At 37.9% G+C, this 72,089-nt stretch overlaps 1 protein-coding gene across 1 annotated transcript; it reads left to right on the top strand.

Annotated features, from left to right (window-relative positions):
* Positions 45,169 to 63,556, top strand: LOC107607165. Its single transcript, XM_021109657.1, has 5 exons — positions 45,169 to 47,084; positions 47,188 to 47,484; positions 47,578 to 47,677; positions 47,770 to 48,367; positions 63,291 to 63,556. The coding sequence occupies exons 1-5, from the start codon at positions 45,169 to 45,171 to the stop codon at positions 63,554 to 63,556; spliced, it is 3,177 nt and encodes a 1,058-aa protein (XP_020965316.1).

Here is a 72,089-nt window from a genome sequence, read left to right as displayed (position 1 = left end):
GAAGGCGACAGTCAAAAACAGTAAGCAAACATGAAAACAAACAAAACCTCAATCATCAGAAGAAATGCCAGAAACATGCATCACAAGAACAAATTGAGCATAACGACGCAAAAAGGTTCAGACTTTCCAGCATGCATTTTAAACAAAAATCAAAGCTTTATCAAAAAACCGAAGGCAAAACAACGAAAGAAGTAAAGAAGTAGAAAGTAGAAACCAAACCTGGAGAAAAGAGGAAAGCTCTGAGGAAAGCTGAAAGCCAGAGCAAGGAAGTTGTGGAAATCGTCTCTCAAGCGAAGCACCAACAAAGTACCAAGACAAAGCGTCGCAGAGAAAAATGAGGTGAAACAGAAAAACAGAGAGAAAAGAGGGGAAGTTACAGAAAAGAGAAAATCGTTTATTGAATGCAAAATTCAAAATAAAAGAGCCAAGAGAAATGGAGCATTAAAAATGCATTAATGAGAGCATTAAACCCTCGCACATTCCCAAGGCTAGGACGCTAATACAAAAGTGCGCGCTTTCAGAGGAAACAAAAAAAAGAAACGTTCTGCATTCAAAAAAGAACTCTACAAAGATAAAATCGACAAAATGCTCGAGTTCGGCTTCACCAGAGAAGGATCGAAGTCCTAAAACTAAGACTCGACCTCCGAAAGAAAGACCGAGCTCGAGCAGGGGCACTGTTCATATCCTGGGTCGAGCTATCTGACCCGGGATGATTAGCGACAAAGCGACCGACCTCTTCAAGTCAGACTATCCAACCTCTTCCCAAAGAGCTCGGCCAAATCGACAGGAAAGCCCAAAAAGGGCCCAACTCAAGGAATACGACCCAGATCCAAAGGCAGCCCAAGCCTATAGAGATAAGGGCGGTTCCCTTGAAGATAAGCTGACCTCACTCAAAGATAAGATAAGATAAGATAACTAACTTATCTTATCTAAGAAGGTCACTCCACACTATTATAAATACACTGGAGCACCCAGGTATAACTCATACTCTGATTCTACAAAAAACCTGCTTAATACCCTTGCTAACTTAAGCATCGGAGTCCCTTGCAGGTACCCCCCACCCTCCGGTGACGAAGGATCAGCAGCATAGCCAGTCCACAAGTCGGATAGAATAGCTCCGGCCACCACTCACCAGCCGGACACGTCATCTCCGACCAGTACAGAAGATCTCGTCCGAGATCGACCTACAGTTTCAGGTAACCCTCGGAACAGTACTCAACCTCTCACGGTGTAAATATCTTTATTTTTTCTGAAAGATTTAAAACTCACTTTACCTAAGAAAGATTGGAGCTCTTTCTTATTCTTGGGAGGTGAAGAATCGAGAATAGCTTTGCACCTGTTCATGTCGACAACTACTCTTTTCTTTTGTACAATGAACCCCAAAAAATTTTCTGTAAATACATCAAAAGCACATTTTAATGAATTCATTTTAAGTCGATGATGTCTCGTTGGACTAAAAGTAGTCTCTAAATTCACTAAATGAGATTGTTTTGACTATGATTTTACAATTACATTGTCAATATAAATCTTCATAAACTTACCTATAAAATCATGGAAAATTGAATTCATTACTCTTTCATATGTAGCACCAGCATTCTTTAGTCCGAATGGCATGACTAGCCATTCACAAGTACCAATTGCTCCTGGACATCAAAATGTTGTTTAAGACACGTCCTCTTGAGATATAAATATCTTATTATAACCTGAGTATCCATCCATGAAGCTCAGAAGTTCGCTTCTCCTACAGAATCAATCAACTTTTCTATGATTGGCATGTGATACTCATCCTTTGGAGTGGCCTTATTCAAAACAATGAAATCAATGCAAACTCTTACTTTCCCATTTTTCTTAATTACAGGCACAATATTAAAAATTCAATCAATATATCTGACAGTTCAAATGAATCTTGCTTTCAACAATCGCTCGACCTTTTGTTTTATTTTAACCATAACTTCATGTGCGAAGCATCTAGGGGCTTGTTTGATGGGTTGAGAAGTAGGGATGAGAAGGAGCTTATGCTCGTCTAAAAAGTTATCTAGTCCAGGCAAAAAATCCTAATATTTCCTCAACATCTCTATTAATTCACCTTTGAAAGAAGGATCCAAATACCTTATCACATAGGTAATTTGACCTTTCACATCAATCCCGACTTCCATGAGTGGGTCTTGTACCTTAACTTTTTAATTATGCAATTCTTCTGAAAACAAATTAGACTTCTCAAACCTTTAGGGTTCGAGATCATATATACAATCTAGTGCATGTTTTCCTGTGCAATCTCCCTTTTCAGCCATATAGGCTAAAAGTCAAGCCTAGTGGCTCGTTATGTCTATGAAGTGAATTTTGCGGCCAAGCTTTCCTTGGCCTTTGGGACCAACTTCATGCCATGGGCCCCGACATAGCAGCCTTTGATAAGGTTTGGGTCAAAGGTGTTCATATCAATGATTAGTGGTTGAATACTAGCATGATATTCTTTGAAGCTGACGTTCATCTATTCGACATAACAGGGACTGTCGTCAGCTTCAATTTCTTCAATCTTTCCCTCTTTGTCATAAAACACAAACTTTTAATGTAAGGGCGAAGGAATTGCCCTTACTTTGTGGATCCAATCGCTTTCCAACATTATATTAAAAGTGGCTTTACTAGGCACAACTATGAACATTGTTGGCTATTCGACAATCCAACCTTAACCCCGAGTAGGATCATCCACAGGGCTGTTATTGACTTACCATTGAATCCAATAATAGCTAAATTGGTTTTGATTAGATCATCGAGTGTTTTTTAGAAAAATGGCAACATGCTTTCAGGTAGAAGGTTGATTACTGCTCCTCCCTCCACTAAAATGTGGATAATCACTAACCCCTCTACTTTGGCCTTAATATTCAGGTGTCAAAGATACCCCTTAGTTAGCTCATTAGGACCCTCAAATAGACCTTCTTTGATTAACCCATTTTTGACAAACCTGCCTCATCTCCAGGAATAATGTCATCACAATCCCCTTCAAGGCAACTCCAAGAGTCCTCACGGTCACCCTAGAAATCAAATGGGAGAATCGACACTGTGGCCACACAACCAAACCCAATTTCTCTAAATATGTCAAAATCGTCTTTAAATCTAGAATCAAATGTCTCTGTTAATGCATCCCTTTCTTCTTTGCCTTTGGATATTGGTTTGACTATCAACCTTTCCTCCAACGCCTCCTTTGGTTTTTGCTCTTTGCCCTTGGTTGAAGAAATCTTGTCATCACCTTGCATTTGCTTCTCTTCCTTTCCTTACTCAGTTCTAGACGGGGGCGCTCTGTATCCACATATGCTCCTTGTGCTTGGGTCACAAATCTTGGAATGAAAGGGGCTCTATTTTGAAAATCGTGATGCCTCCTTTCTTGAAAACCACTTGGACGGGGCTCATCCATGGGCTATCCAAAATTGGGTAGATCACCCCTACCTGCCATAGCTTCATGACCTCTTTTTATACCACTTCTTTCATGATTGGATTCAACCTTCTTTGGGCTTGAATGGAGGGCTTAGCATCATCTTCCAACAGGATCTTATGCATGCACATGGAGGGACTTATCCCTTTTAAATAAGTAAGGGTCCATCAAATGGCATCTTGGTGCTTTTGCAGCACCTTGATTAGCTCTTTCTCTTGTTCTTGACTGAGAGCAGAATTGATGATCACTGGGTAACTTTCATCACTTCCCAAGTATGCATACTTGAGGGTGGGAGGCAATACTTTCAGTTCGAGTTTGGGTGCTTCTTTCTCTTCTTTCTTTTCCTCTAATGTTCTTGGAATGAGTACCTCGGTTGATTGAACTGTTGTAGCTTCATTGTTTGATGTGGGATCTTCTTCTGACACCTCTTCAATGTCTTCTTCTTCAAAGGTTTCTTGTACCAAGAATTCCACTGCATCCAACCTCATGCATTCTCCTAGTGATTCCTGTGGGTAGATCGTGGCCTTGAACACATTGAATATCATTTTTTCATCATGTAGCCTAAGGGTAAGTTCACCCTTTTCGACATCGATGATGGCTCTGGCTGTTGATAAAAACGGCCTTCCCAAAATGATTGAAGCTTTGGCTTCTTCCTCCATATCCAACAGTACAAAGTCTGTTGGGAAGATGAAGTCTCCCACCTTCACCAACAAGTCTTCTACTACTCTGGTGCACGAAATTGTGATCTCTAGTAATGGCTCCAAAAACTTGGTGCTCTAATCTCAATTCATAATTTGTCACAACTTCGATACAACTAACCAGCAAGTGCACTGGGTCGTCCAAGTAATAAACCTTACGTGAGTAAGGGTCGATCCCACGGAGATTGTTGGTATGAAGCAAGCTATGGTCACCTTGTAAATCTCAGTCAGGCGGATAATAATTGATTATGGAGTTTTCAAAAATAATACTAATTAAACAGAAAATAAGGATAGAAACACTTATGTAATTCATTGGTGAGAATTTCAGATAAGCGTGTAGAGATGCTTTGGTTCCTCTGAGTCTCTGCTTTCTCGCTGTCTTCATCCAATCAGTCTTACTCCTTTCCATGGCTGGCTTTATGCAAGGGCATCACCGTTGTCAATGGTTACATCCCCTCCTCTTGTGAAAATGGTCCAAATGCTCTGTCACAGCACGACTAATCATCTGAGGTTCCCGATCATGCTGGAATAAGATTTACCCTCCTTTTGCGTCTGTCACTACGCCCAGCAATCGTGAGTTTGAAGCTCGTCACAGTCATTCAATCCCAGAATCCTACTCGGAATACCACAGACAAGGTTTAGACTTTCCGGATTCTCATGAATGCCGCCATCAATCTAGCTTACACCACGAAAATTCTGATTAAGAGATCCAAGAGATAATCATTCAATCGAAGGTAGAACGGAAGTGGTTGTCAGGCATGCGTTCATGGGGAATGATGATGATTGTCACGTTCATCACATTCAGGTTGAAGTGCGAATGAATATCTTAGAAGCGGAATAAGTTGAATTGAATAGAAAAACAGTAGTACTTTGCATTAATCTTTGAGGAACAGCAGAGCTCCACACCTTAATCTATGGAGTGTAGAAACTCTACCGTTGAAAATACATAAGTGAAAGGTCCAGGCATGGCCGAGAGGCCAGCCCCCATGATCTAAGAACCAGGCATCCAAAGATGTTCAAAGATACAATCCCGGATTCAAATATGATCCAAAGATTCTAATACAATAGTAAAAGGTCCTATTTATAATAAACTAGCTACTAGGGTTTACAGAAGTAAGTAAATGATGCATAAATCCACTTCCGGGGCCCACTTGGTGTGTGCTTGGGCTGAGCTTGAAGTCTACACGTGGAGAGGTCATTCTTGGAGTTGAACGCCAGCTTTTGTGCCAGTTTGGGCGTTGAACTCCACTTTGCAACTTGTTTCTAGCGCTGGACGCCAGAATTGGGCAGAGAGCTGGCGTTGAACGCCAGTTTGCGTCGTTTAAACTTGGGCAAAGTATGGACTATTACATATTGCTGGAAAGCCCTGGATGTCTACTTTCCAACTCAATTAGAAGCGCGCCATTTTGAGTTCTGTAGCTCCAGAAAATCCACTTTGAGTGCAGGGAGGTCAGAATCCAACAGCATCAGCAGTCCTTCTTCAACCTCTGAATCTGATTTTTGCTCAAGTCCCTCAATTTCAGCCAGAAAATACCTGAAATCACATAAAAATACACAAACTCATAGTAAAGTCCAGAAATGTGAATTTAACATAAAAACTAATGATAACATCCCTAAAAGTAACTAGATTCTACTAAAAACATACTAAAAACAATGCCAAAAAGCATATAAATTATCCGCTCATCATACTCCATGGGGGAATTTGAATGATCGATCTGCTAATTGAAGTGCCATTCTTATTGGTTTGGCTTCCTCAATCTTCATTCTCTTCATCATTGCTAAGGACATCAAATTTATCCTGGCTCCCAGATCACATAAGGCTTTTTCCACTGTGATTTCTCCTATGATACAGGGGATTTGGAAGCTCCCAGGGTCCTTCAATTTCTAAGGTAGTTTGTGTTGAATGGTGGCACTATATTCTTGGGTTAACACCACAGTTTCATCATTTCTCCAGCTTCTTTTCTTGGTCATTAACTCCTTCAAAAACTTAGCATATAGTGGCATTTGCTCTAGTACTTTAGCAAATGGGATATTGATCTGCAGTCTCTTGAAAACCTCCAAGAATCTGGAGAATTGATTATCCTTTTCACTCTTCTTTAATCGTTGAGGATAAGGAGCTTTTGGAACATATGGCCTTAGGACTTCTTTTTCTTGAGGTCGATTGGGGGCAGGGGTTTGTGCTTCCTCTTTATCTTTGAAGCTTTCATCCACTTTCTTCTCTTGCATTTCCCTTGAGGTTTCCTTCAGTTCCTTCCCACTCCTGAGTGTGATGACCTTGCATTCCTCCCTTGGGTTGGCCCTGGTGGTATTACATGGATTGTGGTTGGGGACTTGCTTGGATAGGTATCCAATCTGTACTTCAAGTTTCTTGATGGCAGCATCGTGGTTTTGCATATTGGATCTCACCTCCTCCTTGAAAGCTTGCATTTCTTTAGACTCCTTGCAAAGTTCTCCAAGCATTGCCTTAATCCAGGATAGTCTATCCTCAGATGGTGGTGGTAAGTTGGAATTTGGAGGTTGAGAGTGGCTGTTTTGTGCTAGATATGGAGGCTGGAAAGAGTAATTATGTGGGGCATGGTATGATCTTTGGCTAATTTGTTGGTGGGTGGAATTGTGGTAATGGTTGGAGTTTTGGGGCCTATGGTCTTGAGTTTGGTTTTGTTGATTTTTCCACCCAATGTTTGGATGGTTCTTCCAACCAGGATTGTAAGTTTTGGAGTGTGGGTCATAGGATTGTATTGATGAGTTTCCAACATAATTGGCTTGCTCCCAATCACCTTCTTCCTCTGCATTCACTCCTTCTTGAGCTTGTGGTTGAGTGTGGACTGCTGCAACTTGGTTCCTTTCCATCTGCTTAGTGAGATTAACAATTGCTTGGTGATCAACTTGTTTTGAGCTAGCAATGCATCCATGTGATTCAGCTCCATCACCCCTCTGTTTGAGTTTCTATTAGAGGCATAGAAGTACTCATTGTTGGCCACAGTTTTTATGATATCAATGGCCTCATCAATTGTCTTCTTCTTATTGAGAGAGCCTCTTGAAGAACGATATAAAGCCTTCTTTGATTCTTGTGACAAGCCTTCATAAAAAATGTGTAACTGTACCCATTCATTGAACATGTCCGGGGGGCATTTTCTTGTCAACTCCTTGTATCTCTCACATGCTTCATAGAGAGTCTCCCCATCCAGTTGACTAAACGTTTGTACCTCAGCCCTCAACCTGTTAACTCTTTGGGGAAGGTAGAATCTTGCCAAAAATTTATTCACCACCTCTTCCCAAGTTGTCAAGCTTTCCTTAGGAAATGATTCTAGCCACTTTGCTGCTTTATCCCTAAGAGAAAAGGGAAACAAAATAAGTTTGTAGGTGCCAGGATGGACACCATTGGACTTCACTGTATCACATATTCTCACGAATGTGGTTAGATGTTGGTTGGGATCTTCATGGGCACTTCCTTCAAATGAGTAATTATTTTGAATAAGGGTGATGAGTTGAGGCTTTAACTCGAAGTTGTTGGCATGAATGGTTAGTTTAAGGATGATACTTCCACAGTTTCCTGGGTTTGGGTTGATGTAAGAGCCTAAGACTATTCTCTCCTGCCCAATATGGTTACCAGCACCTTCTCCAACATGGTTATGAACTTCTTCCTACATAGTAACATCTAGATCTTCTTCCATAGCTTCCTCTCCAACTATTCCTTTACCTCTTGCTTCCCTCCTTAGTCTAAGAAAGGTCCTCTCTGGTTCACTGTCAAAAGAGGTTGAGGCTCCTCCTCTTCTACCTGTCATACACTTAGCAAACAAACAAGCAAATGCAAGTGAAGGATTCACTCTTGTTAGGAATTGTGGTTAGGATGAGTGGTGCAATTGATCAAACAGTTAGTGGGTTAGTGTGCTGAAATGTAAATAAGCAATAAAAAAGCAAATTAAAGTGTTGAAACTAAAAGTAACTAAGCTGAAATGAACAAATCAACAAAGAAAAGAGAATGTTCAATCTAGTTATCCTCTAATTTAATCATTATCAATGCAAAATCAATCCTCGGCAATGGCGCCATAAACTTGATGCGCGAAAATCTGTATCACTACAAATTTTTCTCGGCAAGTATACCAAATTTCGTCAAGTAAAACTCACAATAGAGTGAGGTCGGATCCCATAGGGATTGATTGGTTGAGAAACTTTAATTAGAAGAGTGTTCTAGTTAAACTGAGAAGATTTAAATTGGGAATTGCAGAAAGTAAATTGGCGGGAAATGTAAATAACAAAAAATATAAATGACGGAAGGTAAATTTGCAGAATATAAAGTGCAGGAAGTAAATTGTTAAAACTTAAATGGGAATGGGGATGAAGAGCATAAATGCAAACAACGAAATTAAAGAGAATGGGAAAGATCAAAGATGGAGGAGTTCATTGGGCTTAGGAGATATTGCATTCTCTGGATCAAGTTCATTCTCATCTCTTCCTCAATCAATGCATTCATTGATCTCTTGGCAATCTTAGGTGATTGAATCCCAATTCCTTGGCAATTCAATCTCTCTAAGCTTGAAAAATTACCCAATTCCTTGATCTAATTGCTCATGGGAAGAGATGAAGTACGATCACTAATTATACCACATGTTTTTCTAGATCAAAGCATTGGTAGGATTATATGTCACCGTATCCATCTAAACCCTAATCCAGTCCAACATGAGAAAGCATTTCTAGCATGATTTCCTCATTCCTCTTACAAGGTTCAAAGGAAATCCAAGTATGAGCAATTCCTCTTCTGAGACAATTGCTCAATTGGATGAAGATCGAAAGCTTTCAAGTAAATCAAGAGAAAAGTGTAACACCCTAATTAGCCTAAGCCTTACCTCACGTCATAAAGAGAAGGTTAATCAGAGGTTATGACAGTTCTAAGCTCATACGTAGAATATATAGAAGAATAATATAATATCTAGAAGCCCGATGAAAGATATAGCTCAAATATTGGATTTGAAAAGCGCAAAACGTACTAACAAAGCTACTAGCTCGAGACACAAGAAACAAACAAGATATATCAAGATATAAGTACATAATATCATAGGGAACTAGCCACAACTCGCGGAGTTTAAGCCGACTAGTCATATACAGATCATATAGAAACTTGAAAGTTTTAAAATAGCTTATACAAGTTTTTCTCTCATAATACAAGCCTCTAGGCTAAACAAAATACAAAAGAGAGATGTATAAATAGATAACCAAAAGACTCCAAAATAATCCATGATCCTCTGCTTCTGTCACCATCCCAAGCAACTCACCGAGGTGGGTTGCGACCTGCATCTGAAAAACACAACAAAGATATGGTATGAGAACCGGAGGTTGTCAGTATGGTAACAGTACCCAGTGATATAGGATATAAGACCCTGGGATGCCAAAGGCAATTCTAAGCTCCATATCCATCACAAGATTCAAGCCTAAAGCATTCTAAAACAAATAAGCATAAAATAAACCTTATCATAATTAAACAGGGTACTCTATCTTAAGAGAAAAACTATTCTAATCAAACACCGCTATCTGATAAATCCCGATTTTGTAGTTTATCTTGTGCTTAATTTTGGGGATTCTATCACCTTTTCTCACATTTATTCAATGAAATAGCATGGTTTTGCAATTCTCCCTTGATTTGTGCTTAAATGTGAAAACATGCTTTTTAGGCCCTAAAATTGGTGATTTTAATTTACTTTAATTCCATTCGATACCTTGATATATTTGTTGAGTAATTTTAGGTTCATAAGGCAAGTATTGGATGGAAGAAGTGAGGAGAAAAGCATGCAAAGTGGGAGAATTCATGAAGAAATGAAGGAACCGTAAAGCTGTCAAGCCTGACCTCTTTGCACTCAAATGACCATAAATTGAGCTACAGAAGTCCAAATGAGGCAGTTCTAGTTGCGTTGGTAAGCTAACATCCGGGGCTTCGAAATGATATAAAATTTTCCATATGACGCTTCGCGTTCAGGGTCGCGCACGTGCCATGTACGCGTGCGCGCCGATGCTGCACATGGCCCATTAAAAGTGAAATCGCCCCCAGTGATTTCTGAAGCATTTTGGGCCCAATCCAACACATTTCTGATGCTATTGAACCCAAGGATTGAAGGAGGAATGAACCAAGTAGTCATAGTTTAGTTTTTCATCATGTTTTAGGAGAGAATTCTAGAGAGAGAGGCTCTCTCCTCTCTCTAGATTTTAGGGTAGTTTTAGTTAATTCTTCTTGGATCCAAGTTATAATTCTTGTTTTGATTTAGTTTTTCCTTTTAATTTCTTGTTGTTACATCTCTACTCTTCTAGTTTCACTTGTCATTTCCTTTATTTTGTCCTCTTTTATGTTTATGAACAATTGTTGGATCTTAATTTTCTTTAATGCAATTTTATGTTTTCATGCTCTTTCATGTTGATCTTGATTGTTATTATTGATTTCATGCAATTGGTAGTTGGTAGATTTATTATTCTTGCACTTTTATTATGCTTTCCTTTATTACCCACCAAGTGTTTAACAAAATGCTTGGTTGGGCTTTAGAGTAGATTTTGAGCATTCTTGGCTTGGAAAGAGTAATTGGGCAATCTTGAGTCATGAAAACCCAACTATCCTAATGCATATCAATCTAATGGATATGGTGACCCTTATTGTAATTGTCAACAACCACCACCACATGCCTATGAACCACCCCCTCAACATAATTTTGCACCACCTTACTCACAAGCCCCTTTTCACCAAACACCTCCATACGACCCCAACCCATATCCACCATACCAACCACCTTGTGAACCATATGAACCATATGTAGAACCACCCCAATTTCACCACCAATACCCTCAAGAACTACCACCTCCATATTATCACCAAGATGAATCACCTCCCATGTATGATAACTTTCAACCACATAATGAATTTCCCTTTCCACCATAACCCTCCAAGGAAGAACACCCATATCCATCCATCCAAGAGCCAATGGATCGTCTCAAGGAAGAAATGGATTGGCTTCAAGTAATAATCTGTCAAAAGGATCAAGAGGAAGCCCAAAAGAATTATGAAGCTATTGAGGCTAACCTTGACAAAATTAAAGCCAACTTGGACTCATGGGACTGATGCAACAAGCAAAGGATCTCCACAGATGAATGTGAGAAATCAACTGAAGAAAGGAGCATGAAGGAGATTTTAGAATCTCAACATGAGGACAAGGAGATAGGTGGTGCACGAAATTGTGATCTCTGGTAATGGCTCCAAAAACTTGGTGCTCTAATCTCAATTCATAATTTGTCACAACTTTGATACAACTAACCAGCAAGTGCACTGGGTCGTCCAAGTAATAAATCTTACGTGAGTAAGGGTCGATCCCACGGAGATTGTTGGCTTGAAGCAAGCTATGGTCACCTTGTAAATCTCAGTCAGGCGGATATAAAATAATTATAGAGTTTTCGAAATTAAATAATAAAAGAAGGATAGAAATACTTATGTAAATCATTGGTGAGAATTTCAGATAAGCGCATAGAGATGCTTTCGTTCCTCTGAACCTCTGCTTTCCTGCTGCCTTCATCCAATCAATCCTACTCCTTTCCATGGCTGGCTTTATGTAAGGGCATCACCGTTGTCAATGGCTACATCCCATCCTCTTGTGAAAATGGTCCAAATGCTCTGTCACAGCATGGCTAATCATCTGAGGTTCTCGATCATACTGGAATAGGATTCACCCTCCTTTTGCGTCTGTCACTACGCCCAGCACTCGCGAGTTTTAAGTTTGTCATAGTCATTCAATCCCAGAATCCTACTCGGAATACCACAGACAAGGTTTAGACTTTCCGGATTCTCATGAATGCCACCATCAATCTAGCTTATACAACGAAGATTCTGATTAAGAGATCCAAGAGATAATCATTCAATCGAAGGTAGAACGGAAGTGGTTGTCAGGCACGCGTTCATGGGGAATGATGATGATTGTCACGTTCATCACATTCATGTTGAAGTGTGAATGAATATCTTAGAAGCGGAATAAGTTGAATTGAATAGAAAAACAGTAGTACTTTGCATTAATCTTTGAGGAACAGCAGAGCTCCACACCTTAATCTATGGAGTGTAGAAACTCTACCGTTAAAAATACATAAGTGAAAGGACCAGGCATGGCCGAGAGGCCAGCCCCCATGATCTAAGAACCAGACATCCAAAGATGTTCAAAGATACAATCCCGGATTCAAAGATGATCCGAAGATGTCTAATACAATAGTAAAAGGTCCTATTTATAATAAACTAGCTACTAGGGTTTACAGAAGTAAGTAAATGATGCATAAATCCACTTTCGGGGCCCACTTGGTGTGTTCTTGGGCTGAGCTTGAAGTCTACACGTGGAGAGGTCATTCTTGGAGTTGAACGCCAGCTTTTGTGCCAGTTTGGGCGTTGAACTCCACTTTGCAACTTGTTTCTGGCGCTGGACGCCAGAATTGGACAGAGAGCTGGCGTTAAACACCAGTTTGCGTCATCCAAACTTGGGCAAAGTATGGACTGTTATATATTGCTGGAAAGCCCTGAATGTCTACTTTCCAACGCAATTAGAAGCGCGCCATTTTGAGTTCTGTAGCTCCAGAAAATCCATTTTGAGTGCAGGGAGGTCAGAATCCAACAGCATCAGCAGTCCTTCTTCAACCTCTGAATCTGATTTTTGCTCAAGTCCGTCAATTTCAGTCAGAAAGTACCTGAAATCACAGAAAAACACATAAACTCATAGTAAAGTCCAGAAATGTGAATTTAACATAAAAACTAATGAAAACATCCCTAAAAGTAACCAGATTCTACTAAAAACATACTAAAAATAGTGTCAAAAAGCGTATAAATTATCCGCTCATCAATAGGGTATGTCTTGCAACAAGTAGGAAGAGATTGTGTAAGAAGAAGAAGTGGTTGAAGAGCTAGGCCAAGTTGAGCAAGAGGTGGATTTCAAACTTGAGAGCACTTCCAAACCAAGTGACATTGTTGATGATTTTGTGGAAGTTGTTGAACCTTCTTCCAATGAATTTGAATTTGGTGTTGAGGAGGATAATGCGCAACCTCCTAAGCATATAATGAATGATGAAGAATTGGAAGAAGATGAGCAAATAACAAATATTCCTCTTGGAGATGAGCCCACACCAACACATGATCCTTTGGTATTTGAGGAATATTCTCCTCTTAAAATTGTGGTGGATGTTGAGACAAGTTCCACATTATCTCCAAGTTGTGAAATGAAGAATGGAGAAGAGCTAGAAGAGGTTGGTGAGGAAGTAATTGAACATGAAGAGCCTTGTCAAGAGGTGAACATGGAAGAAGCTTGCCAAGAGGTGGAGGTATTCAAATAAGAGCACAAGGGAATGGAACTTACAAGACCATTGGAGACGTCCCTTCCTAAGTCACCATCCAACATAACATTCAAGTGGGTAAAATTCTTATCTCTAATCTTTACTTTCCCACTTGAATATGGTTTGATTGAGACAGATGGGCAACTTAGAGCTCTTTGTGGGGTTAAGAGCAAAAGAGAATTTATTAGTAGGTTGAAATGCCAATCAAGGTTTCTTATTGTTGGAAACTCAAAGTCTAAGTGCAATGGTTGGTATAGTTCTCAACTAAAGGGGTCTAGGAAGATGATTTGGTGTTTACTTGAGAATTCGGATCACTTCTCACCCAATTGGAATTGTGATGATCAACTTGAAGATGGGTGTAGAAACAAGATTTGGGATCCGGGAATATATGAAGACCAATTTTGGAAGCCCTTAGCTTGTGTGGAACTTCATCAAAGCTTGGTGCCATTGATTTTGAATTTTGGAGCTTACTTGAAGTCCAAGCATTGGTGGAAGTTTCAAGATGAGTACAAGCATAAGCCACCATAACAAGGAGCCTTCCAAATGTCCAACTTAAGGACTTAAACTAAAAGTGCTAGGTGGGAGACACCCCACCATGGTAAACTCTTTTCACTCTCTTTTAGATTTGGTTAATAAGTGATTGGAGTTGCCATTGTAGGTAGTTCTTCTTATTTTCTATACTCTTATGCACTCTGCTTTTATTGATAAGTTGTTTTTGCATTCATGCTTTAATTAGTCTAGTTATTGTTGAATTGTATTTTACTTGTAGTATAAGTTTTGTTTTTAGTATGTTTGAAAATTTTTCAAAAACTAAAAAGATTTGTTGTTAAATTTGATTTGTGGTTGCTTTAGAATGTTTATAGGTTAGGAGAGTGTTAAATTCTATTTTTATGCTTCTTAAAAAAAAAGGCATCCGCGCGCGAGCATGCTGTGCGCGCGCGCGCCGGAGGTGCATATCGCACTCCTGGTACAAAAACCAGAGAGTTGTGCCAAAGTTGCGGCTACTCCGTGTTCGTGACCCACGCGCAAGCGTGCATGACACGTACACGTCGGTCGCCATCTTCACATCCGCTCATATGCGTGCTATGCACGTACGCGTCGCTTGTCCCGCCTGCCCACCCACGCGCACGCGTACGCGTCGCCCTCCGCGCCCTGTTTTGCCATGTTTTCTTTCTCCCTTCTTCTCTTCTTTTCCTTCTAGTTTCTTCCTCTTTCTTTCTCCTTCTTTCTTTCTTTCTTACTTTCTTTCCCTTCTTCTTTTCTTTTCAAAATTTCACTTTTTATTTTTCTTATTTTCAATTTCTTCTATATGTTGCATTTGTATATTACCACCCATTGCATTTTAATTTTGTTTTTATAGCTTGTTCATGTTTTCTTTTCTAAGTTCTTGTTTTAATAATGGTGTTGGATTCTTATATTCAATTGTTGAGAATTTCTTGGTTAGTCTTGGTGCTTCGTGACTTGTTTGGCATTAATTGTAATATTTTCTCTACACACAAGATTAGTGCTTTAGTCCTTCCTGACTCATGATCCCTTGTTTTTATACCTCATCATCATTGAGTTAGGATGGGACCAAATGCTCTCATGCTTATCACTAATCTTGTTTGTGTCAATTATTGATTAAGCTTGATGCAACGTGCTCTTCATGTCATGTACCCGTGCTTTAACTTGTTCTTGCATCAAGTATTAGTTAATATGCCTTTGCTTGAATTGCTTTCTCACTCACATGTTGTAGCTACCATGTATTTGAGAACCATACTTTTATTTGGCATTAGCCCCCGCCTATGTTTTATTGCTTTGATATCTTTGTTGTAGGCTTAATTATCCTTCTTTCTCTTTCCTTTTAGGTTGGCCACCAAGAAGAAAAGGATTGGAAAGGCTTCTAAATGGGGCAACAAACAAGTTCACCTGCACAACCCTTTGAAGAAACTCATCAAGTATAGCTACCCGTCCACCTTGCTCTTCTTTGCATGCACCGAGGACGGTGCAAATTTCTAAGTGTGGAGAGGTCGTCTGACCGATCTCCATGGGTAACAACTTCCTTTTTCAACACCAATTCTTAATTTTCTTTGTAATAGTTGTTTCATTGCATGTTAGTTAGAACTTGTACATATTTTACCACTTCTTTCTTATTAGGACTACTTGGTTAGGGTGATGACTTCTTTTCCAAGAAAAATTATTTTTAGGGCACCCTACCAATTTGAAAAAAAAAAAATTTTGTGTTGAACTTGCTTGAAGAATTTATTTTGGAACATGGTTTTTGAGTTAAGAACACAAGCATGTGAGTTTTGAGCCCAATTGTGTGGTTACATCATATAACCACTTATTTTCATTCTTGTGTGCATTATTCTTTTTCTATGATTGTAATCTTTGATTTGTTTGATTCTTTATGTCTATTATTCCATGTATACATGCATTTATATGATTGAGGCCATCATTTTATTTAGCTCACTTACCCAAATAGCCTACCCTTCATCAACCATTGTTAGCCAAATTTGAGCCTATTTAATCCCTATTGTTCTTAATGTTAGCACATCACTACCCTTAAGTGAAAAATAATAAATGTCCTTAATTTGGATCTTTGATTAGCTTAGGCTAGTGAGGGTGTGTATCATTTGGGTATGGGAAACTTGGGACATTGGTTGAGAGAAAAGTGTGTTTTTGGTATTTTTGTTGAAGATTTTTGGGAATTGGGTACATATTCATTGATACGTTTGTATATACTTTAAAAATATGATAAAGAAAAAAAACATATATATATATATAAGAAAAAAAATAGAAAAAGAAAAAAAAAAGAGAAAAAGAAATAAAAAGGGGACAAAAATGCCCCAAAGTAAAGTTCAAAAAAAAATAATCAATGCATATGGAATGTGAATTAAAAAGAATGCATGAGTATGTGGAAAAAGTGGGAATCATGGGTAGCTAGGTACTATATTAGAATTGTATAGGTTGTTATATGTGTTTGGTGAGAGCTTAGGCTAATCAAAGATATAAATTTCAAGCTCACTTGTCCATATGCATCCTACCTTGACCCTAGCCCCATTACAACCTATAAATAAGTCCTCATGATGAATGTATGCATGCATTGAATAATTGTTGATTGTTAGATGAAAAAAAAATCATAGAAAGCATGATTAGAAGAGAATTGAGTGAATCGACCCTATACACTAGAGCGACTAGAGCGGATACACTTCCAGTGAAGGTTCGATGCTCAATTCCTTGTTCCCGGCTTTCATGAGCTTTCTTCTCGCAAGTCTATTTGAACTTTATTTTGATATTCAAATTGGTAGTATCCATGAATCGTCATATGAACTTAGCCCTACTTGTTCATATGTGTTCTTGGAGATTGATTTACTTTTAACAAAGTAGGTAGAATCATTTTGCATTTAGTTGCATTTATATAGATAGGTACATATAGTTTATTTGTATTGAATAAATGTTCATACCCTTTTCTTGTCCTTCTTTATTCTTAGCATGAGGACATGCTTGGTCTAAGTGTGGGGAGATTTGATAAACCCCGATTTTGTGGTTTATCTTGTGCTTAATTTGGGGGATTTTATTACCTTTTCTCACATTTATTCAATGAAATAGCATGGTTTTGCAATTCTCCCTTGATTTGTGCTTAAATGTGAAAACATGCTTTTTAGGCCCTAAAATTGGTGATCTTAATTCACTTTAATTCCATTCAATACCTTGATATATTTGTTGAGCAATTTCAGGTTCATAAGGCAAGTATTGGATGGAAGAAGTGAGGAGAAAAGCATGCAAAGTGGGAGAACTCATGAAGAAATGAAGGAACCGTAAAGCTGTCAAGCCTGACCTCTTTGCACTCAAACGACCATAACTTGAGCTACAGAGGTCTAAATGAGGCGGTTTTAGTTGCATTGGAAAGATAACATCTGGGGCTTCGAAATGATATAAAATTTGCTATATGTTGCTTCGCGTTCAGGGGCGCGCACGCACCATTTACGCGTGCGCGCCGATGCTGCACATGGCCCATTAAAAGTGAAATCGCCCCCAGTGATTTCTGAAGCATTTTGGGCCCAATTCAACTCATTTCTAATGCTATTGAACCCAAGAATTGAAGGGAGAATGAACCAAGTAGTCATAGTTTAGTTTTTCATCATGTTTTAGGAGAGAATTCTAGAGAGAGGGGCTTTCTCCTCTCTCTAGATTTTAGGGTAGTTTTAGTTAATTCTTCTTGGATCCAAGTTATAATTCTTGTTTTGATTTAGTTTTTCCTTTTAATTTCTTGTTGTTACATCTCTACTCTTCTAGTTTCACTTGTCATTTCCTTTATTTTGTCCTCTTTTATGTTTATGAACAATTGTTGGATTTTAATTTTCTTTAATGCAATTTTATGTTTTCATGCTCTTTCATGTTGATCTTGATTGTTATTATTGATTTCTTGCAATTGGTAGTTGGTAGATTTATTATTCTTGCACTTTTATTATGCTTTCCTTTATTACCCACCAAGTGTTTAACAAAATGCTTGGTTGGGCTTTAGAACTTGCCATGAATGTCTCTCTTTATTACTTGCTTTCTTTAGTTACTTGTTTGATTTACTTTTCTTATCATTTATTTTGTTGCCCCTCTTATCAACCGAAACCCCCCCTTGATCTTCATAGCCAATAAGCATACACTTCATTGCAATTCCTTGTGAGACGACCCGGAGTCCAAAATACTCCGGTTATTTCTTATTTGGGGTTTGTTACTTGTGACAACCAATATTTTTGATGTGGGAATTGTTTGTTGCTTTAGAACTATGCTTACAACGAAGTTCTTATTTCTAGAAGAGAAATTATAAACCATCGAGCAAAACTCATAATCACTGTCCCACAGCCTTCACCAACCTATTCTCCATGCGATCCCATCGCCACTGCCTTCCGAACCTCCTCAATCCCAATAGAAAGCACAATTAAAAACAATGCAAGTAATCCACAAGTAAAAGCATACGATGCAAGTAGATCAAGTAGCCAAATAGGCATGTTATTCAATTAGGCATATAATTTCAAATCGGCAAAGCAAACAAACAGATAGGAATGCATATGATGAATGCCTGCCCTACTGGCTGTGATATCACATTGTCGGTTCAACTACCAACCCGACACATCTCCATGGAGACGTCGCCCTTCGGATTTCTCATATGGGAACCCCCGAGATATAGTGCCCGGATCACTGTCTAGGTACCGGCGCTTGCTCGCCTATAGGTCCGAAGGGATGCGAGCAGGAAACTCTTGCCACGGACCTCACATCTCAACGCAAGCGGGATGAACCACCGCCCTTACTCTGCCACCACTACCTCAACAGACGGGATCCAACCCCCGTCCCTGCCAGGCGCATAGCGTCTCATATTCTCAGTAAAAATAATATTTCAGTGGTTTTCAGAAAACATTTTCAGTATACATGGATCCATCATCTCAATCCGAGTCCTCGACTCATCTCAACCACTGTCCATTCATAACTCAGTTTCCAATTATCAACAATTCATCATTCCTCATATCATATATCAATTATCCTTCACCTAACGTGAAACCGCCCTCAGCACGCCAGAAATCGAGGCCTCCGTTTTCCAATTTATCATACAACCATGTACTAGGACTCTTAAGTTATATCCCATGTTCTAATACTCAAACTAGGCCCAAAGTCTTAAAATGGTGTTAAAGAAGCTTGCAACCATGTTGGGAAGGTAGAATAGTTGAAAAGAAATAAAATTTTGAGAAACAGGACGTGTGCGGCCGCACAAGGGTCTGTGCGTGCGCACACTCCTGAGAGTTTTAAAACGCGTGCGTATGCACAGGGGTGTGCGTACGCACAGGTGTCAATTTTTACAAGGATCTGTGCACTCGCACAACCTGTGCCAGCGCCCCCAACAGACCATCCTCCCCAACTTGTGCGTCCGCACAGGTTGAAATTTTTTCCTTGGATATGTGCGCGCACAAGCTGTGCTAGTGCCGCGACCAGAACGCACTTTACTGCCTGTGCATGCGCACAAATGTGTGCGTCCGCACAGGTCAAAATATTTGTAGCGTGTGCGTCCGCACGAGTTTGTGCGCCCGCACATATCAGCAAATCTTGAAATCCTGCAATTTTGCAAAATTTCAGATTTCTAACACCAACTTTGAAGGATCATAACTTCCTCTACAAAATTCTAATTTTCACAAACTTTATATCGATTTAAAGGGTTTTCAAAGATCTTTAATTATAAACAATTTTCAATCAATTTCAAAAACCAAGGCAAAAGTTATGATCGTACAAAGTTCATCAAAAATCTCATTTTTCCTAACTTCACAATTTACACACTTTCTTACCATACACATTCCAAATCACGTCAAACCATTCAAAACACCACTTCTCATCAAAATGTTCTAGTTATACCATAATACACCAATATTTTACCACATTCTCTTTCTCATTTCGTTATTCTCAATTCCAACATCAACTATATAACATTTATGATCAACATCACCATCAAACCCACCATTTCATAAATCATAATACTACAATTATCATAAGGAACCAACTTCCAATCCATACAATCATACAACATCATCATATCATTAAAATTCATCACAATCAACCCAACATTCATCAATTCATCAATATTTAGCACACTAACTGTCATTTTAATTCAACCTATCTTATTGGTCACTAGCCTATGTCTCCATGAATATTATATACTACATAGAGGAAACCGAAACCATACCTTGGCCAATTTCCCTTTATGTACCGAAACTCAAATGAGCACAATTAAGTTCCAAGAGCTCCCAAAGCCACAATAATCAAACTATATACATATAAATCACCTCAAATCAACCTAGGGTTCCAATTACACATAAATTCATAAGGGTTTAGTGGCTCTTACCTCCTTCCACAGATTTACTAGCATGAATCCAATGCTAAGCAAGGATTAGAGCAAACCTAAACACCTAGAATCACAAAAACTCATTTAGGCACAAACCCTAAGTACCCGAAATTTTCAAGAGAGAAACTGGGAAGATTTCATGATTACCTTGAGAGTTTCTTGGATGGGTTTTGTAGAGCTCTACACAAGGAACGCGTAGCCGCAAACGGTGCAGCGATCGGAGCTCTCTAGCTCAAGATATGAGCTTTGGAAGAAGATGATGAATAGTAACCAAAAGGGTTTCTCTCTTCTTCTCTTTTCATCATGTATGAGTGTGTTTGTTTAGTGTTGTGGCTATTTTGGTTCATTTAATGAGCCTTTTATATGATGGGCTTGGGCCCAACTTGGGCCCGGTCTAACTCGTTAGCGTTTTTAGCCCGTTTGGCCCAACTTCGGGCCAAACCTTTAAAATTAACGCCCGGTTTTCCATTCCTAACATTTTTCTAAGGTTTTCGCCGGTTTTCACTTTTTCTCATGCGGTACCGGGTAGACTTGAACCGGTTCAACTGGTTCAACTGCCGGTTTGTGGTTTTTTACGGTTTTTTGCAGAAAGCACATTTTCTGACTCAGAAAGACCCACTGGGTCTGAAAATCACCTTTAAATCCTCAAATTCTCACTCTAACTTTTCAAAGCCTAATTTGGGCAATAATAATTACGTAATTAACCGGTTGATTAGTTGCATTTCTTACAAAAAGAAATAAAAAGAAGAATGAAAACTATTATTGATCTATTGAATTACAACAGAGCTCCCTAACCCAATGAAAAGAGGTTTAGTTCTTCATATCTCCGGGAATGGAAACTGAAAATGAAAAGTACATTCCCAAGTAAACTGAATTACAGAGAAAGTAAAAATACAGAGAGTTTACAATCTTGGATCCCCCAGGTGCCAATCACTTTTCTAGTTCTAAACTAACCATATATATTCTACTTCTCTGATCTTCAGTCAGCTCTACAAGTCTCTAGATGTGGACCTTTAAGCATAGTTGAAGCAGTTACAATCTTTAGTGGCTTAGCTCAGCTTGCAGGAAGAGTTTGAGTCAGGTACTTTCACGTTAGTCAGGCCGTTAGTGTGGTTAACGTCAAGTGTAAATCTTTGTTCAAAGACGTTAGTGACACTAAATGGGTCACTAACGTTCCCAAACCCTTTTGAAGTCACGTTAACCCCAATGTTAGTGGCACTAACTTGGCCACTAACGTAGCCTTTCCTAACCTTGATTATGCTAATGGTGTTAACTACACCATTAACGACAAATTCATCTCTTCCTCCACATTAATGGCCCACATTAGTGGTGTTAACGTGGCCAAAACGTGGGCATACCTTGGCTCGAAGATGTTAGTGGTGTTAACTGTGCCACTAACATTGCAAACTTCTTCCTTTTCCACGTTAGTGCCCACGTTAGTGGCACTAACTTGGCCTACTAATGTGGGCTTCTCTGGTCATTCCTAACGTTAGTGGTATTAACTATACCACTAACGTTGCAAAGCCCCCTTTCTTCCACGTTAGTGCCCATGTTAGTGGCCCCGTTGGGGCCACTAACATGAGCTTATGATTGTACTCATAACGTTAGTGGTGTTAACTATGCCACTAACGTTGGGGCTTCTTCTTTCTTCCACGTTAGTGCCCACGTTAATGGCACTAACGTGGCTCTTCTGTGCTTCTTGTTACCTGAAATCAATCAAACATAGTGCATCAAAGTCTTGCTCTTGATCATGAGATGATGCATCATACATTATATCATTCAACTCTTGCATTATTCTCATGAATTTGTTTAGAATTCACAATGTTTGTTTGAATCAAGGTATGGATGTATATTCAACCAATTACTTGCTTATTTTCTAAGAAAATGCATGAAACAAACTTAAAATAGACAAAAAATGGCTAGTAAAACTAGCCAAGATGCCCTGGCATCACATACCAACCAATGTTACCATATCCTCAAAGGTTCAAGGGAGAAAACAAAGAGAAGAAATACTCCAGATTCCTTGATATATTTAAGACACTACACATCAACATCCCTTTCATAGAAGCACTTGAACAGATGCCACTATATGCTAAGTTCATGAAGGAATTGTTGACAAAGAAAAGATCCTTGAAAGAAGGACAAATGGTTGTGATGAACAGGGATTGTAGTGCTATTATCTAGAGAAAATTGCCAAGGAAGAGGAAGGACCCAGGGAGTTTTCATATCCCCTGCACCATAGGCAACATGATAATTGAGAAAGCATTTTGTGACCTTGGTGCAAGCATAAATCTGATGCCTCTATGTTTGATGAAGAAGCTTCAAATTCATGAATTGACACCCACACAGATAGCCCTCCAAATGGCAGACAAATCCATTAAGCAAGCACTTGGGGTTGTGGAAAATGTATTGGTAAAGGTGGAAAAATTTTTCCTCCCATCTGACTTTGTCATCCTAGACATGGAGGAAGATTACAATACTCCCATCATTCTAGGGAGACTCTTCTTAGCTACGGGCAGAGCATTAATAGATGTTGAAAAAGGAGAATTGATTCTAAGAGTGCATAAAGAGCATCTAGTATTCCATGTCTTCAAGAATTTGCAAGATTCCACTCAAGAAGAAGTGTGTATGAAGATTGATTCCAAATATCCAAACTTGAAAGAGGCACCTGATGAGTCACTCCGAATGCACTTAAGCTCATGCTGGAAAGGAAAGGAAGAGGTAGAAGTATTGCAACAAGCTCAAGGAATCAAGAAGGAACTATAACTAAAGCCTCCATATGAGATCCTCTCCAAGAACCTTCCAAAAATTGAGATTCCAAAACATGAACCACCTCCTGAAAAAGAAAAGAATCCCAAGAAGAAAATACCAAGATGATGGAGAAACAAAAATATTCCCACTGAAGGTTTCTTACCAGGGGATAAAGTAATGCTAACCTACCAACCAATGAAAATATCTCCACACTTTTCTGGATACTATACAGTGAATAAGTTCGTCTCACTTGAACATGTGGAAATCATCAAAAAGGATACTGGAAGGAAGCTCACGGTGAGAGGGAAAGGGCTAAGGCACTATGATCATCATCCTCCCTAACATGGGACAACCGTCAAGCTAGTGACGATAAAAGAGCGCTTGTTGGGAGGTAACCCAACCTTAGGTAACTTTTTTTACTCTTCTCAGAATAAATGTTTAGTTCAATTTCTGTGTATTTCCAGGAATTAAGTTTGGTGTTCCGCACCAATGTGATTATATCAATAGAGAAATAAAATCAAGGGTGAATGCATGGTACTAAGTTTGGTGTTCCACCATTAACATCCATTGAGCACAAAGTAACCCTTGAGACAATTATGAACAATCACAAATTCCAAACAATCATAGAAATTAACTAAACTTGCATTTCCCTTGTTTACCTTTTAGTTCTGCATTTCATTTCCTCATAGATTTAAAGCACATGATATAGTATACATGCATGAAAGATGCACTCTATTTTGACATATAGAAGTAAGAAAGGAACTAATTTTAGTGTTCAGTTACCACTTGTAGTTCAAGAATTCAGAAGCATACATGCATGATAACTATTTTTCAAGTTCTTGGGGACAAGAAACTTTCAAAGTTCATTGTAGGCAGTCACTTTAGTTTTTGGAAGAATTAAGCATCATCAACCAAAGAAACAAAGAGGGATACAAAAACTAACAATGATGATGATAAGGAGTAAAGCAAGTGAACACCAAGAGGTTGTATTGTTAAGTGATTGTCTTGTATTCAAAATTGCTATCATTGAAATTGATATTGTGCCCCTGTTTGTTTGCTTAGTATAGTTTCTTTGTGGCTTAATAACCAAGATGCTTGATATCTCATAGCACCATACCCTTGAAAAATTGCTTGCACCCAATATCTCTAAGTATGCAAACAAAGAACATTTCTTTGAAAAGAAGGAGTGAGGAATCTAAAAAATTTTTTAGGCAAGCAAAAGATTAAGAGAAGTGGTGGTTCTGATTGTATGATTATGTATTGAGGTTGCATGTTTGTGAAAACCTGCATGGGAGCTCATAGGCAGGAAATGAAGTTTAGAGAAAGTATTGTGGAAATTTTCAAACATCTATTGATCCAAGAAGCAGCAACAAAAGAAAACAAAAGAAATAGAAAAACAAAGAACAAGGTCCAAGGCTCTAAGCATCAATTACTAGGAAGAAAAAGAAAGAAACAAGAACTCAAAGAGTTATTATCCTAGTTAAATGCTTGTGGTAGATTTGTGTCAAAGAGAGAGGCTTGAGCAAGTAAATCCTAAGGGGTGCCTCAACACCTAATACCTTAGACCAACTGGTTTGGGAGTATTGATTGAAAACTTATCTTAAAAAGCTGCTTTGAGACATGACACCTAGAGTCGAGGCCAAGATACAAAAAAAAAAAGAAAAATGCAAGAAAATAAATGCTGCTTCAAGGTGACTATCTATAAAGAGACTTCCATAATATCATTTGAATGAAAGTCCTAAGATCTAAGACTTCCAAAATGTAGGAACTAATAAGCACTGGAATCCTTGCATGAGTATATAATTCGGAGTTCACCCCACTATCACTTAATCACTTCACTCACCAAGGCATTATAAGCTATTCCTCAACCCATTCCAATTAAAACAAACTTTTGTGCATAGTTCTTTTCTTGCTTGAGGACAAGGAAGGTTTTAAGTTTGGTGTTATGATGCATTTGCATCTTAGTTAGATTAGCTAGTTAGTTTAATTAGTTTTAGCTTAGTTTCATGTGTTTTCTTTGAAATAAACAATCACTTTGATGATTTTTATCTTCATGCATTAAAGTGTCAAGGACTAAGTGAATTTTGGCCAATTCTATGCAAATAACTCAACAAAATTTGGAATAAATGAATTATCAAAATTGATTGCATAGGGGGGCAAAGCTTTGATGCAATTTTCTTTGTGATCATGAGCAAGGGAAGAGCGCCTTTGGCGCTACGCTTTCTTCAACAATGCTCCTTCAGCCCAGGAGAGCGCCTTTGGCGCAACGCTTTCCTCAAGAACGTTTCACATCATCAGGATAGTGCCTTTGGCGCTACGTTTATTTCAAAAGCGCTGCACAGCACAAAAGAGCGCCTTTGGCGCTACGTTTTTACCAAGAGCGCCTGCGATAAGCGAAGTGGGAAAATTTGGCTGGTGATGCGTACATGTGGGTGATGTGTACACGTAAAAGTGACATTTTTGAAGAGTCAAGCGCACGCATGGATGACGCGTACGTGTGAAAGTGCTATTTTTGAAAGGCCACGCGCACGCATGAACGACGCGTACGCGTGGAAGAGTGATGAGTCCATATTTTTCGCTATATTTTGGTTTGATTTGAGTGGATTTCATCACATAAACCCACATTTATTCATCCAAATAGCATGCTTTTGTGTTCTCTCCCTTAATTGAGCCTAATTGTGAAAACATGCATTTTTGTGCTTAAATTAGTGATTTTAATCCCACTTTTATGCCATTCAATGCCATGACATGTTTGTTGAGTGATTTTAGATCCTAAAGGCAAGTTTGGCAAGGTAAAAGTGGAAGGAAGCATGTACAGAGGGAGAAAACCTGAAGAAAACAAAGGAGAAGCACATATTGGAGTGTGTGTGCGCACAACCCCCTGTGTGTACACACAAGAGCCACAAAACTATGTGTGCGTACGCACAACAACCTATGTGTACGCACAAGAAGAAAATCGGCATGTGTGCGTATTCACACACCTGTGCGTACGCATAGGTCCCAGCGCGTGACTCATTTATTGCAAATCGCTGGGGGCGATTTTCGGGCCTGCAGGACCCAATTTTGGGACTTTCTGAAGCTGATTGAGTGCTATATGAAGGAAGGCCTCACTCCATGTGAAGGGGGGGAGAAATTAGGGTTAGTGATAAACCCTGTTTTTAGGGTTTATCATGTGTAGATTTTAAGGGTTTTACCAATGATCCTCCACACTTATTCATATAAAACTGCATGATTTTGTGTTCCTCTCCATACTTTGCTTCATAGATGAAAACATGCTTCTTTTGCATCAAAAGTTGATATATTGTAATCCTCCTCTATTACCATTCGATGCCTTGATCCGTTTGTTAAGTGGTTTCAGAAGTTATAGGGCAAAAATGGCTAAGAGGAGTGAAGGAAGCATGCATGAGTGGAAGGAGCATGGAATAAATTAAAGTTTTGAAGTTTGGACATGGGCGCGCGCGCACCATGCGTGTACGCGTGGATGTGCACCCCCAGAGCCGGCTCAGTGGAGCCGAACGAGAAGCTGGCGCGCTTATATGGCTGGGCCATATTTCCTATGACACGCGCGCGCACCGTACGCCTGCGCGTAGTTCGCAAAAATTCCCAGGTGCGCGTACGCGTACTGTGCGCGTACACGCCGATGTGCGCACGTGATTTTTTTTAAAAGGAAAACGTGACCAGCGATTTTAGGCAGTCCCAGGCCCAGTTTTGGAGCAGAATTTTAGTGGGAAAAGCTTAAGAAGACCAAGGATTAGAGAGGTTAGGACAATTAGTCATAATTCTAGATATTTTGGGTAGTTAGTTACATTTTGTTTTTAGAGAGAGAAACTCCAACTTCTCTCTAGGATTTCACTTTCTGCATTGTAATTCTCCTTTGATTTCTTGGTGAGATCCATTGCTAATTCACTTTTACTTTGATACAAGTTGTAGATCTACTCTTCTTCTACTCTCAATTAATGCTCTCTTGATTCAATCTCTTAGATCTAGATTTGTGACTTTGCTACCTTGAATTGTGATTAATGAATTGAAGAATTTCATTCAATTGCTTGATTGTTGATGATTGTTTGGATTAGATAGCTTTAATTCAATTTTCTTCTCTCAATTACATTATGTCTTCTATGATATATTGCCTACCAATTATTTGTGATAATGACAACCCTAGCTATGGAGTAGATTTCTCTCACTTGGCTTAGGGGTTGAGTTATTGGAGACACTTGAGTAGTGAATATCAATTGTTGACTAGGAATTGAGAATTGCTAATTGATTTGGAGTGCACTAAAGCTAGACTTCCCTAGGGGGAGACTAGGACTTGTTACTCAATTTAGTTACTCTCACTTGACTTTCCTCCATTATTAGGGGGTTAACTAAGTGAAGCAATAATCAACTCTTACCACAATTGAAGGAAACTATAATGATGGAACTTCCAATAATTACCCTTAGCCAAGGCTTTTATCTCAATTAATTGTTGTTTACTTTTGTTAGCTTGAATTCTTGCACCAACTCTCAAAACCATAAAAGACTTCCTAATCAATGATGTGCATTCTAAGGCAATTCCTAGGGAGAACGACCCAGGATCAATACTCTCGGTTATAGATTTTAGAATTGTTTGATGCGATATTTGCGTGTTGGTTAGACTATACTCACGATTGGATTCATTGCTAATTTGTAATCGGCATACGAATATTTTGGTTCATCAAAATGGCGCCGTTGCCGGGGAATTGCTTATGTGTGCCATTCTATTGGTTAGTGTGAATATGTTAATATATGGATATTTGCATTTCTCTCTTGATTGTTTGTTTGTTTGTAGTTAGGATTAATCTTTGTTTAAATACCAATTGATGTCATGAGCTTCTTATCTCCTTCATTGTATGACGCGTTCACTACCAAATCCGAGCTTAGCCCCATTTGATTCGGAAATTGAAAGAACTTTGCTTCATATTAGGCAAGCTCGGCGGCAGTTAGACTTTGAGGAAGGTGAAAAGGTTTTTACCAATTCACCAACCATACCACCGTCATCCAACGAAGGCACTAATTACTCTTCCGTTGATACTACTCATAGTTCTTCTTTTGATCTAGGTGTTGACCAAATGGCCGCTCCAAGGAGAGCTACTCTCAAGGAAGCGGGTGCACCAGATTTTATTCTCCAACCTCTTCATGTGCTTCATCCTAACTTGAATGCAAACTTTGAACTCAAGACCGCTCTCATCAATCTTCTACCAAAGTGTCATGGACTTTCCGCACAAGATCCAATTAGACACCTCAAGGACTTCCATGGTGTATGCTCAATCACTAGGCGGGAAGGATCCGATGAAGTGGCCATATGGTTGTTTGCCTTCCCTTTCTCTCTCGAGGGAAGAGCCAAAGAGTGGTTTTATACTTTACCTAGTGATGTTGTCTCCGATTGGGACTTGCTTAGGAGAAAATTCCTTGATAAATTCATGCCCGTGGAAATGACGGACAAGCTACGGAAGGAAATCTCATGTATTGTACAAGGCGAGATGGAAACTCTATATGAATATTTAATTAATGCAATTTATGCTTTTATGTCATTTATTGCTTCCTTTAATTGTTATTGTCATTCCCTTGCTTTTGTAGCTTTAGAATTTATTTTATTGCATTTTAATATTATTTTATTCTCATGCACACCAAGTGTTTGATAAAATGCTTGGCTTAGTTTTTACTTAGTTTTCCTCCACTCTTGGCTTGAATTGATGACTTTGGTGATCTTTGAGTCATTGATGTCCATTCTTGTTTAATATATTAGAGTAGTAAGTTGATTTGGTTTTCCTTGACTCTATGTGTCCCCTTAGTGTTGACATAGGACTTAGGGATTGAAATTAACTATACCTATTTGACTTATCTTTAATGTAAGGCTGACTTAGTAGGATTAACTCTTCATAATCATCATATGTTTGTGGTCAATGATTAGGATAGGTAGCCTTAGCTCTCAATTACTTGCCAAGAAGTTTCTTGCATTTTAAGTTTCCTTTTCTTGCATTTAATTACTTTGACTTTTAATTCCTTGCATGCTTGTTTCAATTCTTGCTATTTACATTTCTTGCTTTCATTCCCAATTCCCCATGCTCTCTCATAGCCAATGATATGAAACTTCAATTACAACTCCTAGGGAAGAACAACTCGGGAGTTAAATACTCTCGGTTATAATTTGTTTTGTATTGTGATAACATTTGATTGATGGTCAATTTGTTGGGTTAGGACTATACTCACAACTCCAATTCCATTTTTGATAAGCAAATTCCGAACCTATGCAAATTGGCCATCGTCAAAGAGCGCCTTTGACACTAACGCTACGCTTTTCTCAAAAGCGCTGAAGACCACGCGTACGCATGGATGACGCGTACGCATGGAAGAGCGCCTTTGGTGCTAACATTACGCTTTTCTCAAAAGTGCTAAGGTCACGTGCACGCATGGATGACGCGTACGCGTGACAAGTGCCAAAAACAAGGATGACGCGCACACGTGGGTGACGCGTACGTGTGAGTGCACGAGCGCTACGGCTTCCTCAAAAACGCTACGCCAGCCTGGGAGCAGAACATTCTACCAACTGAAAAGCCCACTTTGAGAGACTTGCAAGTACACCTGAAGAAGCCAGTGAACTAGTATAAATAGGTGGCACCTTGAATCATTGGGGGGACTTCTTTTTGGACTTCTTTTTCTTTTAGATCTTTTTGTACTTTGGCAATTTTGGAACTTTTACTTTCTGTTGAGACTTTACATCATTTTCAATTTTCATCTCTGCTTGTAGTTTTCTTTTCTTTTACTTTTGTACTTAGTTTAATTTGCACTTTTGAATTTTGGTTTCTACTTGGAGCTATGAGTCACTAAACCCCATTTTCACTGGGAGGAGGAGCTCTGTTGGTTTTAATGAATTAATATTTCTTCTTTTCTTCTCAATTCAAGTTGATTTATCTAAGAGGAAACTCTTGTGCTTCATAGATTCAATTACTATCGAGAGAGGGATTGAATCTACTTGAATTGTATGATAAACTAGAGAAAAGAGTTATAGAATTCAGTTTGGGGTTTGTCCTCTCATGATTCTCTTGATTGATATATTCTGGATTTCGTGTGTGAGATGTAACCACATTGAATTGAAATCCTGGGAGTTGTGTGGCATTCGGGATTAGAAATTGATCTTCAACTCTTCTCATGAGCAATTAGATCAAGAGATTGGCAATTATTTGTGATAAGAGAAATTGAATCACCAAGAGATTAGGATCTAATTACTCACAATCCGCCATAGATCTATTCACATGATTGAGAAGGAATTGATCACCATTAATTCATGAGAATTCAATATCTCTGATCCTTAGTGATCTCATCCATCATAAATCTTCACTTCTATTTCTTTGAGTTTCTAATTACCCACTACCCAATCCCCTGTTTACATTACTGCAATTTATAAGTCTTGCCATTTACATTTCAGCGTTTACTTACTTGCAATTTAAGCTTCAGTCATTTATATTTCAGTTATTACTTTCTTGCACCTTAAGTTTTCGCTCTTACATTTCCAGTCATTTAATTAAGTTTATTTTACTTTCAGTCAGTTCAATTCCTTGTCCTTTATATTTCTGTATTTTACTTTCATGTTAAATATATCAAGAAATCACAAATTGTTTGCCTAACTAGAACACCATTTAACTAAAATTTCTTAATCCACTAATCTCCGTGGGATCGACCTCACTCTTGTGAGTCTTACTACTTGATACCACCCGGTATACTTGCCGGTAGTTATGTGAAATTAATTTTTCCGTATCAACTATCAGGCTAAATCCTTAGCCGAATGGCGGGCGATGGTGGAGGGGCATTGATGAGCAGATAATTTATACCCATTTTGGCATTATTTTTACATAGTTTTTAGTATGTTTTAGTTACTTTTTATTATATTTTTATTATTTTTTATGCAAAAAGAACATTTTTGGAATTTACTATGAGTTTGTGTATTTTTCTGTGATTCAGAGGCTGAAAGAGGACTGCAGATGCTGTTGGATTCTGACCCTCCTGCACTCGAAGTGGATTTTCAGGAGCTACAGAAGCCCAATGGGCGCGCTCTTAATTGCGTTGGAAAGTAGACATCCTGGGCTTTCCAGAAATATATAATAGTTCATACTTTGCTCGAGATTTGATGGCCCAAATTGGCGTCCAAATGCCCACCAGAGATTTCTAGCGTAAAACGCCAGAACTGGCACTAAAACTAGTGTAAAACACCCAAACTGGCACCGAAGCTGGAGTTTAACTCCAAGAACAGTCTATGCACATGTAAAGCTCAATGCTCAGCCCAAGCACACACCAAGTGGGCCCCGGAAGTAGATTTCTGCACTATCTGCACTTAGTTACTTATTTTCTGTAAACCCTAGTAACTAGTTTAGTATAAATAGCACTTTTTACTATTGTATTAAGGAGCTTATGCCATTTATCACATTTTGGAGGCTGGCCATTCGGCCATGCCTAGACCTTTTTCACTTATGTATTTTTTACGGTAGAGTTTCTACACCCCATAGATTAAGGTGTGGAGCTCTACTGTTCTTCATGAATTAATGCAATTACTACTGTTTTCTATTCAATCATGCTTGATTCTATTCTAAGATACTCACTCGTACTTCAATCTGGAGAATGATATGATCCGTGACACTCATCATTATTCTCAATTCTATGAACGCATGCCTGACAACCACTTCCGTTCTATCTGAGCTCAACATAGTCATTGGGCGCTGCTTGAGTGCATATCTCTTGGATATCTAATACACAGACCGAGTCCGTGAGATTAGTATCTTCGTGGTATAGGCTAGAATCATTGGCAGCATTCTTGGGATCCAGAAAGTCTAAACATTGTCTGTGGTATTTCGAGTAGGATCCGGGAAGGGATGACTGTGACGAGCTTCAAACCTGGGAATGTTGGGCGCAGTGACAGTGTGCAAAAGGACAAAGGTCCTATTCCAATGCTAGCAGGAATCGACAGATGATTATCTGTGCGGTAGCTGTACTTGGTATTTTTCATCCAAGACGAGAAATCCGACAGTTGATTAGCCGTGCAGAGATCGTTCCTGGTATTTTTCATCCGAGAGGATCATATAGCTTGCCACGAAAGGGAGCACGCATGGTTGGAAGAAGGCAGTAGGAAAGCAGAGGTTTAAAAGCAACAAAGCATCTCCAGACGCTTATCTGAAATTCCCACCAATGAATTACATAAGTAACTTTATTTTATTTTATGTTTTATTTATATTTTAATTATCAAAACCTCATGACCATTTGAATCTGCCTGACTGAGATTTACAAGATGACCATAGCTTGCTTCAAGCTGACAATCTCCGTGGGATCAACCTTTACTCACGTAAGGTATTACTTGGACGACCCAGTGCACTTGCTGGTTAGTTGTGCGGAGTTGTGAAAAGTGTGAATCACGATTTTTGTGCACCAAGTTTTTGGCGCCGTTGCCGGGGATTGTTCGAGTTTGGACAACTGATGGTTCATCTTGTTGCTTAAATTGGGTAATTTTATTTTATGTTTAAGCTTTTTATTTTTTATTTTCGAAAAATACAAAAAAAAATTAATAAAATCATAAAAACAAAAAAATTTTTGTGTTTCTTGTTTGAGTCTTGTGTCAAATTTTAAGTTTAGTGTCAATTGCATTCTTTTAATTTTCTTAAAATTTTCAAAAATTCATGCATTGTGTTCTTCTTTGATCTTCAAGTTGTTCTTGACGATTTTCCTTGTTTGATCTTTAATTTTTCTTGTTTTGTGTCTTTTCTTGTTTTTCTTGTGCATTTTCGAATTATTAGTGTCTAAAGTTTAAAAATTTCTAAGTTTGGTGTCTTGCATGTCTTTCTTTTCTTAAAAATTTTCAAAAATATGTTCTTGATGTTCATCATGATCTTCAAAGTGTTCTTGGTATTCATCTTGACATTCAAAGTGTTCTTGTATGCATTGGTTGTTTTGATCTTAAATTTGTATGTCTTGTGTCATTTTGTTGTTTTTCTCTTTCTTCATTAATTCAAAAAATTCAAAAATAATATATTTCCCTTATTTTACTCATAACTTTCGAAATTTTGAGTTGATTTGGTCAAAAATTTTTAAAATTTAGTTGTTTCTTGTTAGTCAAGTCAAAATTTCATTTAAAAACTTTATCTTTTCAAATCTTTTTCAAAAATCAAATCTTTTTCATTTTTCTTTCATGTTTTCCAAAAAAATATTTTTATTAATTTTCAAAATCTTTCTCTTAATTTTATTTCATAATTTTCGAAATTATTGCTAACATTTAATGTTTTGATTCAAATATTTCAAGTTTGTTACTTTCCTGTTAAGAAAGGTTCAATCTTTAAATTCTAAAATCATATCTTTTAGTTTCTTGTTAGTCAAGTCATCAACTTTAATTTTCAAAATCAAATCTTTTTAAATTTCTTTTTCAAATCTTTTTCAAAATAAATTTCAATCATATCTTTTTCAAAACTTAATTTCAAAATCTCTTTCTAACTTCTTATCTTTTCAAAATTTATTTTTCAAATCTTTTTCAATTAACCACTTGACTTGTTTGTTTTAATTTTAAGAAGTTTACTATTTCTTATCTTTTTCAAAACCACCTAACTACTTTTTCACTTCTCATTTTCGAAAACTAACTAACAACTTTTTCAAAAATCTTTTTAGTTAATTAATTTATTTAGTTTTCAATCTTATTTTATTTCTTTTCTTAAAATTCGAATTCTAACCTATAATCTAAATAAAAACAAAAATATTTTTCTTTTCTTTTAATTAATAATTCGAACCCTCTCTCCTTCTCTGTGTTCAAATTTCTTCTTCTACCTCATTCTTCTATTCTTCTATTCTTATACTCACATAAAGGAATCTCTATACTGTGACATAGAGGATTCCTCTTCTTTTCTATTCTCTTCTTTTTCATATGAGCAGAAACAAGGATAAAGACATTCTTGTTGAAGCTAATCCTGAACCTGAAAGGACTCTAAAGAGGAAGCTAAAGCACAACACTCCGGAGAGGACCTGACAAAAAATTTCGAAAAAGAAGTAGACATGGCAGCCGAACCCAACAACAATGGTGGAGATGCAAGGAAGGTGCTTGGTGACTTTACTGCACCAACTTCCAACTTCAATGGAAGAAGTGAATTACATGGGAGAATCCTATGGAAACACTTAAATCTTTCATGGAGGAATCATCCTAATTTCTCATGGAAGGATCAGCAGAATCCTAATCAAAGCTTCAATAATAATAATGGTGGGAGAAATAGGTTTGGCAATAGCAAGCCTTCTCCATCATCTTCTGAACAACAGATAGAGAATTCTAAGCAGAGTCTCTCTGACTTAGCAACCAAAGTCTCTGATCTATCTATGACCACTCTCAGTTTCATGACTGAAACAAGGTCCTCCATAAGAAATTTGGAGGCACAATTGGGTCAACTGAGTAAAAGAGTGATTGATACTCCTCCTAGTACTCTCCCAAGCAATACAGAAGAGAATCCAAAAAGAGAGTGCAAGGCCATCAATATACCCAACATGGGCGAACCTGGAGAGAGTCAAAAGGCAGTGATTTTCAGTGAGGAAGACCTCAATGGACGTCCACTGACCACTAAGGAGTTCCCTCCTGAGGAACTAAAGGAATCTGAGGCTCATACAGAGACCTTAGAGATTCCACTGAACTTACTGTTGCCATTCATAAACTCTGATGAGTATTCTTCCTCTGAAGAAGATGAAGATATTGTTGAAGAGCAAGTTGCTCAGTATCTAGGAGCAATCATGAAGCTGAATGCCAAGTTATTTGGTAATGAGACTTGGGAGGATGAACCTCCATTGCTCATCAATGAACTGAATGCCTTGGTTCAACTAAAATTACCTCAGAAGAAACCGGATCCCGGAAAGTTCTTAATACCTTGTACCATAGGCACTATGACCTTTGAGAAGGCTTTATGTGACCTGGGGTTAGGAATAAACCTCATGCCACTCTCTGTAATGGAGAAACTAGAGATCTTTGAGGTACAAGCTGCAAGAATCTCACTAGAGATAGCAGACAAATCAATGAAACAGGCTTATGGACTTGTAGAGGATGTCTTAGTGAAGGTTAAAGGCCTGTACATCCCTGCTGACTTCATAATCCTAGACACTGGGAAGGATGAGGATGAATTCATCATCCTTGGAAGACACTTCTTAGCCACAGCAAGAGCCGTGATTGATGTAGACAGAGGAGAGTTAGTCCTTCAATTGAATAAGGACTACCTTGTGTTTAAGGCTCAAGGATCTTCTTCTGTAACCATGGAGAGGAAGCATGAAAAGCTTCTCTCAATACAGAGTCAAATAGAGCCCCCACACTCAACTTCTAAGTTTGGTGTTGGGAGGCCACCATTAGGCTCTGAGTCTCTGTGAAGACCTCTAAGAGCTCACTGTCAAGCTATTGACATTAAAGAAGCGCTTATTGGGAGGCAACCCAATGTTATTTAATTATATTTATTTTAGACATTTGTTTTCCATTGTTATTTTATGTTTTCTTTAGGTTGATGATCATGTGAAGTCATAAAAACAGTTGCAGAAATAAAGCAAAATCAAAAACAGCATCAAAAACAGCACACCCTGGAGGACAGGCTTACTGGCGTTTAAACGCCAATAAGGATAGCATTCTGGGCGTTTAACGCCAGAAATGGCAGCATTATGGGCGTTCAGAAAAATGCCCAGTAAAGAAGGAATCCTGGCGTTTAACGCCAGAATATATAGCATTCTGGGCGTTTAATGCCAGGATGACACAAGGGAGATAATTTTGTTTCCAATTCGATTTTTTCAATTTTTCATGTTTTAATTCATAATTTTTTGCATCAAACATATTTTAAACTTTCATCTTTCAATTTCTATTTTCAAAAATTAATAATCTTTCCAATCCTTTTTAATTCTCTTTTTAATTCTTTTCAATTCCTTCCAAAATGTTTTTAAAACTTACATATCTTTTCAAATTCTTTTCAACTCTTTTTCTTGTATACATTAATATGTTTTCAAAATTAATTGCATCACTCTTCTTATACTCCCTTCTATCTTATTTTGCTCGAGGACGAGCAAAGGCTTTAAGTTTGGTGTGGAAAAGCTCAGTTTTTTTGTTTTTCTATAACCATTAATGGCACCAAAGGCCGGAGAAACCTCTAGGAAGAGGAAAGGGAAGGCAGTTGCTTCCAACTCCGAGTCATGGGAGATAGAGGAATTCATCTCAAAAGCCCATCACTAGAAAGAGGATGGAGCAAACAAGAGAGCCCACTCATGGACCTCAACAAGAGCACTCCATTATCCTCCATAAAATCAGAGAGGACCAAAGGCCATGAAAAAGGACCAACAAAGGCAAGGAAGAGATATTGAGGAGCTAAAGCACTCCATGGGATCTTCAAGAATAAGAACTAGCCGCCATCACTAAGGTGGACCCGTTCTTTAATTTCCTTGTTCTTATTTTTCTGTTTTTTGAATTCTATGCTTCATGTTTTGTCAATGTTTGTGTCTTTATTACATGATCATTAGTGTCTAGTGTCTATGTCTTAAAGCTATGAATGTCCTATGAATCCTTCACCTTTCTTAAATGAAAAATGTTTTTGTTTGCAAAAGAACAAGAAGTACATGAATTTCGAATTTTATCTTGAAATTAGTTTAATTATTTTGATGTGGTGGCAATATCTTTTGTTTTCTGAATGAATGCTTGAACAATGCATATTTTTGAATTTGTTGTTTATGAATGATAAAATTGTTGGCTCTTGAAAGAATAATGAAAAAAGAGAAATGTTATTGATAATCTAAAAAATCATAAAATTGATTCTTGAAGCAAGAAAAAGCAGTGAAAAACAAAGCTTGCGGAAAAAATGGCAAAAAAATAAAGAAAAAAAGAGAAGAAAAAGAAATAAAAAGAAAAAGCAAACAAAAAAAGCTAATAACCCTTTAAACCAAAAGGCATGGGTAAAGAGGATCCAAGACTTTGAGCATTAATGGATAGGATGGCCCAAAGGAATAAAATCTTGGCCTAAGCAGTTAAATCAAGCTGTCCCTAACCATGTGCTTGTGGCGTGAAGGTGTCAAGTGAAAAGCTTGAGACTGAGCGGTTAAAGTTGTGGTCCAAAGCAAAAAGAGTGTGCTTAAGAGCTCTGGGCACCTCTAACTGGGGACTCAGGCAAAGCTGAGTCACAATCTGAAAAGGTTCACCTAGTTATGTGTCTGTGGCATTTATGTATCCGGTGGTAATACTGGAAAACGAAATGCTTAGGGTCAAGGCCAAGACTCATAAAGTAGCTATGTTCAAGAATCAACATACTGAACTAGGAGAATCAATAACACTATCTGAATTCTGAGTTCCTATGTATGCCAATCATTCTGAACTTCAAAGGATAAAGTGAGATGCTAAAACTGTTCAGAAGCAAAAAGTTACTAGTCCCGCTAATCTAATTGAAACTAATTTTTATTGATATTTTTGGAATTTATTGTATATTCTCTTCTTTTTATCCTATTTTCTTTTTAGTTGCTTGGGGACAAACAATAATTTAAGTTTGGTGTTGTGATGAGCGGATAATTTATACCCTTTTTGGCATTGTTTTTACATAGTTTTTAGTATATTTTAGTTACTTTTTATTATATTTTTATTAGTTTTTATGCAAAAATTATATTTCTGGACTTTACTATGAGTTTGTGTGTTTTTCTATGATTTCAGGTATTTTCTGGCTGAAATTGAAGGACCTGAGCAAAAATCTGATTCAGAGGCTGAAAAAGGACTGCAGAGGCTATTGGATTCTGACTCTCCTTCACTCGAAGTAAATTTTCTGGAGGTACAAAAGCCCAATTGGCGCGCTCTCAATTGCGTTGGAAAGTAGACATCCTGGGCTTTCCAGCAATATATAATAGTTCATACTTTTTTCGAGATTTGATGGCCCAAACTCGCGTCCAAACGCCCACCAGAGATTTCTGGCGTAAAACGCCAGAACTGGCACTAAACTGGCGTAAAACGCCCAAACTGGCACCCAAACTGGCGTTTAACTCCAAGAATAGCCTATGCACGTGTAAAGCTCAATGCTCAGCCCAAGCACACACCAAGTGGGCTCCGGAAGTGGATTTCTACACTATCTGCACTTAGTTACTTATTTTCTGTAAACCCTAGTAACTAGTTTAGTATAAATAGCACTTTTTACTATTGTATTAAGGAGCTTATGCCATTTATCACGTTTTGGAGGCTGGCCATTCGGCCATTCCTAAACCTTTTTTACTTATGTATTTTCTACGGTGGAGTTTCTACACCGCATAGATTAAAGTGCGGAGCTCTGTTGTTCTTCATGAATTAATGCAATTACTACTGTTTTCTATTCAATCACGCTTGATTCTATTCTAAGATACTCACTCGTACTTCAATCTGGAGAATGATATCATCCGTGACACTCATCATTATTCTCAATTCTATGAACGCGTGCCTGACAACCACTTTCGTTCTATCTGAGCTCAACGTAGTCATTAGGCGACAGCTTGAGTGCGTATCTTTTGGATATCTAATACATGGACCGAGTCCATGAGATTAGTATCTTCGTGGTATAGGCTAGAATCATTGGCAGCATTCCTGGGATCTGGAAAGTCTAAACCTTGTCTGTGGTATTCCGAGTAGGATCCGGGAAGGGATGACTGTGACGAGCTTCAAACCTGCGAATGTTGGGTGCAGTGACAGTGTGCAAAAGGACAAGGGTCCTATTCCGACGCTAGCGGGAACTGACAGATGATTAGCCGTGCGGTAGCTGTACTTGGTATTTTTCATCCAAGAGATCCACTTGATCTACCTCTACTACCTATCGTCATGTCTACAAAGAGAATATATTATTAACACTAATCAGCATATATACTACACGAATCATTCAACAAACCTCCCCGAAAAATTTGGATATAACCTCCCCTAAAATTGGACATATATCCACCTTTACGGTTGGTGCGCGGAAATTGTGACGGTTCCATTCCTTGGTAACGGCACTGAAAATTTTATACGCACGTTCATAATGTTAATTCTTTGTCACAACTTCGCACAACTGACCAGCAAGTGCACTGGGTCGTCCAAGTAATAAACCTTACGTTAGTAAGGGTCGATCCCACGGAGATTGTCGGCTTGAAGTAAGCTATGGTCACCTTGTAAATCTCAGCCAGGCGGATTCAAATGTATTAAGAGATTATAGTGTACTAAAAGATAATTAAAATAGGATAGAGATACTTATGTAATTCATTGGTGAGAGTTTCAGATAAGCGTATAGAGATGCTTTCGTTCCTCTGAACCTCTGCTTTCCTACTGTCTTCATCCAACCATTCCTACTCCTTTCCATGGCAAGCTTTATGTAGGGCATCACCGTTGTCAATGGCTACATCCCATCCTCTCTGTGAAAATGGTCCAATGCGCTGTCACTGCATGGATCTATCACTACGCCCAGCACTCGCGAGTTTAAAGCTCGTCACAGCCATCCCTTCCCAGATCCTACTCGGAATACCATAGACAAGGTTTAGACTTTCCGAATCTCAAGAATGGCCATCCATGGGTTCTAACTTATACCACGAAGATTCTAATATCTCGGACTCGGTCCTCTGTATTAGATATCTAAGAGATATTCATTCTAGCTTGTTTGCATGTAGAACGGAATTGTTTGTCAGGCACGCGTTCATAAGTGAGAATGATGATGAGCGTCACATAATCATCATATTCATCATGTTCTTGGGTGCGAATGGATATCTTAGAGAAGGAATAAGCTTGAATTGAATAGAAAAACAGTAGTACTTTGTATTAATTCATGAGGAACAGCAGAGCTCCAAACCTTAATCTATGGTGTGTAGAAACTCTACCGTTTGAAAATACATAAGTGATAATGGTCCAGGCATGGCCGAATGCCCAGCCCCCATGAAAGTCTAAGATAGCATAAAACTAATCAAAGATCTCTTACAAAGATAGTAAAAAGTCCTATTTATACTAAACTAATTACTAGGGTTTACAAAAATGAGTAAATGATGCAGAAATCCACTTCCGGGACCCACTTGGTGTGTGCTTGGGCTGAGCATTGAGCTTTACACGTGTAGAGGTCTTTTTTGGAGTTGAACGCTAGTTTGTAACCTGTTTCTGGCATTTAACTCCACTTTGCAACCTGTTTCTGGCGTTTGACTCCAGAATGCAGCATGGAATTGACGTTAAACACCAGTTTGCGTCATCTAAACTTGGGGAAAAGTATGGACTATTATATATTTCTGGAAAGTCCTGGATGTCTACTTTTAAGAAAAAAGAATAAGAAAACGTTGCACATAATAAGAACAAGACTAAAAATAAACTATTTTTATCTTACCATTCTGCGTGCATGTTCACCCATAGATATGGAACCACCAGTATGCATGGAACTTCCAGCATTTGATGCTCGATTCACAGTATTTGCTGCTGACCAGTTCTTAAATTTCGAATCTGTAGCAAAATAATGTAATAGTTGACGCTAAACGGGTTCAGGAATATATTTTGGTACATGGTTAGGGTCTTTTGAATAATTGAGTCTCTCCTGATTCATCAACCCTCTTAATCGAGCACTCCCTTTAATCTCAAAAATTTGACGAATTCTTGCATTGTGTTGAGGTTCCCACATACAATTTTTCTATAAAAGAAAGCAAACATATACATTGAATTACCCACTATGTATAATATCAAAATAACAAAAAAAAAGTTAATAAATACTTACCTTAAATTCAGTAAACCACAAATCTCGCATTTGCTCACTCGCATGTCCCTAGGAAGGGCAGAATTCTGAAAATTTGCTTTTAATGGCATTTGTTACATGGCGAACAGCAGTACATGGATTAAACCTATAAGAAGTTCAAATAATGAGTAATTACACATGTATTCACAATAAAAACAACACAGAGAGAATGTTAAAACACAAAATTGGTTGTTGTACTTACTCATTGCCAAAAGGCTCTATTTTCAAGAGCCCTTCTTGAGTGACAGGTTCACCTTCTTGAGTAAGAGATTCATCTTGATGATTTTCATCCGATGAGTGAGCATGATGTAAATTTCGTTCATTATTAGGAGCATTATCAAATGATTGAGGTTGGATAGGTGAACAGTATGGTGATTCAGTTGGTGATGGTGATGGTGATGGTGATGGTGTATGATCGGCATGGGAAGATAGTAAATTTCCCTTGAATTTTTTTGGTGGCTGCGAAGAAGAGGGTGGTAATGCTGAAGGCTTTTTAGATACATGTGAAGGAACTGAAACTCGTGATTTTGTAGGTTTAGGGTGTGAAAGCTTAGTTTTGTGTGCACTAATCACCTCCTTATTAACAGATTTTTGTACTTTAATTGACAAGTGTTCTTTATTTTTTTAGAACCTGACATCTAAAACAACAAAAGACATTACATTTAAATTTCAGTAACATGTACATCATCGAAAGAATTAAAAAAATAACAATGTAAAATAATACTTAGCTGCCAAAATAATCAATGAGAATGTAAAATAAAGTGCTACTATACTTTAGTACTAAACTACTAATATATATGTATATATTAAAAAATTAAATTTTTATATTTTTTATAAAATATCTTTTAATTAATAATTTCAACATGTATCCTTAAAATAGGGTATTTCTACGGACAGGATCCTAAATGTGAGAAAGCTTTTAGCGGTACACATTGAAACTTGTAATTTAACTAATTACTCCTTATCACACGAGGTATGCTTCTCTTTGTACTTCTGGATTTCCAGAAAATTGGAAAACAATAATCTCACTTTTAAATTTATAAATTATTTTATTTTATTAATATTTTATGATATTTTTCTTTATATCCATAAAAATTATGGATAATTTAAAACAAAATATATAACTAAAAAAGAGTAAAGTTATTAATATGAAAATAATGTTATCATCTTTCTAATTGGATGACTTAAAACTACTTTTTCTATAGTTAAATAAAAAGAGAGAAACTTAGAACTTCTTTGTTTGTGTTTTTATTTTAACATTTTTGTTTTTAAAATTTTGTAAAAAAAAAGTAAATAAAAGATAAAATAAAAAATTATTATTTTTACTATATTTTCTTTTTTCTTAATAAAATGAATGAGCATTTTAAGAAGTTCATAACAAAGATAATACTATATTTGTGAAAGGAGCAGATTGTGTGAAAGGTGGAAACAGAAAATACTAGAAATTAATAGATCACTATTCATGTTACTACTTAGTAATATCATTCTAACTGAATAATTTTCTACTAGATTTTCGTTACCAATTCTAACAAGGTAGCAACATGGTTCATTTACAAGCACTCAATTCAACCAAAACAATAATCGCAACACAGACATACTCAAAGTAAAACCAACCATTAAACTATAATCACAATAATATCAGCGACAATTATAATTCATAGTCAAAAACCAAAGTCAATTACATCAAATAATCACATAATAAAATGCTAGGTGTTTTAGCAGCAAAATTTCAGTCATAAATACCTTTTTACTCCTTTCTTTATTAGAATGCATGATTATGTCGTAGTCTTCACCAAAATATATGTGCGTGTAGCTTGTTACTGACTCCCGCTTTCCTAGAAAGAAGCCATACAAATGATACAATCAAAAGGTTATATATGATAAAAGCCATTTTAATAAAAGAAATTTGTACATGAATTATGTTTAAGAATCTTAATTCATCCTTCTATTAGTTCTATTTCTAATCATAACTCTTCTCAATATATATGTAATAGGTAATAATAGATGACATATAGGTGGAATTTTTCTATCACAACCTCACCAATTTAATTTATTTGTGCATAGTCTATTATGGCCATGTTTGATTGCCTTTATATTAATTGTGTCATTTATGTATTCTACCATGTTCGTTGCTGTGTTTGCAATAAGAGTACTAACAATAAAGAAGCACATTCAATTTATGTCCATAATTATTTCATGTTAGCACAACAAGCAGCATATATTATATATAAAAGGAGTTCAAATAACACAAGTAAAACATAAAAGAAGTCCAAAAGAAAAAAGACAGAAGATGCATGGTTCACATTCTTCACAAACAACAATCAGCTTAATTATCAGTTGTTCTGTTTTCTCCTCTTAAAATAGCACAGGATGACAACTTTGAAGTTGGATCATTGGCAGAATTACTCATTGACCCTCGGTTGCCTTCTTGCAGTTTCTTCTTTTTTATTTTTTATTTTTTGCCTTTAATTTTCTAATTTGGAAGTATGATTGGAGCCAGCTAATCAATACAAATACTTAATAATCATTACTTAGTGTATCTTGCAACAAAAGGTGTTCCAGCAACTAATCAACTAGTAGAAATTAAAAGTGGCAACTTCATTATAAAAGATAAAAGGGATAGAAAAGGTTTGAAATCTAATTTTGTTATCTATAAGAAAATTAGGCATTTCCATGACTAGAACCTGCTCTATTCTCAATAGTCTATATTTCTTAGAGTGAAAAAATAGAGAGAACAGCCATGTTGCATCAGGTGATGATTGCAATGAGGTTTAGTTAATTGGTCATCATTAACACTTGGAGTCCTTTTGTTTTGTATAGAACTTTATGAATACTTATTTGTTATTTCTAAAACAAAATGAAATATAGACCCTATAAAATTATATATATTTAACCTAAATATTACCCCAAAAATAATTTGTATACTTAAACTAATGTTATTTCAATGTTTTGTACAGAAATACATTATAATATAAATTCTTAACTTCTAACTTTAACTTTTTGATGGATAGATAGATCACAGAAGTATATAATGAAAAATATTCACTCATATTATTTAATCACTCGAAAATCTAGAAAGGAGAATGCACTCTAGAAAAACAGTAATAATAATTGCTTTTATGTATATCCCATATACCCACTCCACATTTGACTTAATCATGTCAATTACAAACTGAGCTACCCATAAAGCAAGTTGGTATACTCTTCAGTTGAAGCATCAGAATCACTCAGGTAGCAACCCAGTCTAATCAGATCAAGCAACCAAAACATCAATATTAACATATTAACAAGTAACAACACCCATGGAACAAGTATAACCAAACAAAATTAAAAAAACAAACTTAACAAGCATATCAATCATCATAACTAAATGAAAAAGAATGTGTGTTGACTCATACTTTTTTCTTTCTCTCTACTTTTTTCTGATGCTTCTCTCTACACTTTTACATATATACTGTCCTCATTAAGAATATGCAATTTAGATAAAAACAAAGCAATATAACGAATTACTCAAAATCCTATGAATGATACAAAGGGTTTGAACTTCAATTACTGGAACAAATTCAAATTTATACAAAAGATACCTCAACTCACTGTGAAGATCCGAAAATGATATCTCAATCTTAGTAAAAAGTTCAAGCAGCATAAACTAGAAATACCTAATGCCATTGCCACGCATAATGCGAATCCCACAATAATGATCATACAAATAAGATGGTGAATGTGAATAGCTGAAACGAAAGGAAACCTAAAACAAAAAGAGCGTTGTGAAGTGTTAAAGCTACCTATGGAGTAGAATGAACAGAGGAGGGCACGATGTCTGAGGCTGGCAGGGGCGCAGGTTTTTAGACCGGCAGAGGCGAACACATGCAGGAGGCGGAGCGGTTGTTCGCAAGTGAAGGCTGGTACCTGGGAGTGCGATTGACGATGGTGGAGGTTGTCTGAGGTGCGAGATTGGAGGTTGGAGTGGTGGATGTCTGAGACCAGAGACAGGAGGCAGAGCACGAGCGGCAACACAAAGACAGAGGCAGAGCACGCAGAAGGAGCGCGAAGCACGAGCGGCAACCACAGATCGGAGGCAGAGCACGCAGAAGGAGGGAGAAGGAGATGAAGAACTGACCAGGAAACCGTGAAACCAAAAGACAATTCTGAAAAAAGGTGTGGTTTTTGACAAGGTAACCTAGGTAGAGGGAGAAGGCACTCAAGAACTAAATCCCCTGAAACTAAAAGGCGGTTTTGATAAAGTTTTATTTTTGGGATTCACATGGAGAGAGTCCTTTGCATTTGAATGTAGATCATGATAATTAAAAAGGTACATGTTCTTCTCCGCATGCTAATGTGCCAATAAGAAATTCGTATGAATCTATGGTGGTTGATGCTGCTGGACCAGAATTGATGAGTCAATTTGAAGAACACATGGAGGAGCCTCCGAATGCAGAAGCTAAAAAATTTTATGATTTATTACAGTCTGCTCAGCGCCCATTATTTGAGGGATGTATTGATCATTCAGAATTATCAATGGCAGTTAAAATGTTGAGTATAAAAGCTAAAGGGAATGTATCTCAACAAATCTTTGATGATTTCGTGAAAGCTATGAAAGAAGTGATGCCGAAGGAAAACTTACTTGTCTCTAATTTTTATGAAGCAAAGAAGCTAGTATCGAAACTTGGCATGGAAAGCAATAAAATTGATTATTGCATTAATGGTTGTATGCTGTATTACAATGAGGATGATGTACCAAGAAAGGAATGTAAATTTTGTCATTCTCCAAGGTATAAGATAGGTAAAAAGGGTAAACAAGTGCCTTTGAAACGAATGCACTATTTACCGCTTATACCTCGTTTAAGAAGACTTTATGCTTCAATGAACACAGCACCTCACATGCGATGGCATTTTGATCACGAGTTTAAAGGAGTTATTGAGCATCCATCAGATTCAAAAGCATGGAAGTATTTTGATAGAAAACATCCACAATTTTCTCAAGAACCACGCAATGTCAGACTAGGATTATGTGCTGATGGATTCACCCCTTTTGGTCAATCTGGTAAACAATATTCATGTTGGCCAATAATTGTCACTCCTTATAACCTACCTCCTTCTATGTGCATTAAAACTCCTTACATGTTTTTATCCATGATTATCCCTGGTCCTCGTAATCCCAAAACTAGGATTGATGTATACCTACAGCCCTTGATTGATGAGCTAAAACTACTATGGGAAGATGGCGTTTTAACTTATGATATTCATTCCAAGTCAAATTTTGTAATGCGAGCTGCATTGTTGTGGACTATTAATGATTTTCCTGCATATGGAATGTTATCTAGATGGATGACAGCAGGCAGGCTAGCATGCCCATACTGTATGAAACGAACAAAGGCATTCCAATTAAAAAATGGGGGAAAGCCATCATGGTTTGATTGCCACAGACAATTCTTGCCAGATAATCACATGTTTAGAAGAAACAAGGATGCATTCTATAAGAATAGAATTGAAAGATCAGAACCTCCGCCAAGATTGACTGGAGAGCAAATATGGGATATAGTTCAGAATTATGATAAGATAAGTGATGTTGAGCAACTTGAGATAGAAGGATATGGAAGTATGCATAATTGGACCAAAAGAAGCATATTTTGGGATTTGCCTTATTGGCGTCATAATTTAATCCGTCATAACCTTGATGTAATGCATATTGAGAAGAATGTATTTGATAATATATTCAATACTGTCATGGACATCAAAGAGAAGACTAAAGATAATGTAAAGGCTAGAATGGATCTGTCATTATACTGCAAGCGAAAAAGTTTAGAACTGCCAGTACAAAGTGGAGGTAAAATTATAAAACCCAAAGCAAACTACACATTTACCCTCCAGCAAAAGAGGGCAATATGTGAATGGGTGAAAGAGTTAAGGATGCCTGATGGATATGTTTCAAATTTAGGGAGATGTGTTGACATGAAAGAGGGCAAGTTATATGGAATGAAAAGTCATGATTGTCATATATTTATGGAACGTTTACTCCCAATCGCTTTTAGTTCATTGCCAGAGCAGATATGGAAGCCAATAACAGAGTTAAGTCAATTCTTTCGAGATTTGTGCTCAACATCGTTACGAGAAGATGTTCTAAATAAGCTAGAAGAAAATATTCCAATTGTGCTATGCAAATTAGAATGTATTTTTCCTCCTGGATTTTTTGACTCAATGGAACATCTACCTATTCATTTGCCATTTGAAGCATTGCTCGGTGGTCCTGTGCAATATAGATGGATGTATCCTTTTGAGAGGTACCTTAGTCACACCTCTATATTTATTCTCAAATTTCTTTTTACTGTTTTATGAAGCCAATTATTTTTTATTTGATTTTTGTTATGAATTTTTTCATGATAGGTTTCTCCATCATCTTAAGAAAAAGGTCAAGAACAAAGCACATGTTGAAGGATCTATCGTTGAATCATACCTAATTGAGGAGATTTCTCACTTTTGTGAGTACTATTTTAACCAAACTAGCATCGACGCAAAGCAAAATGATGAAAGTGATGATTCAATTGAGCAAAATTTGTCTATTTTTAATTTGCCTGGTTGTTTGGTTGGTGAATGCAAAACTCGTTATTTAGATGACAAAGAATTCAGTGCAGCCATGAATCATATACTAATAAACTGTGATGAAATTAAGCCATATATTGAGTGAGTATTTATCTTCCTATATATATATTCTTACTATTAATAATATTTTTTGATATTAATAATTTTAATTTATTTGAAATTTATGTACTATAGGATCTTTGTGGACTTCATACGCCAAGATCATATTACTTTAAGTGATGAACAAGTTGATCAATTTATTGAAGCGGATTTTGCAGAATGGTTTAAAAATTATGTAAGTCAACATGATTTGATGATCTTATTGTACACACATTTTTTGGTAGATAACATATTATATTCTAACTTATTGGTTCTTATTTAATACAGGTTCATGATCCTTTAAATAATGTGACAGATTCGAATATTCATTCTTTGGCATGGGGTCCTTTGAGAATTGTTAAATGTTGGCCTATCTACAAAGTCAATGGCTTCAAGTTTCACACAAGATCTCACTCGAGTGGAAAGTCAACTCAGAATTATGGAATATGTGTCAAAGGCACAGGTTATGGTGAATATGAAAATGATTTCTATGGTCAGCTTGATGAAATTATTCAAGTTGAGTATACTGGGCTACCACTAAAAAGAGTTGTACTATTTAAATGTGAATGGTTTGATCCCACGATCGGCAAAGGAACAAAAGTAAACAAAGAGTATGGAATCATACAGATTCGAAAGAATCGACGATATGTTAAATATGATCCGTTTATCATTGCACATAAAGCAATTCAAGTATATTTTGCACCTCATCCAATGAGCAACACCAGAGAAAAAGCAGAATGGTGGTTTGTATTCAAGACTAAAGCAAGAGGTGAGATTGAGATTGAAACAACGGAGAATTTTGCATATCAAGAAGATGACACAAATCAATCTAACAATCATATCTCAAATGATATTGACATTATTGTTGATTTACTGGATACCAATAGTACAAGATATGAAGAAGAAGAAGAAGAAGAAGAAGAAGAAGAAGAAGAAGAAGAAGAAGAAGATAATGATGATGATGATGATGATGATGATGATGATGATGATGATAAGCTACTTGGGGATGAGGACGAAGACATGGATGAGGATGAGAACGAGGACGAGGACGACGACGACGAGAACAATGAGAATGAAGATCAAAATGAATAGTATGAAAAAGTCCACTAAGAAATGTATTTATTTGTATTTTTTAAAATTTTTAATATACCTTAATGTTATGAAAAAGTATATGACTTTTTTATTTTACGTGATTTTTTTATTTTTTTTATTCTCTGCATGCGTATTATGGGAATTAATATATTTTATTTATTTATTTATATAAAAAAAGCCTGCATAAATAAGCGCTAACTATCTATTAATCCAGTTTTTAAAAATATGTATAATAATAAATAAGATGTTAATTGGTATGATGATTATTTCATATTTTGATTAAGAGATTTTGGAATTGAAAGGTGTAAACAAAAACTGTACCTTTTTATAAGTTATATATAATTAAGGTTATTTTAGGAAAAAAAACTTTATTTTAGAATAGTAAAAATATTTGGGACAAATCATAGACTAATTTAAAATATAAATAATATTTTTATACTAAATTTTAAAAGTTTTCAATAAATATTTGAAATCTGTTTGAAAATTGATGAACTTTCAAACGAAATTTACAAATGATGCTATTTTCGTCCCAAATTTGTGGAAAAAATTTTTGTCTACATCGAAGGGTTAGTTATAGTAAAAGCATTTAAGTCTAATTATAGACAAATTTGGAATAGAATTAATATTTTTCAAAATGCGTCCCAAATCCGTCTGAAGTTATTGCGCATATTCAGATGGAATACGGACGAATTATAGTTTTTGTCCAAAATTTGTTGCTAATCTGTATGAAAATTTTGGCGCCATCTAAAAAAAATTTGGCGCCAAAATTTGGGACAAAATTTAGACAAATTTAGGATAGAATATATTATTCCAATGTCTCCACTAAAAATTGTTCAACATTTGTCTCAAATTTGTCCGAAATGAAAAAGTCATTCAGACAGATTAAAATTCGTTTGAAATTTTCGTCCGAAAAAACCTTATTTCTAGTAGTGATAGAGTGTACCTGCAAAGGCACTCCGAAACTTAAGTCAGTATATTATCTTGTTCGAATGATCTTAAAAGAACACTTTACCTTGCTTTATATTGTAGGCTATTTGTCCGTTACGCTTTTGGTATTAAGGTCGTTTATAAAAAGGTAGATAACGTCTCTTTGCCCATATACTGTTATATTATCGGTTAGGATGGAAGCACTTATTTGACTGAATTATGACTCATGAATGGACGAGCTTATAACGGATTATTGAAGAACTGAAGATTGACGGTTTAGAATTCATAATAAATTCTCGTTGCAAGTATAGTTTCTAAACCAAGCAATCAACCTTTCTTACAAAAGTTTTGGTTGTCACAAGTAACAAACCCCTAAATAAATTGATAACCGAAGTATTTAAACCTCGGGTCGTCTTCTCAAGGAATTGCAGGGAGGTGTGTTATTATTGGTTATGGGTTTTCTGGAAAATTTGGAGTTTGGGCAATGGGCACAGATATAATTATAAATTGAATCAATAAAAATTAAAAGAGATTTATATATATATCTAAATAAAAAGCCTTGACTGGTAGAATGATTAATTGGAAGTTCTATCCTTGTTGAATTTTCCAAGTGTAATGGTAATTGGTTGTTGCTCTACTTGGTTATCCTTTACTAAATAAAGGAAAATTAAGTTAGGAGCCAATTTCTATTCACAAGTCCTAATCCTCTCCCTTGGAAAGGATTAGTGTTAGTGGCCAGAGAGCCAATCACCAATTAACTCTGGAGTCTTCCACCTCAAGGGTCTCCAATTTATCAATTCATCAATTAAAGCCAAGAATATAAAAAGCTAAGTAAAAATCATAAATCTGAAATACCTCAAATTGTATTAATAAAGGAAATCAAATCTAACATGGATATTCATAAATTAAATTGGGAAAATAAATAAAAGGAAAATTGAACCTGATAAAAAGAAACAATCCTGAAAGCAAAGAAATCCTAAATCCTAATCCTAAGAGAGAGGAGAGAACCTCTCTCTCTAAAAACTACATCTAAATCCTAAAATTGTGTATTTGTGAGATTATTATTATGAATGAATAGATTCCCCCACTTTATAGCCTCTAATCTGTATTTTTTGGGCCGAAAACTAGGTCGAAAACAACCTAGAAATCGCTGGAGAAGAAAACTGCCACGCTGATTTTTGGAACTGCGACACGTCCGCGTAGAGCACGCGTTCGCGTCACCTAGCGTCAAAGAAACTATGGCAAATTATATATCAAATCGAAGCTCCGGACGTTATCTTTCTAACGCAACTGAAACTGAATCATTTGGACTTCTGTAGCTAAAGTTATAGCCGTTTGAGTGTGAAGAGGTCAGGCTGGACAGCTTAGCAATTTCTCCAACTTCTTGTATTCCTTCCACTTTTACATGCTTTCTTTCCATCCTCTGAGCCATTCCTACCCTGTAATCTCTGAAATCACTTAACACACATATCAAGGCATCTAATGGTAATAAGAGAGGATTAAACATAGGGAACTTAAGGCCAAAGAAGCATGTTTTCAATCAAAGCACATAATTAGGAAGGCAAATGTAAAACCATGCGAATAATATGAATAAGTGGGTAAAGAGTTGATAAAAACCACTCAATTGAGCACAAGATAAACCATAAAATAGTGGTTTATCAATTATACTGAGTTATAGCTCATGAATGGGTGAGCTCATAACGGATCGGGCCGAGTTATAGCTCATAAGTGGTCGAGCTTGTAACGGACTTCACCGAGTTATATCTCATTTATTATGACCATATCACAGCCCCAAGCTTAGCCTGTGGAGAGTTTTTAATGAAGCAGGTTGAGCTTATTGAGGAGTTATAACTCGGTGAGATAGGTTGCTGAGTGAGCCCCCAGTTCAACTTACTTCATTAAAAATTCTTTATGTTTGTGACGTAGGGAGTCGTGTTGTCATTTTTGGTGAGGAGAGAGAAAGAGTAGTGGATCATTAAAGTCTCTTATTTTACCAAAGAAAATGCACCGTTTGATGTGATTGAGGAAGTAGTTACCTTTACAATGTGGTTAAGTGAATGGTTTGGGAACTGAGTTGCTTATCCCTGACCCTTGGTGTTTCTTCTTTGAAAACAGAATGAGTAAAAGAGGTATGCATGGTTTTTATTTTATTTTGTAATTTTTCGTCTTCTTCTTCCTTCTTTGTTTTTGCTTTTGGTTCTGGTTTGGTTATGGGGTTTGAGAAGGAGAAGAAAAAAGAGATTGATTGGTCCTATGACTGGGTTAGTGAGGATGTGAAGGGTCGGGTGTCTTTGTTTCGGGATGATGCGGCTGTGAAGGAGGTTGATGTTGGCAGAGTCATGAGGCCAGGGTCTGGGGTTTAGGTGGAGTTGCTGCCATGCAGTAGTGAGGATAGGGTTTATCATAGGGGGCAGGGGTTTGAGTATTTTTATATGCATAGTTGTGTGTTGGAAGAACTGAGGGTGAGGCTGCCATTTACAGTGTTTGAATGTCAAATTTTGAAGCAACTAAACTGTGCTCCTTCACAATTGCATCCCAATGGTTGGGCATTTCTGCGTTGTTTCGAAATACTGATGGAATTTCTTGAGGAGGATCCTTCTGCAGATTTATTTTTTTCTTTGTTTCAAGCTAAAGGAGTTTGGAAAGGGGGTTGGGTTAATCTGAACAGCACTCCTGGGTTTGGTATCTTCAAATTATATAAGTCTTCTTTCAAGGACTTTAAGGAGATGTATGTGAAGGTGAGGAATGTTGAAAAAGAGTTTATGGTGCACGAAATTGTGATCATCAATGGAGCCAACATGATGGTACGCACAATTGTAATCTCAAATCTTTGTCACAACTCCGCACAACTAACCAGCAAGTGCATTGGGTCGTCCAAGTAATAAACCTTACGTGAGTAAGGGTCGATCCCACGGAGATTGTTGGTTTGAAGCAAGCTATGGTCATCTTGTAAATCTCAGTCAGGTGGATTCAAATGGTTATGAAGAATTGATAATTAAAATATGAATAAAACATAAAATAGGATAGAGATACTTATGTAATTCATTGGTGAGAATTTTAGATAAGCGTATGAAGATGCTTTGTTCCTTCTGAACCTCTGCTTTCCTATTGCATTCTTCCAATCATTCATACTCCTTTCCATGGCAAGCTGTATGTTGGGTTTCACCATTGTCAATGGCTACCTCCCGTCCTCTCAGTAAAAATGTTCCAAATGCGCTGTCACCGCATGGCTAATCAGCTGTTGGTTCTCGATCATGTTGGAATAGGATATATTGATCCTTTTGCGTCTGTCACTACGCCCAACACTCGCGAGTTTGAAGCTCATCACAGTCATCCCTACCCAGATCCTACTCGGAATACCACAGAAAAGGTTTAGACTTTTTGGATCTCAGGAATGGCCGCCAATTGATTCTAGCCTATACCACGAAGGTTCTAATCTTAGATTAGAAATCCAAGAGATACACATTCAAGCTTGTTTGCATGTAGAACGGAAGTGGTTGTTAGGCACGCGTTCATAGGTGAGAATGGTGATGAGTGTCACGGATCATCACATTTTCATCATGTTGAAAAATGAATGGATATCTTAGAATAGAAATAGGCTTGAGTTGAATAGAAAAATAATAGTACTTTGCATTAATTCATGAGGAACAGCAGAGCTCCACACCTTAATCTATGGTGTGTAGAAACTCCACCATTGAAAATACAAAAGTGATAATGGTGATCATTGGCTTCGGCTCCAGAGAGGGAACCAGAAGAATCAAGATCAAAAGTATGATCAAGTGTGTAAAATACAATAGCAAAAGGTCCTATTTGTAAAAAACTAGTAACCTAGGGTTTACAGAAATGAGTAAATGATGCAGAATCCACTTCAGGGCCCACTTGGTGTGTGCTTGGGCTGAGTGTTGAAGCTTTCACGTGTAGAGACTTTTTTTGGAGTTAAACGCCAGCTTTTGTGCCAGTTTGGGCATTTAACTCCAGCTTTTATGCCAGTTCTGGCGTTTTGACGCTAGAATTTCTATGCTGACTTGGAACGCCGGTTGGGGCCATCAAATCTCGGGCAAAGTATGGACTATTATATATTGCTAGAAAGCCCAAGATGTCTACTTTCCAACGCAATTGAGATCGCGCCAATTGGGTTTTTGTAGCTCCAGAAAATCCACTTTGAGTGCAGGGAGGTCAGAATCCAACAACATCTGCAGTCCTTTTTCAGCCTCTGAATCAGATTTTTGCTCAGGTCCTTCAATTTCAGCCAGAAAATACCTGAAATCATAGAGAAATACACAAACTCATAGTAAAGTCCAGAAATGTGATTTTTATTTAAAAACTAATAAAAATATAATAAAAACTAACTAAAATATACTAAAAACATACTAAAAATAATGCCAAAAAGCGTATAAATTATCCGCTCATCACAACACCAAACCTAAATTGTTGCTTGTCCCCAAGCAACTAAAAACAAAGTAGGATAAAAAGAATAGAATATACAATGAATTCCAAAAATATCTATGAAGATCAGTCCTAATTAGATGAGCGGGGGTATTAGCTTTTTGCTTTCGAACAGTTTTGGCATCTCACTTTATCCCTTGAAGTTCAGAATGATTGGCATCTATAGGAACTTAGAATTCAGATAGTGTTATTGATTCTCCTAGTTCAGTATGTTGATTCTTGAACACAGTTACTTTATGAGTCTTGACCGTGACCCTAAGCATTTTGTTTTCCAGTATTACCACCGGATACATAAATGCCACAGACACATAACTGGGTGAACCTTTTCAGATTGTGACTCAGCTTTGCTAGAGTCCCCAATTAGAGGTGTCCAGAGCTCTTAAGCACACTCTTTTTTGCTTTGGACCACGACTTTAACCGCTCAGTCTCAAGCTTTCACTTGACACCTTCACGCCACAAGCACATGGTTAGGGATAGCTTGGTTCAGCCGCTTAGGCCAGGATTTTATTCCTGTGGGCCCTCCTATCCACTGATGCTCAAAGCCTTGGATCCTTTTTATTTTACCCTTGCCTTTTGGTTTAAAGAGCTATTGGCTTTTTCTGCTTGCTTTTTTCTTTTTCTTTCTTTTTCTTGTCTTCTTTTTTTTTCGCATATATTTTTTTCTGCAAGCTTTTTACTGCTTTTTCTTACTTCAAGAATCAATTTTTTGATTTTTCAGATTATCAATAACATTTCTCCTTTTTCATCATTCTTTCAAGAGCCAACAATTTTAACATTCATGGACAACAAATTTAAAAATATGCGCTGTTCAAGCATTGATTCAGAAAAACAAAAAGTATTACCACCACATCAAAATAATTAATCTGTTTTAAAATTCGAAATTTATGCACTTCTTTTTCTTTTTTTGATTAAAACATTTTTCTTTTAAGAAAGGTGATGGATTCATAGGACATTCATAACTTTAAGACATAGACACTAAGACACTAATGATCATATAGTAAGGACACAAACATAGATAGAACATAAAGCATAGGAAATGAAAAATAGAAAAATAAAGAACAAGAAAATTAAAGAACGGGTCCACCTTAGTGATGGTGGCTTGTTCTTCCTCTTGAAGATCTTATGGAGTGCTTGAGCTCCTCAATGTCTCTTCCTTGCCTTTGTTGCTCCTCCCTCATGACTCTTTGATCTTCTCTAATTTCATGGAGGATGATAGAATGCTCTTGGTGTTCCACCCTTAGTTATCCCATATTGGAACTTAATTCTCCTAGGGAGGTGTTAATTTGCTCCCAATAATTTTGTGGAGGAAAATGCATCCCTTGAGGCATCTCAGGGATTTCATGATGAGGAATTTTCTCATGCTCTTGTCCATGAGTGGGATCTCTTGTTTGTTCCATCCTTTTCTTAGTGATGGGCTTGTCATCATCAATGAGGATGTCTTCCTCTATATCAATTCCAGCTGAATTGCAAAGGTGACAAATGAGATGAGAGAAGGCTAACCTTGACAAAGTAGAGGACTTGTCCTCCACCTTGTAGAGTTCTAGGGATATAACCTCATGAACTTCTACTTCCTCTCCAATCATGATGATATGGACCATGATAGCCCGGTCTATAGTAACTTCAAACCAGTTGCTAGTGGGAATGATTGAGCGTTGGATGAACTCCAACCATCCCCTAGCCACGGACTTGAGGTCATGCCTTCTTAGTTGAACTGGCTTCCCTCTTGAATCTTTCTTCCGTTGAGCACCTACTTCACAAATGTCTATGAGGACTTGGTCCAACCTTTGATCAAAGTTGACCCTTCTAGTGTAGGGGCATGCATCTCCTTGCATCATGGGCAAGTTGAATGCCAACCTTACAATTTCTGGACTGAAATCTAAGTATTTCCCCCGAACTATTGTAAGCCAATTCTTTGGGTCCAGGTTCACACTTTGATCATGGTTCTTGGTGATCCATGCATTGGCATAGAACTCTTGAACCATTAAGATTCCGACTTGTTGAATGGGGTTGGTGAGAACTTCCCAACCTCTTCTTCGAATCTCATGTCGGATCTCTGAGTATTCACCCTTTTTGAGCTTGAAAAGGACCTCGGGGATCACCTTCTTCTTGGCCACAACTTCATAGAAGTGGTCTTGATGTACCCTTGAGATGAATCTCTCCATCTCCCATGACTCAGAGGTGGAAGCTTTTGCCTTTCCTTTCCTCTTTCTAGAGGTTTCTCCGGCCTTAGGTGCCAAAAATGGTTATGGAAAAACAAAAAGCAACGCTTTTACCACACCAAACTTAGAAGGTTTGCTCGTCCTCGAGCAAAAGAAGAAGGAAGAGAGTAGAGGAAGAAGAAATAGAGGAGATGGAGGGGGGTTAGTGTTTTGGCCAAGGGGGAGAAGTAGTGTTTAAGATTTGTGAAAATGAAGGGGTGAAGATGGGTTTATATAGGAGTGGGGAGAGGGTAAGGTTCGGCCATGTATGGGTGGGTTTGGGAAGGAAAGTAGTTTGAATTTGAATGGTGAGGTAGGTGGGGTTTATGATGGATGGATGTGGATTGGTGAAGGGTTTATGGAGAAGAGGGTAGGATTTGATAGGTGAGGGGTTTTTGGGGAAGAGGTATTGAGGTGATTGGTGAAGGGTATTTGGGGAAGAGTATTATGAAAAGGTGTAAAGAAGAGAGAGAGTGAGTTGAGGTTGGTGGGGATCCTGTGGGGTCCACGGATCCTGAGGTGTCAAGAATTTCTCATCCCTACACCAATTAGGCTTGCAAAACGCCCTTTGCTACCAATCCTGGCGTTAAACGCCAGGTTGCTGCCCATTTCTGGCATTTAACGCCAGCTTCTTGCCCTTTTCTGGCATTAAACGCCAATCTGGTGCCCATTTCTGGCGTTAAACACCCAGAATGGTGCCAAACTGGGCGTTTAACGCCCATTCTGCTGCCCTTACTGGCGTTTAAACGCCAGTAGGCTTCTCTTCCAGCGTGTGCTATTTTCATTCTATTTTTCAGTTTGTTTTTGCTTTTTCAATTGTTTTTGTGACTTCACATGATCATCAACCTACAGAAAACATAAAATAACAATGCAAAATAGAAATTTAACATAGATAAGTAAAATTGGGTTGCCTCCCAACAAGCGCTTCTTTAATGTCAGTAGCTTGACAGTGGGCTCTCATGGAGCCTCACAGATACTCAGAGCATGATGATGGCCTCTCAACACCAAACTTAGAGTTTGGTTGTGGCCTCCCAACACCAAACTTAGAGTTTGAATGTGGGGGTTTTGTTTGACTCTGCATTGAGAGAAGCTTTTCATGCTTTTTCTCCATGGTTACAGAGGGAGATCCTTGAGCCTTAAACACAAGGGAGTCCTCATTCACTTGAAGGATCAATTCTCCTCTGTCAACATCAATAACAGCTTTTACTGTGGCTAGGAAGGGTCTGCCAAGGATGATGGATTCATCCATACACTTCTCAGTATCTAGGATTATGAAATTAGCAGGGATGTAGTGGTTTTCAACCTTTACCAAGACATCCTCTACAAGTCCATAAGCCTGTTTCCTTGAATTGTCTGCCATCTCTAGTGAGATTCTTGCAGCTTGTACCTCAAGGATCCCTAGCTTCTCCATTACAGAGAGAGGCATGAGGTTTATGCTTGACCCTAGGATACACAGAGCCTTCTCAAAGGTCATGGTGCCTATGGTACAAGGTATTGAGAACTTTCCAGGATCTTGTCTCTTCAGAGGTAATTTCTGCCTAGTCAAGTCATACAGTTCTTTAGTGAGCAAGGGGGTTCATCCTCCCAAGTCTCATTACCAAATAGCTTGGCATTTAGCTTCATGATTGCTCCAAGGTACTTAGCAAGGTATTGAGAACTTTCCAGGATCTTGTCTCTTCTCTCTTCAGATCTGCCTAGTCAAGTCATACAGTTCTTTAGTGAGCAAGGGGGTTCATCCTCCCAAGTCTCATTACCAAATAGCTTGGCATTTAGCTTCATGATTGCTCCAAGGTACTTAGAAACTTGTTCTTCAGTAACATCTTCATCCTCTTCAGAGGAAGAATACTCATCAGAGCTCATGAATGGCAAAAGTAAATTCAATGGAATCTCTATGGTCTCAGTGTGAGCCTTAGATTCCCATGGTTCCTCATTAGGGAACTCCTTGGAGGCCAGTGGACGTCCATTGAGGTCTTCCTCAGTGGAGATCACTGCCTCTTCCTCCTCTTCAGGTTTGGCCATGTGGGTTATGTTGATGGCCTTGCACTCTCCTTTTGGATTCTCTTCTGTATTGCTTGGAAGAGTACTAGGAGGGAGTTCAGTAACTTTCTTACTCAGCTGACCCACTTGTGCCTCCAAATTTCTAATGGAGGAACTTGTTTCAGTCATGAAACTTTGAGTGGTTTTAATTAAATCAGAGACTACAGTTGCTAATTCAGAGTGGTTCTTCTTGGAATTCTCTGTTTGTTGCTGAGAAGATGATGGAAAAGGTTTGCCATTGCTAAACCTATTTCTTCCACCATTATTGTTGTTGAAGACTTGTTGAGGCCTCTGTTGATCCTTCCATGAGAGGTTTGGATGATTTCTCCATGAAGGATTATATGTGTTTCCATTGCTGGGTTCTCAGGATCATGAGCTTCTTCTTCAGATGAAGCTTCTTTGGTACTGAATGTTGCTGCTTGCATTCCAAACAGACTCTGAAAAATCATATTTACTTGCTGAGTCAATATTTTGTTCTGAGCCAATATGGCATTCAGAGTATCAATCTCAAGAATTCTTTTCTTCTGACTTGTTCCATTATTCACAGGATTCCTTCCAGAGGTGTACATGAATTGGTTATTTACAACCATTTCAACGAGTTCCTGAGCTTCTGCAGGCGTCTTCTTCAGATGAAGAGATCCTCCAGCAGAGCTGTCCAATGATATCTTGGACAGTTCAGACAGACCATCATAGAAGATACCTATAATGCTCCATTCTGAAAGCATGTCAGAAGGACACCTTTTGATCAATTGCTTGTATCTTTTCCAAGCTTCATAGAGGGATTCACCTTCCTTTTGTCTGAAGGTTTGGACTTCCACTCTAAGCTTGCTCAATTTTTGAGGTGGAAAGAACTTTGCCAAGAAGGCATTGACTAGCTTTTCCCAAGAGTTAAGGCTTTCTTTAGGTTGTGAATCCAACCATGTTCTAGCTCTGTCTCTTACAGCAAAGGGAAAAAGCATAAGTCTGTAGACTTCAGGGTCAACCCCATTGGTCTTGACAGTGTCACAGATTTGCAAGAATTCATCTAGGAACTGATGAGGATCTTCCAATGGAAGTCCATGAAACTTGCAATTCTGTTGCATCAGAGAAACTAATTGAGGCTTAAGCCCAGAGTTGTTTGCTCCAATGGCAGGGATTGAGATGCTTCTCCCATAGAAGTCGGGAGTAGGTGCAGTAAAGTCACCAAGCACCTTCCTTGCATTGTTGGCATTGTTGTTGTTTTCGGCTGCCATGGCTTCTTCTTGTTTGAAAGTTTCTGTTAGGTCCTCTATAGAGGGTTGTACTTTAGCTTCTTTTATCTTTCTCTTCAAGGTCCTTTCAGGTTCAGGATCAGCTTCAACAAGAATGCCCTTGTCCTTGCTTCTGCTCATATGAAAAGAGAGGAGAAGAAAATATGGAATCCTCTATGTCACAGTATAGAAATTCCTTGAGGTGTCAGAGGAAAATAAAAATAGAAGGATGAGGTAGAGAAGAGAGAATTCAAACTTATCAAGAGGGACATAGTTTGAATTGCTAATAATGGAGAGGTGTTAGTCCTTTAAATAGAAGAATTTGGGAAGAGGGGAAGAATTTTCGAAATTAAAGTAAAAAGATTTTGAAATAATTAAAAGAAATTTTGAAAATTTGGTAAATGATTTTCAAAAACTAAGATTGGGAAAGAAATTAAGTGAATTTTTTTTGGAAAAGATTTTGAAATTAGAAATGAAAAAGATATGATTGAAAATTAATTTTGAAAAAGATGTGATTGAAAAGATATGATTGAGAAGATATGATTGAGAATCAAATTAAAAAGAGAAATTTTTTAAAATTAGAGTTGATTACTTGACTAATAGGAAATTAAAAGATATGATTCTAAAATTTGATCCTTTCTTAATAGGCAAGTAACAACTTGAAAATTTTGAATTAAATCATTAGTTGTAGCAAGGATTTTCGAAAATAATAATAATTTAAAAAAATGGAAAGAAATTGATTTTAAAAAGATATGATTGAAGAGATATGATTTGAAAAAGATTTGATTTTGAAAAATTATGAATATTTGAAAAAGATTTGAATTAAAAACAAAATCTTCCCTTTAGTGTCCTCCTGGCGTTAAACGCCCAGAATGGCATCCATTCTGGCGTTTAACGCCCAAAATGCTACCTTTTTGGGCGTTTAACGCCCAGCTAGGTACCCTAGCTGGCGTTTAAATGCCAGTTTTCCTTCCTCACTGGGCGTTTTGAACGCCCAGCTTTTTCTCTATAATTCCTCTGCTGCATGTTCTAAATCTTCAATTCTCTGTATTATTGACTTGAAAAGACATAATTTTGAAAATTTGTTTGAATTTTTAATGATGAGAAACAACAAAATGAAACTAATCATGTAAAACTAAGATCAAATACACAATGCATGCAAGACACCAAACTTAGAAATTTTCATTTTAGAGACACTAACAAATTTAGAACACATATGAAAAACAACAAAACACGCAAAACAAGAGAATTTAAAGATCAGAGCAAGGAAATCATCAAGAACAACTTGAAGATTAATGATGAACATAATGCATATATTCAAAAAATGCAAGAAGAATGCAATTGACACCAAACTTAAGATTAGACACTAGACTCAAACAAGAAACATAAAATATTTTTGATTTTATAAATTTTATAAAAAAATTTTTTGTGATTTTTCAAAAATTATATGGAAAAGAAAATAAAGAGATTCAAAATTTTTAATAAGAATTCCAGGAATCATGCAATGTTAGTCTAAAACTTCGGTCCAGGAATTAGACATGGCTTACTAGCTAGCCAAGCTTTCAGTGAAAGCTTTGGTCCAAAACACTAGACATGGCCAATGGCTAGCCAAGCTTTAGCAGATCATTACTCTCAACAGCAAAATTGATAGAAATCAACAAGCCCTTGTGATGATACGATGAAACCTCGGTCCAAAAGATTAGACATGGCTTCACAGCCAGCCAGACTTCAACAAATCATCATGAAACTCTAGAATTCATTCTTAAAAACTCTGAAGAACAGAATAGAAAATTTTTTGTATTTTTGAAATTTTTTTTTTGAAATTTTTCGAAAATTAAAAGGTAAAAAGCTTAAACATAAAATAAAATTACCTAATCTGAGCAACAAGATGAACCATCAGTTGTCCAAACTGAAACAATCCCCAGCAACGGTACGAAAAACTTGGTGCACGAAATTGTGATCATCAATGGCGCCAACATCATGGTACGCACAATTGTAATCTCAACTCTTTGCCACAACTCCGCACAACTAACCAGCAAGTGCACTGGGTCGTCCAAGTAATAAACCTTACGTGAGTAAGGGTTGATCCCACGGAGATTGTCGGTTTGAAGCAAGCTATGGTCATCTTGTAAATCTCAATCAGGCGGATTAAAATGGTTATGGAGAATTGATAATTAAAATATGAATAAAACATAAAATAGGATAGAGATACTTATATAATTCATTGGTGAGAATTTCAGATAAGCGTATGAAGATGCTTTGTTCCTTCTGAACCTCTGCTTTCCTATTGCCTTCTTTCAATCATTCATACTCCTTTTCATGGCAAGCTGTAAGTTGGGTTTCACCGTTGTCAATGGCTACCTCCCGTCCTCTCAGTGAAAATTTTCCAAATGCGCATTCACCGCATGGCTAATCAGCTGTTGGTTCTCGATCATGTTGGAATAGGATCCATTGATCCTTTTGCGTCTGTCACTACGCCCAACACTCACGAGTTTGAAGCTCGTCACAGTCATCCCTTCCCAGATCCTACTCGGAATACCACAGACAAGGTTTTGACTTTCCGGATCTCAGGAATGGCCGCCAATTGATTCTAGCCTATACCACAAAGGTTCTAATCTTAGATTAGAAACCCAAGAGATACACATTCAAGCTTGTTTGCATGTAGAACGGAAGTGGTTGTCAGGCACACATTCATAGGTGAGAATGGTGATGAGTGTCACGGATCATCACATTCATCATGTTGAAGAACGAATGGATATCTTAGAACAGAAATAGGCTTGAGTTAAATAGAAAAACAATAGTACTTTGCATTAATTCATGAGGAACAGCAGAGTTCCACACCTTAATTTATGGTGTGTAGAAACTCCACTGTTGAAAATATAAAAGTGATAATGGTGATCATTAGCTTCGACCCCAGAGAGGGAGCCAGAAGAACCAAGATCAAAAGTATTGTCAAGTGTGTAAAATACAATAGCAAAAGGTCCTATTTGTAGAAAACTAGTAACCTAAGATTTACAGAAATGAGTAAATGATGCAGAATCCACGTCAGGGCCCACTTGGTGTGTGCTTGGGCTGAGAGTTGAAGCTTTCACGTGTAGAGGCTTTTCTTGGAGTTAAACGCCAGCTTTTGTGCCAGTTTGGGCGTTTAACTCCAGCTTTTATGCTAGTTCTGGCGTTTTGACGCCAGAATTTCTATGCTGACTTGGAACGCCAGTTTGGGCCATCAAATCTCAGGCAAAGTATAGACTATTATATATTGCTGGAAAGCCCAGGATGTCTACTTTCCAACGCAATTGAGAGCGCGCCAATTGGGCTTCTGTAGCTCTAGAAAATCTACTTCGAGTGAAGGAAGGTCAGAATCCAATAGCATCTGCAGTCCTTTTTCAGCCTCTGAATCAGATTTTTGCTCAGGTCCCTCAATTTCAGCCAGAAAATACCTGAAATCATAGAAAAATACACAAACTCATAGTAAAGTCCAGAAATGTGATTTTTATTTAAAAACTAATAAAATATAATAAAAACTAACTAAAATATACTAAAAACATACTAAAAACAATGCCAAAAAGCGTATAAATTATCCGCTCATCAGTTTCCTTTTTATATTGACGAGTTCTTGGTTGAGAGGTTTCCCCTTTGGTGGTGCTCGGAACTCCAGAATATAATCGGGGCTGAAGTTATAACTCCGAGGAATGTGTGTATAATTGAGTTTTTGGTGGAACAAATTGATCGAAAAGATTTGATCTCAATGTTTGAACTGTTAAAGTGGGAGGAAAATAGGGCTGCTGTGGTAGATTATATGGGTGAGTTGTGTATATGTGTTAGTGATTTACTTGTGTATTTGAGCCTTACTGAGCTGCTATTTTGCTTTTTGAATTTGCAGGTGGTAAGTATCCGGGGGTGTCAGCTGCTTCACTTAGGTCGCGTTTTAAAAGTAAGAACTTGGAGAAAGAGGTATCGTCGTCCAATCGCAAAAAAGGTGGTGGAGCTGGAGAAGTTAGTCAACCTCGTCAGGGGCGGAGGAAGGTGATTGCAAAGAAGAGGAAATCGAGCGTGGTCGATGTTTCTGAGGATACTAGCGAGAAGGAACAAGGTGTTTCTTTAGAGGAGATTCAAGCTTTTGTTGTGAATCAGAAAAAAGTTGCATGAAATGACCGAACATAGTGAGGGTATATCTGTATGGGGGAAGGAGTATCCCTATATGGCTATTGCCGATGAGCATTGTCAGTTTGAAGCTGACGTATCGTTGGCGAATGAGGTTGGCAAAATAGCTGTTGGTCAGTATATGCAGGTAATGTCTTCGTAATTGTGTTATGGTTGTTTTGTTTGCTGGGAGTTACTTATGTATTTTATTGTTTTTTGTTGTGGTTTGTAGGTGGTTGGTTTGAGGTTAGCTAGTTTAGCTCGTAGTCAAGAGCTGAAGCATAAAAAGGTGTTGGTGGAGAAGAATGAGGTTTTGTTGTTGAAAGAAGAGTTGAGTAAGTCTAAAGGTGCTGTTACCGAACTCCAGAATAAGTTGGCTGAAACTGAAAAACAATTGAAGGAGACCAAAGAGAACTATGCCAATGATGTTGAGGATTTGAAAAAGAAAGAGGCTAATTTGGCGAGCATGGAAGCTCGATTGATTGAGGTTGTAACGACCCAACTCCCAGTATGCCATGGTCATACAAGAAGCTAAGTGTTACTAACTTGTCCTTCCTAACAATTATCTATTATTTAATATATGATCCTGTGCCTTGTTAGAACGTTGCCAATTTTACGAGTAACTTTTTTTATTCGCTGCGGATGATAATGTAAAATAAACAAGCATACATTGAGAGCAATAAAAGCAAGCATAGAGAAATATAGAAATATAGCAGATAATATACATCATGTACACTATAACAAAACATGTAGCGTTTACACAAGATCAAGTCAGTTTACATCCTCGTCAACCTACGTAGCTAATATATACATGACACTCCCAGGGCCTGGCCTATACAAAAAGCCACTAAACTGGCGCCCAGGCTAGCCTAACCACTATATAGCTCCTAGCTCTCGGGTGTACTAACACAAGTGAGAGACTAACTAATAGATAATGTCAGACTAGAGTGTCATCAAAAGAATACACCTACGGCTGTCAAACTATATCTATACGTGGCCGTTCAGAAGATCGTCGTGAGGCTCGCCCATCTCCTCATTCTGCTCTATCTCTATCTCAGGGATCCTCCTCCTCCTCATCATCTGCGGCTACAGCTATACATTCAGATCCACTAGAAACATTGCTGTCACTATGTACAAAACCATTCGCGAGCACAGGTCCATTCACGTATATCGGAGCTACCCCGTTATCCGGTAGTGCCGACTCATCAGGCTGTGGAAAGTCAGGGATTGGCTCAGGGGGAAAGTCCCACTCTGGTGGTATCACAGGTACATAGTCACCAGCTAACTCGGGGTCATCAGGAATGATAGGCTCAGGTTCTACCTCATTCAAAGGTTGAGCTGGTATAGAGTGTCCGAGACCATCGGGAAAAGGATGTCCAGGTGCGTCAAGATGTAACCAGGATAAGGGAAAGTCATAAGGAGCATCGGGGTCAAAGTACGGGCTAGACAGAGGATGTTGAAAAGCTCGATTAAGTAACGCATATCGTCTAATACGAGGCTCCAATCCCATAATGAAGTAACTATGATATATCGGATCCTCGTAGACGTAAGGGTCCTCGAACTCATAGAAGATCACGCCCATCTCCATCTGAGGGGGAGGAAGGGAGAGAAGGGGGTAAGAACTGGAGAGTCCTTAGTAAGGTCGGGGTTGTTAGTTAGGTTCATTTGTTCGTTTTCGATTAGCAAATGGATAATAGAATACAGTAAAGTAGTAAACAGAAGTTAAAAATAGATAGAAAAATAAAGAACAGAACATAAGCAGAAGAATACAAGAAGGTAAAGCACAGACATAGCACTCAAGCAAACAAACATAAAGAAATAGATCACACACAAGTAGGAATGCAACATAGAATGATGCACAGACAAGAATGATGCATGTCTAGTCCTAGTACAGGCCATGAGCTCATGTGTCGGTTAGCACCTGCATTCCCGACATTTATCCGGTCACGAGTTCACGATTTCCCAGATACGATCTTCCGTTCAAATAAATGCGCATATAATTATTAGCAGCTCTATTGAGACAGCCTCTGCTTTCTACTCGCAGGAAATATACTCTTGGGAACGGAAGATTGCTGTAGGTATCCTACACCAAATCTCACTCAGCATGTTAGGAAGTGATTTCTAACCTTAGACTTGCTAGAAAGTCACGTTTCTTGTCCCTCAAGTCAAGTTAAGCATGATTCCTAAGGTAGAACATCAAGAAAACATATGTTTAAGCATGTTTCCTTGAAACCGAATCAAAAGAGAGATGGTGCAGCCAACTCACCTTGATTCCAGCCTTGATAAGTCATATGATTATGTAGAGAAAGAAGAGATGATCATTTTGGTTGGACAATGAGTTGCATGATTGAAGATAAGATTATCTGAATTTGATCCAAAGAGAGCAACATCTCCCAACTCCAATGAATCTTCCCTATTCTTATCTTCCCCATTCTTTATAGCTTTGTTCCTCAATTGTTGTATGTTCTTTGAGGTAAACCCTAAACGCTTTGCTCCAGGTAACCTTATAATATTATTCAAGAAGCTTCTAATACTAATATAATAATAATATTACCCTATTATCTCTCTTCTCTCATAAATCGAGTCCGGTTTGTCAAACTGAGACTATTTACGAAAAACCGAATCAAAACTCCTAACCGATACGGTTCAAAAACTAGGTTCTTCGTGATTGCGTTATCGAGCTTGCCTCAAAAAAGGTTCTAGCTTAAAGATGACATAATGACAATGAGGATTGAGATACTTGATGATATATCAAAGATTTTCCCCTTACTGATCTTCCGGAGAAATCCGTACTTTCAGAAAAGATCTCGTGTTCTCGAAAACCGAGGTTGTTACAGAGGTAACTGCGAAGCTTAAAGAAATGGAGAAGAAAAAGGGTGATGAGATTTTAGATTCGTTTGTTGAGGGTTTTGAGATGGACCCTGGGAAGATTGTCTGAGATGGTAAAATGGTTGAGGATGATGGCGTTGCCGAGGATGAGGCAGAGAATGTTTAAGATATTATTGTAATTGTTTTAGTGTTGTTTATGTTTGTTTCTGTTTTTATGACTTGATTGGCGAAGACTTATTGATATTTGCTAAACAATTATCTGCTATTTTGTAGTCTGCTAATAGAGTTTGTTTGACTTGTTGTTTATTTGTGGCCAATTTGGATTTTAAATGTTTGAGAGGCCTTTGCGTAATTGATGGGAATGTTCCGTTAAGAATATCCCTGTTAGAGTTTGCCGATAATGTTTGGATTGAGATTAGGCAAGGAGACTCGTCTTTTTCAAATCATAGATAAATTTGTATCTTATTATATTTATTGTAAAAGCAATCATAGGAATGATATAGTGAGAAACTTGTTATATAAGAAATAGTGAAATAGACTTTATTCATATAGTAATATTTGCAATCCTTTGGATACAAAGGTTCAGGTAGGCTAGCCTTGTTAAAACTTCTCCAAGCAAAACCCTTTATGGATAAAATCTTGGTAGTAGGAAAAAGAGTACAAGCCTATCCCTAAGTTTTAACTATAGAATTTCTTTAAGGAAGATACATTCCAAGTGTTGGGTAGGATTGTACCATTTAGAGTTTCTAGTTTATATGCTCCGTTGCCGAGGACCTGTGTGACTCGATACGGCCCTTCCCAATTTGCGGCGAGCTTGCCATGTGATGGTGGACGTCGCGCGAGCTCTGTCTTTCGAACGACCAAGTCTCCTTTTTGAAGGTTCGGCTTTTGACCGATTTATTGTAGCACCGAGATAGTGTTTGCTGTGCGGCGCGTTGTCTGAGTGTGGCTATATCTCAGATCTCTTCAATGATGTCTAACTCGGCTCGCCGAGCTTGATCATGGTTGCCGAGCTGTGTCCTAATTGAGCTTTGGGATATTTCTAGTGGTATCATTGCTTCAGATCCATAGACAAGTCGGAACGGCGTCTCTTTTGTTGATGATTGGGGTGTTGTATTATATCCCCATAGGATTTCAGGTATGAGGTCGGCCCATAGCCCTTTTGCGTTGTCCAGCTTCTTCTTGAGTGCGTGCAAGATCACTTTATTTGCTGCCTCTGCTAGTCCGTTCGTCTGAGGATGTTCAACAGAGGCAAAATATTGTTTGATTTTGAGGTTCTGCAAAAAAGATTAAAATTTCTGATTGGCAAACTGGCGACCATTGTCAGTTATGATATGATAAGGAATGCTGAAACGGCAAATAATGTTCTTCCAAACAAAAGATATTACTTGTTGTGATGTTATTTTAGCTAAAGGTTGGGCCTCGACCTATTTTGAGAAGTAGTCAATTCCAACTATAAGAAATTTTACTTGGCCCGGCGCCGTAGGGAACGGGCCGAGAATATCTAATCCCCATTGGTTGAAAGGACATGTGACATCACTATGATGCATATCCTCTGCTGGAATGTGGATGGTTGGGGCGTGCTTCTGGCAATTTATACAGGCCCTAACCTTGTTTTGACTGTCTTGTTTTAGTGATGGCCAAAAGAAGCCAGCACGGAGGATTTTTGAGGCTAGGCTCCGAGCTCCTGTGTGTGTTCCGCAGATCCCCTCATGTGCCTCCGATAGTGCTATTTCGGCTTCGGATCTGCTAAGGCATTTGAGTAAAGGGCGAGTGTATCCTCGTCTGTATAAGGTTCCGTTCAGTAATGTGAAAAAGGTGGCCTGTCTTCGAAACCTTTTGACATTCCCAATGTTTTCTGGAATGTGGGATGTTTATAGAAAATGTATGAAATCTGTCCGCCAATCACTTTCCTGAGTAACACTTAGCACTTTTGTCAGGTCAACACTGGGAGATTTTATAGTAAATTGATGCAATGTAGATATCTCGGACTGAGTACTGCCGAGCTTGGATAAAATATCGACTCTTTGGTTTTGTTCTATTGGTATGTGTTGTATTTCAAACTTTTTAAATTGAGAAATTAAATCTTTGACTAATAGTAAATATTTAGATAGAAGAGGATCTCTTACTTGAAACAGGTCGTTTACCTGTTGAACAACCAACAAGGAGTCGCAATATACCTTGATTGTGTGTATTTGAAGATCTAAACAATGCCAAAGTCCTGCGACCAGGGCTTCATACTCGGATTGATTATTGCTGGCTTTAAAAGATAGGTGTAAGGAATGCTCGAGGATGGAACCATCGTCGGCTTTGAGTCGTATTCCAGTGCCGCATCCTTCTTTGATGGATGAGCCATCTATGTACAAGGTCCATTGTTTTGTATGGTCATCTTCTGATGGTATTGTAAGCTCTGCAATAAAGTTGGCTAAAAATTGCGATTTTATTGCCCCTCTGGACTGATATCTAATGTCGAACTCAGATAGTTCGATTGACCACTTTATAAGTCTCCCTACAATGTCGGGCTTGTGTAGCACTTGTCGTAGTGCGTGATCTGTTCTGACATTGATGACATGACTTTGAAAATAAGGTCGGAGTCTTTGTGCTGAGAAGACTAATGCTAAGGCCAGCTTCTCTATTCTCAGATAATTAAGCTCGGCATGGTGGAGTGTTTTTGCTGACGAAGTAGACTGGTTGCTGAATTTTGCTTCTTTTTGTGACAAGAGCCGAGCTTATTGCCCAATCAGTAACTGATAGGTACAGAAATAAATCTTCCCCTTGGAGGGGCTTTTGTAGAATCGGCGGTTGCGAGAGAGTTGTTTTTAGTGTGTTAAAAGCTCTTTCGCAATCGTCGGTCCACTGAAATTTGTTTTTCTTTTTAATTGTTTGGAAAAAAGGATTAGACTTTGAAGCTAAACAAGGTACAAATCTTGATAATGCAGCAAGCCTTCCTATGAGGCGTTGTACTTTTTTTATAGTCTTAGGACTCGTCATATCCAAAACTGCTTGGCATTTGTCCGGGTTTGCTTCGATGCCCCTGTTTGTTAATAAAAATCCCAAAACATACCACATTGTACTCCAAAAGCGCATTTTTCCGGGTTCAGGCGCATGTTGTAATAGCGTATCTGGGTGAATATTTCTGTTAAGTCGTCGATATGGTTACTGCCGACTTTTGTTTTGGCAACCATATCATCAACATAAACTTCGATGTTTCTGCCAATTTGTTTGGCGAAAACTTTATCCATAAGACGTTGGTAAGTTGCTCCTGCATTCTTTAGTCCAAAAGGCATAACCTTATAACAGTAGTTTTCGAAGTCAGTAATAAAAGCTGTTTTACATTGATCAGAGGGATGCATAAGTATTTGGTTGTACCCTGAATAGGAATCCATAAAACTTAAGGTAGCGTAACCGGAAGCGTTATCTACCAAAGAGTCTATGGATGGTAAAGGATACGAATCCTTTGGGCATGCTTTGTTTAAATCAGTAAAATCGACGCACATGCACCACTTACCGTTTTGTTTCCTTACCATAACCACATGGGCGAGCCAGGTGGTAAATCTGATCTCTTTGATGAATTCGGCACTTATTTCAGTTTTTGTGTTTCTTCCAACGATGCTTTTCGTTTTTCCTCCCCGAGTTTTCTTTTCTTTTGCTGCACAGGTCTCGCAGATGGGTTTATAGCTAATTTATGGCTGATGATTTGTGGGTCTATGCCGGACATATCTGAAGGTTTCCATGCGAATAGGTCGGCTTGCTTTTGTAGGAAGGTGGTGATGGCATTTAGTTCCTCTTTGCTTATTGAGTTACCTACAAAAGTGAACTTGTTAGGGTCATTGTTGAAACATACCTTCTGTAAGTCATCGGACGGAGTTGGCCTTTCCCAAAAGTTGGTTGTTGGATCTAGGTCAGCTAATGCCGAGCTATTGTGTGTGAGATCGACATTGTTAACTTGTTATTTTGAATAATTTTGGAACTTCATGCCGATGTTGTAACAGTGCCGAGCTTCCTTATGATCTCCATGGATTGTGACGACATGATCGTCCTGCAAAGGGAACTTAACACACAGGTGAAATGTAGAAACAATGGCGCCGAACTTGTTTAAGAAAGGGCGGCCAAGGATAATATTATATGGATTGAAGCAATCTACTACTAAATATTGAATATCACAAGTTTTTGAAAGAGGAAGATCACCTAGTGTGGTTTGTAACCACACTGACCCTATTATTGGGACCTGTTCGCCTGACAAACCGACCAGATCTCCCCCTGTTGACTGGAGAATGTTGTTACTGCGCTTCATTTTTTGAAAAGTTGAGTAGAATAGAACGTCGGCACTGCTTCCAGGATCTAGCAGTACTTTTTTGACCAGTAGATCTCCCAACTGAAGAGTTATAACTACGGGGTCATCCAAGTTCTGTATACTAGAGTTGTAGTCTGCTTGTGTAAATGTGAGCTGTGGTAGTTGTGTTGGATTTTCTGTTTCGTTTTGTGGTCCTTCTAACGAGCATATTGCTCGGAATGACCTTTTTCTCGCTGAGTTTGAGGAACCTCCACTCGCGTATCCTCCTGAAATATAATTAATGACTCCTCGTGGCTTTTCATAATTGTTTGCCGATACCTTCTCTTTTCCTCGGTACTGTTGTTTTGATGAATCTTCATTCCTGAAAGGTGTGGAACGTTTTTGGATGTGACTTCTGATGTACTTATCGAGATGGCCTTGCCGAGCTAAGCGTTCTAAGAGGTCCTTTGCTATTACACAGTCATCAGTGGTGTGGCTGTGCTTCTGGTGGAAGGCATAATATTTGGATTTGTCTACGTTCTTAGTGTCTTGGTAGGTGCCGGCCTTTCTTGGTGGCTTGATGAGTTTTGAATTTAGAATCTCTTTGATGATATCCTCCCGCTTAGTGTTAAACTGTGTATAAGAGTCAAAACGAGGGGTTAGTTTAAAACCTTTCTTACTAATTGGAGTTTTATCGTCGTCTCTATAGCTTGTTTTGTCAGACTTCCGAGCTTGTTTGAGCTCCTCGATATCGATTTGTCCTTTGGCTTTTTTCCGGAACTCTGCCAGGGTTTTGGGTTTGGCTACCGCAATAGTTTCTTGGAACTTTCCAGGTCAGAGGCCGCTTTTGATTGCGTGCAAATGGACTTCGGGATGGAGGTCGGGTATACTGATGGTGACCTTGGTGAAGCGAGTCATATAGTCCTTCAGACTTTTGTTCTGCCCCTGCTTGATAGTGTTCAGATAGTCAGAGTCATGCAGATATATTACGGATCCGGCGAAGTGTTCTTCAAATAGCTTGGCCAGTTGCTGGAATCGCGAAACAGAACCTGCAGGCAAAGCATACAACCAATCAAGTGCAGGACCGTCTAAATAATTTGGAAAACAACGGCATAAAAAAGTGTCGGATGCACCGCTGAGGATCATTATTGATCGGAACTTTTTGAGGAATTTCTTCGGGTCTCCGAGCCTACCATAAGGTGTGAGAGTTAGTGGCAGGGTGAATCTCTTTGGCAATTCGAAGTTCATCACTTCTTCTGTGAAGGGTCCTACAAGTTCATCAGACTCTTCTTTTTCGTTCTCGGGATAAACTACATCAGCTCGGATAGTCTCCGAGACATGAGAGGGCTGGGAATGATGCTCATTATCCTCTGGCTGCTGGTGATGAGTGTTGTTATGTTCTATCCGAACATGGTTCAGTTCAGCGATTTGAGCAGC

This window comes from Arachis ipaensis, chromosome B01, assembly GCF_000816755.2.
Source record: "Arachis ipaensis cultivar K30076 chromosome B01, Araip1.1, whole genome shotgun sequence".
Taxonomy (NCBI): Eukaryota; Viridiplantae; Streptophyta; class Magnoliopsida; order Fabales; family Fabaceae; genus Arachis; species Arachis ipaensis.
This window is presented reverse-complemented; position numbering and strand designations above follow the sequence as displayed.

Excerpts from the sequence above, each read along its gene's own strand:
- LOC107607165 (XM_021109657.1), top strand. The coding sequence starts at position 45,169 with ATGGTGGTTGATGCTGCTGGACCAGAATTGATGAGTCAATTTGAAGAA. Across the intron at positions 47,485-47,577 it reads GAAATTAAGCCATATATTGA|GATCTTTGTGGACTTCATAC; the intron begins GTGAGTATTTAT and ends TATGTACTATAG. Across the intron at positions 47,678-47,769 it reads CAGAATGGTTTAAAAATTAT|GTTCATGATCCTTTAAATAA; the intron begins GTAAGTCAACAT and ends TATTTAATACAG.